This window comes from Quercus lobata, chromosome 7 (genome assembly GCF_001633185.2).
Source record: "Quercus lobata isolate SW786 chromosome 7, ValleyOak3.0 Primary Assembly, whole genome shotgun sequence".
Lineage (NCBI taxonomy): Eukaryota > Viridiplantae > Streptophyta > Magnoliopsida > Fagales > Fagaceae > Quercus > Quercus lobata.
In genome coordinates, this window is record NC_044910.1 from 19795746 (window position 1) to 19866429 (window position 70684).

The 70684-nt window shown below is 35.5% G+C and overlaps 7 protein-coding genes across 9 annotated transcripts in view; 4 read left to right on the top strand and 3 right to left on the bottom strand.

Annotated features, from left to right (window-relative positions):
* Window positions 1-1398: 1398 nt before the first annotated feature.
* LOC115951725 lies at window positions 1399-1917 on the top strand. The gene has a single exon (XM_031068877.1). The coding sequence runs from the start codon at window positions 1399-1401 to the stop codon at window positions 1915-1917; it is 519 nt and encodes a 172-aa protein (XP_030924737.1).
* A 3246-nt stretch (window positions 1918-5163) lies between these two features.
* LOC115951726 (F-box protein At5g49610-like) lies at window positions 5164-6525 on the bottom strand. Its single transcript, XM_031068878.1, has one exon. It carries the CDS (start codon window positions 6523-6525, stop codon window positions 5164-5166), a length of 1362 nt encoding a protein of 453 aa, XP_030924738.1.
* Window positions 6526-14055: 7530 nt separating this feature from the next.
* Window positions 14056-29403, top strand: LOC115952844. Its single transcript, XM_031070174.1, has 27 exons — window positions 14056-14491; window positions 14692-14851; window positions 15918-16010; window positions 16087-16192; window positions 16324-16492; window positions 17919-18093; window positions 19520-19648; window positions 19733-20293; window positions 20475-21083; window positions 21281-21349; window positions 22003-22119; window positions 22198-22440; window positions 22993-23040; window positions 23126-23263; window positions 23367-23531; window positions 23622-23684; window positions 23770-23877; window positions 23973-24056; window positions 24135-24182; window positions 24468-24542; window positions 26459-26554; window positions 26642-26722; window positions 26813-26884; window positions 27266-27310; window positions 27388-27471; window positions 28523-28626; window positions 28799-29403. The coding sequence occupies exons 1-27, from the start codon at window positions 14295-14297 to the stop codon at window positions 28983-28985; spliced, it is 4026 nt and encodes a 1341-aa protein (XP_030926034.1). The 5' UTR covers window positions 14056-14294; the 3' UTR covers window positions 28986-29403.
* A 516-nt stretch (window positions 29404-29919) lies between these two features.
* Window positions 29920-33585, bottom strand: LOC115952280 (CTD nuclear envelope phosphatase 1 homolog). The gene is made up of 6 exons (XM_031069378.1): window positions 32988-33585; window positions 32338-32466; window positions 32129-32249; window positions 31960-32041; window positions 30471-30624; window positions 29920-30365 (listed from the first exon to the last, which is right to left on the bottom strand). The coding sequence occupies exons 1-6, from the start codon at window positions 33327-33329 to the stop codon at window positions 30231-30233; spliced, it is 963 nt and encodes a 320-aa protein (XP_030925238.1). The 5' UTR covers window positions 33330-33585; the 3' UTR covers window positions 29920-30230.
* A 4825-nt stretch (window positions 33586-38410) lies between these two features.
* LOC115952818 (dnaJ homolog subfamily B member 13) lies at window positions 38411-42282 on the top strand. Of its 3 annotated transcripts, none has more exons than XM_031070105.1 (4): window positions 38411-38811; window positions 38895-39319; window positions 41007-41487; window positions 41641-42282. In XM_031070105.1, exons 1-3 carry the CDS (start codon window positions 38647-38649, stop codon window positions 41446-41448), a joined length of 1032 nt encoding a protein of 343 aa, XP_030925965.1. In that variant the 5' UTR covers window positions 38411-38646; the 3' UTR covers window positions 41449-41487; window positions 41641-42282. The 3 variants fall into 3 exon arrangements, with proteins under 3 accessions (XP_030925965.1, XP_030925966.1, XP_030925964.1); XM_031070106.1 differs by having other exon boundaries at window positions 41648-42282; XM_031070104.1 differs by having other exon boundaries at window positions 38414-38811; window positions 41007-41962.
* Window positions 42283-44064: 1782 nt separating this feature from the next.
* On the top strand, window positions 44065-48255 carry LOC115952819 (PHD finger protein ALFIN-LIKE 1-like). The gene is made up of 5 exons (XM_031070107.1): window positions 44065-44406; window positions 44489-44521; window positions 44963-45185; window positions 47270-47390; window positions 47772-48255. Exons 1-5 carry the CDS (start codon window positions 44316-44318, stop codon window positions 48018-48020), a joined length of 717 nt encoding a protein of 238 aa, XP_030925967.1. The 5' UTR covers window positions 44065-44315; the 3' UTR covers window positions 48021-48255.
* Window positions 48256-67762: 19507 nt separating this feature from the next.
* LOC115952617 (probable LRR receptor-like serine/threonine-protein kinase At3g47570) overlaps window positions 67763-70684 on the bottom strand; it is a 3154-nt gene continuing 232 nt past the window's right edge. Inside the window, exons 1-3 of the mRNA XM_031069798.1 lie at window positions 69305-70684; window positions 68551-68996; window positions 67763-68013 (exon numbers count right to left, since the gene is read on the bottom strand). The exon at window positions 69305-70684 is cut by the window's right edge and continues 232 nt beyond it. Of these exons, the coding sequence (XP_030925658.1) occupies window positions 68551-68996; window positions 69305-70684 (1826 nt within the window). The 3' untranslated portion in view covers window positions 67763-68013. The remainder of the gene's footprint in view (window positions 68014-68550; window positions 68997-69304) is intronic.

Genomic DNA, 70684 nt, shown 5'->3' on the forward strand with positions numbered 1-70684 from the left:
ACTCTCTTCTTCAGTAGCAACACAGATGAAACAACTCAGGAAGCAATTAAGGGGTCACTTGGTCTTCCGGTAATTCAACATTATGAGAAATATTTGGGTCTACCTTCCTTTATAGGGAGGGGGAAGAAAGCAAGCTTTACCCAAATCAAAGAACGAGTATGGGCAAAAATGTAAGGGTGGAAGGAAAAGTTACTCTCTCAAGCTGGGAAAGAGGTAATGATCAAGGCAGTAATTCAATCAATCCTGGCATACTCTATGAGTGTCTTCAAATTGCTAGTCAACTTATGTAAAGATATTGAAATGATGATTCGTAAGTTCTGGTGGGGGCATGGTGAGACAAAAAAGTTACATTGGGTGAAGTGGAGGATGTTGTGTTCCTCCAAATCTATTGGGGGTATGGGTTTTAGGGATATCCAAAATTTTAATAAGGCAATGCTTGCTAAGCAGGTCTGGATATTTTTGAATAATAAGGAGTCGTTACTATTTAAAGTATTTAGCTCTAAATATTTCCCAACTGGAAATATTTTGGAAGTCCAAATACCTTCGAAATGCTCCTATGCATGGTGAAGTATCTTACAATCCAGGGATGTCATTCAAAAGGGGGCAGTGTGGAGAGTTGGGGATGGCCGGATGATAGATATTTGGAGTCATAATTGGTTGCCGGATGTGGGACAGAGCAGAGTGCTCTCGCCTAGGAATGATGCAAGGGTTGAGAAGGTGTGTGATTTGTTTTATCCCAATTCAAAAATATGGGATCCTGGGTTGATTCAACACCTTTTCTACCCTTGGGAATCAGAGAAGATCATGAGGATACATGTTAGTGCTGTGAATACAGAGGACACGCTGGTTTGGCCATTATCTCCGGATGGCGAATATTCGGTTAAGTCTGCATACAGAATGCTGGCGGCAGAAGTTACCAATGGACTTCCTTCTTCGTCGGGTGGGGCGTGTTCCTTACTATGGAAGCGCATTTGGAAAATTCATGCGCCACAAAGGATCAAGCATTTTATCTGGCGCGCAGCAAAGGACTCTCTTCCCACAAAACAAAATCTAGTTCGACAGTAGATTCCTGTGGACGTGACTTGCTCCCTGTGCGAGGATTATCAGGAAACGCTCTTGCATGCATTATGGCTGTGTGATCAAGCCAAGTCGGTCTGGAAATCAGATTCTAGATTTTTAGAGTTGTATCGAAAAGCCCATAGGAGTTTTGTGGATCTTCTTGACTCTGTTTTTGAGCAAGGCTCTGTTTTCTTTGTCGCTATCTTCTCAACAATTGCCTGGAGTCTTTGGCAGCGTAGAAACAAGCTGCGTGAACGTCAACCCACGTGGCCCATCCAGGAGATATATTGTCGAGCAAAAGAGCTGGTTGTGGAGTTTTTTGAGGTTCATTAGCGACCTATGAATCTAGTGCGCCATGCTCCCCGTGTCAAGTGGTCACCACCAGCAGAGGGTGGGTATAAAGCTAATTTTGATGCGGCTTTTTTTGAAAGTAGTGAGCTAGCTGGAATTGGGGTGGTGGTTCGGGACAGCTCTGGTAATGTCATGGGGGCGCTGAGTCAGAAAATTCCTAGACCCCAGTCCGTGGAGCATGCTGAAGCACTTGCGGCCTATAGAGTTGTGATCCTGGTGAAAGAACTTTTGCTCTCCCAAGCGTATTTTGAAGGTGATTGCCAGCGGGTCATTCAAGCCATCAATGCATGTGGTCCCAGTCGTACTCTATTTGGCCATATTATTAAGGAGATTCGCTGTTTCAGCTCATCTTTAGCATGTTGTTCCTTTGTTCACGTACGTAGAGAGGGTAATAAACTGGCACATGCCCTAGCTAGAAGAGCAGTTTTATCTGCAGATACTGATGTATGGGTAGAAGAGCTACCCAATGATTTGGATGATGTATTCCGATCTGATTTAGTTCAATAAACTTACTTACCTCTTTCTCAAAAAAAAAAAAAAAAAAAAAAAGCTCAAAATCCATACCGAATTTCTTTTAGGTTGCCACCTAACAAATTTTGATAATCGTTTTTGTTTTTTTTTTTTTTTTGAGAAAATTTGTTTTTATTTATTTAGTTTATTAGTGTGAAACCTTTGTTTTTTGTCTAGCTTTGTTAGTATAAAAACTTAAATGTGGTTTATAATTATTTAGATGACTAGTTTTGTTATTATAAAAACTTAATTGCATGTGGTTTATAATTATTCAGATGACGACAGAACCTAGAAAAAGATTTGTGAGTTTTGGTGAGTGGTGACAAGTTTTTCTGTATTGATTTGACTTCTAAGACAAGTCTCTACATAGATGAATTCAATATTCTGAAACCATGTCCGTTGAAGTAAATTTTGTGTATCATGAACCATGTACCTGCATATTCCCAAATTATAAGCAAATTCAACTCCTGAGTAGGAGCAAAACTACTTTGAAATTGATGAAAGTTAACCCTTTGCGATGCAAAAGTAAAAAAAAAAAAAAAAAAAATCTGTAACGCATCATTTGATGAAAAGTTGGAGGCATTTCGTTGCTATAACAAGTTAATATTGTGCATTCACAATCAAAGAAAATACATCCAAGACACACTTCCAAACCTTAATTAGAAAGCAAAATTAATGCAAAAACTTGTGTGCAGTAGACAACTAAAAGGACAATCTGATCACCACACTTTTGAAGGAACACTCAGTTGTTACAGAATTCATATTGGAGATAATTGTGCCAAAACATATATAATTTCACTCTATTAAAGCATCAACTGTAATTTAAAAGGAAAAATAAAAGAATTTGAATTTTTGTCCTTTCATGGCTCTGCACAAATGTTCTTGCATACTAAAAAAGAAATGCCCTACTTCTCACAATCTGAACAAAAAAATTTAAGCACCTACTTCAATCATATAAATATGATGGCCTTCAACTCCGTGGTAACTGCTAAAAACCAAAAATAGTTTGCATGGAGAGGATCAGAATAAGGATACACATTCAAATCCAAATGTTTTTTGTGAGTAAAAGGTTAAATAAATAATGGGATGGGACTAACATTCAAATTATTAAAAACTTTCAAACTTCATGCTTCTTGAGACAAATTGAAATGCTATTCAAAATTCATGCTAGGAATGTTGCTCGAACTTCAATGGGAGGGGAGGAACTAGTGTTGGTCATGGTTGTTGCTTAAGTAGGAAGACAGATTTCACATTGTCAACTAATGGTCTGTTTGGATTGAGGGGGAGGGAGGGAGAGTAAAGTAGAGTAGAGTAAATTTGACCTAAATAAAATTAGCATATTTTTAACCAATCCTACTCTACTCACCTCCACTCTCCCTCCTTCCCCCTCCATCCAAACGGGTCCTAAAGGTTCCCTATTTTGTAGTTGGATGACAATTTTCAATACCATCATTTGCAAGTTGCACATAACAATGTAATTGTGGAATTTGAAGCAGAGAATTTTGTCATCACTTGGGTGAAAAGCAGGCAACAACACGAGCGGTGATGAAGACTCCTTTGCTATCTCAACAAGATTGGGATATTCTGTAAACATGTCCTCAAAATGAACTTTGTGTTTCAGGCACTATTTACCTCCATTATCATAATGCTCGAGTTCCCAAATAGAAAAATTGTTAGCGTTGTGACAGGTGGGATGTTCTTGCTTGAGTAAATGAGTGTAAATTAGACTCCAATTTAAAATTTAATTAATTTTTTTCTCCCAACTTTGGTATATATATATATATATATATGGTGAAAATACACTTTGGGTTCTTAAATTTATTTTGTTATTATTGTAGTCCCTAAAAAAGGAAAATCAATTCTATTTTGGTCCTTGTTGTCAACCGGCCACTAAAAATAAGTCCTACATGGCAGACAAAGTGCATAGGTGGTATGTTAAATATTGACGTGGCTAATAAAATAATAATAGAAATACACGCTAGCACCCATGTCAGCATTTTAATAAATAAAAAAAGCCACCTATGCACTCCATCTTTTATGTTGGTTACCTATAGCCGCATTTTTTGTAAATGCAGCTAAAAAAAAAAAAACACGGCTATAGGCTGCATTTTTTGTAGTGAGTTGACAGTAGGGACCAAAATAGAATTGATTTTCTTTTTTTAGGGACTACATTAGTAGCAAAATCAACTTATGGGCTAAAATGGGAATTGGTCTAAAATATAGGGACTAAAATTGTATTTTCGCCTATATATATATATATATATATATACACGGGTAGTTGAGACTACTAAACACGAATTTGGAAGGCCATTGCAATATGCAATTACCACACTTATGTAAGATGTAAAAACTAATGCGTAATTAACAACAACCAAAAAAAAACTTTTTCACCATTTCACTTATTTATTTATTTATTTTTATTTATTTTATATCTTATTAACTTTTTCATCTCATATGAATATGGTAATCACATCGTGCAATGGATAGGACTACTGCATTGGATCTCAATCCACCAAACATATGCATAATTTTTTTTTTTTTCTTAAAGATCAATTGTGGAAAAGATAAAAAAGGTAAAATATATTAATTTTTTATTCAAGCTAACAGATCATTATTTATTAATCTGAATGAGATGTGGAAGAACAATGTCAGAATGATGTAGAACACTTTATTTTATTTTTCCTCAACACAACAATGATAATATTTGGTTTTACAATCTTTAAAAAATGTGAAATGCCAGTAAAAAAGATTTAAGCAACTTCGTAGCTGCCATAATGGACCTGAAGTAACAGCAACAAAACCAAGACATTGCTAATTAAATTATCAAGTTAGTACTTTCTTGGCTTGTTGAATAGAACGTGATGCCCTCTATTTTACATGAAATGGATAGAGTTTCACAACTGAAATTTTTTATTTTCTAGATTTGACGGTCAAGAAGCATTAGATACTTTAAAGCTCGAAACACGATCCTTATTCACTTAAAATCGGGAGAATTTATTTTACAGATGAGATTTTATTTCCAATCTAAATATGTACAAAGTGTCATGTTATTAAAATTAAACTGATCTATTTCAATAGAGAGAATCCTAATACTTGTGAGTTGTGAGTACTGTAGAAGAATGAAAGATTAAAAGGTTAAATAAATAACAATGGGACTAACATTCAAATAATTAACAACATTTAAACTCCATTCATGCTTCTTGAGACAAATTGAAACGCTATTTAAACTTCATGCTCGGAATGCTATTTGAACTTCAATGGGAGGGGAGGAACTGGTGTTGGCCATGATTGTTGCTCAAGTAGGAAGACAGATTTCGCGTTGTCAACGAAGTTTTCCCTCGTTTCTTCTAGTTCGACGACAATTTCCAATACCATCGTTTGCAAGTTGCACCTAAGAATGTAATTGCGGAGTTGGAAGAAGAGAATTTTTTCATCATTTGGGTGGAAAGCTGGCAACAACACGATCGGTGATAAAGACTCCTTCGGTAACTTAGCAAGAACGGGATGTTCCAAAATCATGTCCTTGAAATAAACTTTGTGTTTCAGGCACCATGTACCTCCATTATCATAATCCTCCAGTTCCCAAATAGAAAAACTGCGAGCATTGGGACAGTCCCCGTAAAACCATGGAGAAGGATGTTGGATCATCCGAAGATGCCCTCGACACACACCAAGGGAGACTGAGCCTTTTAAAGACGGAAAGCCAATGGGTTGATCAATATAACGGCATCGTTCTGCATCGTTAAATGGGTCGAAAACAACAATGCCTTGGAGTATTCCCCCATATTTATAATCCACCCAATGCAACATCGCATTGCAAACAACAACACCAGCATTCTTAGATATCAAACTGAACGAATTCAGTCCCCGTGGTGACGAAACAACTGAGTTGCACCATTCTCCTGTGTCGGAAGAAAAAATCTGCACACGTAATTGAGTAGTGTTGGGTTGAGTGGGAGAATGAATGCGTACCACCTTATATCTGTAATGTGCATGGGTTTTACATCCCTGCTCTTTATCACAACTATATGGATCGCATGTAAAGCCAACTATAACGCTGTCCTTGTTACTGTTGAAGGGAAGGTGAGGGAGCGTGATCCATTGTTTTGTAAGCGGATTGCAGACGCAGTACTCACAAAAACCTGGCTTTAAATTTAAAATGAAGTCTTCCCTAACTTCGCTGTATAGTAACAATAAGTCGTTGAACGATGCTGTGATTATGTAGTGATAATCTTTCCTTACTCGTCGTTTGATACAGGGAAGAAAGTTGAGAAAATCATCACCGAAGTCATAGTCCCCAGAATTATTGGATGGAAGAACCAGGATTTTTTTAGTCGATCTAAAAAAATGCTGTATCACAAGTGTAAAGGGAATGAAGCCGCGAACAAAGTATGGATCGGAAATAAGAGAAGACCAGTGCTTTGAGACGGATTTGAATCGATGAGCAGATCGACGAGGGAGTCGATAAAAAATCTCCAACAGCAGAGCATCAGGGAGTTTGTTGATCAATTCATGCAATGGCTCTGACGATTGGGTCGGATTTTCTTTTCTTCTTTTCCGATGTGGAACCAAAGGAAGGTTTTCTCTTGACATCAAGCGAGACATGGCAACGGCAAAAGCAGGAGCAGAGAACAGACGAACGTGTATGAGTATCTACCGTGCCCCTAGGGATTTGCTTTCTAATTTATAGACTGCCTTTCATGTCCGAGTCCTTGTAGATTTCTAATTGACGTGGGCGAAATCCAAACCGTTTGTTTTTTAAATTCACAAGATCGAGTTATTCAGTTTTATGTATGGGCGGTGTAAACAATATCGGAACATCCAATCTATTTTATTTATACCAAGTTAGCAAGTTAGCTTGATTTAGACCTTCAATTTTTCTTTTTCTTTTTTCTGCGAACAATTAACACAATTTTGTGATAAACTAACTTTTAGATTCTATTTGTGATTTTTAAAAGTATTATGAAAAACTGAGTATATTTATAGTCTGTTTAGATACCGCTTATTTTGCTAAAATTAAAAACTTATTACTGAAAGTATTGTAAATAAAGGTAAAAATTAATTGAAATAGTACAAAAAAGTGTAGTGAAGCGTATAAATAGTAGTAAAAATAAGCTGAATAGTGAAATAATTTTAATTTTTCATTACTTCCCAAATGCATGCTTAGTTAGGAATTACAAGAAGTGCAAATATTATGTGAGAATTTGATAGGAAACTGGTTTGTAAGTTCGTACATATGTATGCGTGTTAAAATTTTACCAAATTTATATATAATATATATAATTTTTATATATTTGAAAATATGAAATATTTACGTCTAAAATAAATAGTATAAATTTATTTGAAACAAATTGGAAAAAAAATCATTTAAATTGTTATCCAAGAAATTCTCAATTTTAGTTTACCCAACCACTATATTTGTATAATAATAATAGTGATATAAGAATTAAAAATATATTGATAGCAAATGTTAATAGTTTTCTGTTGTGGTGGAGTTTAGTTTACGTTAATTTAGATTTGCTAGATGAGAAGCCTAAGTCCAACATAAATATAAATATCATATCTGTTATTTTTTTATTCTTTAATTTTCCCCAATGCCCATTGCCAATAATCACGTTAATACCTTATCAAAGTCGAACCAAACCTTTCTTTTTCCATTTGTTTTTACTCTTTAGCTTTTGCACTAATAATTCACTTGGCACAAAAAAACAAAAAAAAAAAAAATATATATATATATATATATTGTAAGGACACGATTCGTAACGAACCGTAACAGTGTTGGGTTCGCACATAAAAAAGGCCTAAACAATATCATTTGTAGAGCGTGGGTTTGAAAGGTTAGGCCTTGGTCACCAGGCGGTGGGTTTTTCGTGGAGTTCATACATGGTTAAGTTGTCTTCACCCCTGAAGTCTTTCTCCTGGAGATGGGCTGGGAGGCTTTGGTTTTTGGCCATTTTTCCCCCAACCCCTTTTTTAGATTACTTACTTTTTCTTTTATACTCGCCTGCGTTCACTGTCCTTCGTCCACATGTAGGGTCAACCTTTCCAAGACTGATACTTGTCCCATCAGCCCATACCCAAAGTCGTTGGGGGTGGTTGTAAAAGCCGAAGAATACGGCTCTGTTAGGTGCAGAGTATTGAATGACAGTAAGGGCAGCTTTCCCTGGATATTTTAGATTTTCTTTCAAGCTTAGTCCTATACCGTTTTTGCCCCTCTTTCCGGTGGGACTCTGGGTCTGCCGAGGACTGAACTATCCTCGGCTATATCCCAAGACTATCTTGTGCTTTATATTATCGAGCTTGGGCCATAGCCCTCCTCGGCTTGGGCCTTTGGACTCCCCACGGGTAAATGGGCCTGGCCCATAAATTATTTGGGCCCCACAATAGCCCCTCAAAACCCTGCTGTCCGACCTCTTGGTTGGAAAGGGGGGTTTTGGTAATACCGAGCCTTTATTATGGCTCATTTAATTCAGCCTTTCATTGATGTTGGCGGTTCTCCACCTGCCCAGAAAATGTACCGGTCTACGAGATGTTCCTCTTAATTTATTCACGACGCGCTCATGCCGTTTGGCTATCCAAAACGTGTCTTTAATAGTTTCCCTTTACGAGACCTTTCAGATTTAATGGTTATTGATGGTGTGGGGAAACGGAACAGGCATATTCTTGTTTGCAGATTTCCTTGGAGATCTGAACATATTAAGTACCTTCCGCTTCGTCCCTCATATAAAAAGGAAAGGCGAGAGTTTTTTCTCCCATACACGAACCCCTTTAACCCCCCCAAAATCTGAAATCCTTAGACTCCTCCCAGAGTTTACTTTTACCCTCTGGTTATACCTTAAATTGTGATACGTTCAACATAGTAATAAGCAATGAAGGAACCATACCCCTCCCAAAAACACCATGTTCTAATAAAGCTCAAAATGGCTCGGTCAGGGCAAGGATGGCGGAGACTCAAGATTTGTCCCACTTTTCTTTCAGCCAAAATCCGAAACAGGGACTCGTCACGTCAAACTTTCGGCGTGACTGAGCCGAGGACACCCATAATCAGTACCACCCGCTCTCTCATGAGCATATCTAACATGGCACCAGTGTGTTAGGAGTCAAGACTGAGGCAGGGACTAAGTGCCCCTGCTTCTTCCTCTCTTCGTTCACTGGTGCCTCCTTTTGCCTCTCTTTCTTCTTCTTTCCATCACTAGATCCATCCTGGTGCTTTTCCTTCTCCCTCTTTTACTCCTTTTTCTTTCTTTTCATCTCTTCCCTCTTCTTCTCCTCCTTCTTTTCATTCATCTCCTTTATCTTCTTCATTCATCTCCTCCATCTTCTTCTGAAGAAGGTCCTTCTCTTAATATGGACGCTACTGAGGCAAAGTTTGGAAGGACTTCGGAGACGAGTTTAAAAAGATGTCTGATTGTTTATTTATCTGTATTGCTGTTTTTTTTTTACTGTTTTGGCAATCCACCTTTTGTATAGGCTTGTTTAAGCCCCTCTTTGTACGTTGTAATACATCTTTATATTAATAAAAATTCTTATCACTTTACATCACATGTTCTATCTCTATACTTCCGAAATGATAACGCAATGAATAGACATACAATCTTGTGAATTCTTTTTATTTTTAAACCGTGACCGACGTCTAGGACCAAAGTCCCAGTTAACAAAAAGATCTAGCTCTGTATTTATAAAAACAGTCCGGCTTAATAATACTGAATTGAACAAGTGATACTTAGGGCTGAAACTCCTATTAGGCAGGAAAAGAAAGGACATTATGATGAGCTTACTGAGTCGGCCTGACACAATACCGCCGACCTTAGAGTACAATACTTGGGGCCATAATCCCTTATCAAAGAGAAAGGCGCTATTATGAATTTGCGAGTGCTTTTCGGCACAATAATATAGCATTTGAATCAATGACCCCTAGGGTCAAAATACTTGCTAAGAAAAAGATATCACCATAACTTTAATAGAGTTGTTTGGCACAACAATGCCGACCTGTGAAAAACGATACTTACCCCAAAACTAGCTGAGATAATATCTGAATACTCGATGCGGTGCAGGAAGTAACCATCCGAAGACATATCACCCGCAAAATGAACAGCCCCCTAGGTTGCTGAATAGTGGGGCGTTTTCACCGTCTTCTTAACACTCTTATTGGCATTAACCTTTTACAGTATTTGAGCCGAGGATTAAGTAACTTAGAATTTTTATTAAGTAGCCAACCTTACGAAACTCAATCTTTTTCTCATCTAAGTAGTTGGTTTCCCCATAGGTTTGAGTCCAAGGACCATACAATACCTTGGTTCTGTCCAAAACTCAGTTTTCCCATCCAAGTAGTTGGTTTCCCCATAGGTTTGAGTCCGATGACCATACAATACCTTGGTTCTGTCCAAAACTCAGTTTTCCCATCCAAGTAGTTGGTTTCCCCATAGGTTTGAGTCCGAGGACCATACAATACCTTGGTTCTGTCCAAAACTCAGTTTTCTCATCCAAGTAGTTGGTTTCCCCATAGGTTTGAGTCCGAGGACTATACAATACATTGGTTCTGTCCAAAACTCAGTTTTCTCATCCAAGTAGTTAGTTTCCCCATAGGTTTGAGTCCGAGGACCATACAATACCTTGGTTCTGTCCAAAACTCAGTTTTCTCATCCAAGTAGTTGGTTTCCCCATAGGTTTGAGTCCGAGGACCATACAATACCTTGGTTCTGTCCAAAACTCAGTTTTCTCATCCAAGTAGTTGGTTTCCCCATAGGTTTGAGTCCGAGGACCATACAATACCTTGGTTCTGTCCAAAACTCAGTTTTCTCATCCAAGTAGTTGGTTTCCCCATAGGTTTGAGTCCGAGGACCATACAATACCTTGGTTCTGTCCAAAACTCAGTTTTCACATCCAAGTAGTTGGTTTCCCCATAGGTTTGAGTCCGAGGACCATACAATACCTTGGTTCTGTCCAAAACTCAGTTTTCCATCCAAGTAGTTGGTTTCCCCATAGGTTTGAGTCCGAGGACCATACAATACAAAACTCAGTTGTAGTCCCCATAGGTTTGAGTCCAGGACCATACAATACCTTGGTTCTGTCCAAAACTCAGTTTTCTCATCCAAGTAGTTGGTTTCCCCATAGGTTTAGTCCGAGGACCATACAATACCTTGGTTCTGTCCAAAACTCGGTTTTCTCATCCAAGTAGTTGGTTTCCCCATAGGTTTGAGTCCGAGGACCATACAATACCTTGGTTCTGTCCAAAACTCAGTTTTCCCATCCAAGTAGTTGGTTTCCCCATAGGTTTGAGTCCGAGGACCATACAATACCTTGGTTCTGTCCAAAACTCAGTTTTCTCATCCGAGTAGTTGGTTTCCCCACAGGTTTGAGTTCGAGGACCATATAATACCTTGGTTCTGTCCAAAACTCAGTTTTCTCATCCAAGTAGTTGGTTTCCCCATAGGTTTGAGTCCAAGGACCATACAATACCTTGGTTTTGTCCACAACTCAGTTTTCTCTTTGCGTGGGACCTTGGCTTTAGGGGAGTTAGCTCCTCGGCCAAGCCCCTAGAATTATCCATGCGATTAACGCTACCAAGCGTAGCCCCTAGTCAAGAAGCATAGCCCCTAGCGGAACTTTACACTAAAATTCTATAATCAACAGTTAGAAATGGCAAAGGAACTCTCTCGATCCACTGCTTATGCCAACATACAAGCCTTTCCCACAGACGGCGCCAATTGTAAGGACACGATTCGTAACGAACCGTAACAGTGTTGGGTTCGCACGTAAAAAAGGCCCAAACAATATCATTTGTAGAGCGTGGGTTTGAAAGGCTAGGCCTTGGTCACCAGGCGGTGGGTTTTTCGTGGTGTTCATACATGGTTAAGTTGTCTTCACCCCTGGAGTCTTTCTCCTGGAGATGGGCTAGGAGGCTCTGGTTTTTGGCCATTTTTCCCCCAGCCCCTTTTTTAGATTACTTACTTTTTCTTTTATACTCGCCTGCGTTCACTGTCCTTCGTCCACATGTAGGGTCAACCTTTCCAAGACTGATACTTGTCCCATCAGCCCATACCCAAAGTCGTTGTGGGTGGTTGTAAAAGCCGAAGAATACGGCTCTGTCAGGTGCAGAGTATTGAATGGCAGTAAGGGCAGCTTTTCCTGGATATTTTAGATTTTCTTTCAAGTTTAGTCCTATACCGTTTTTGCCCCTCTTTCCGGTGGGACTCTGGGTCTGCCGAGAACTGAACTGTTCTCGGCTGTATCCCAAGGCTATCTTGTGCTTTATATTATCGAGCTTGGACCATAGCCCTCATCGGCTTGGGCCTTTGGACTCCCCACGAGTAAATGGGCCTAACCCATAAATTATTTGGGCCCCACATATATATATATATATATATATATATATGGGACATATGGTGTAATACTAGACTCCAATTGAAAATCTAATTTAATTTTGGCATAAAAATTAAAAATTTTAGATAAGACACTTGATACTAAATTAGACTTAAATTTAAAATCTAATTGGATTTTCTCTCAACTATGTCTTTGTATATATAGCAACTAAGACTTCCAAACAAGCATTTGGAGGGGCTATTGTAAAATGCAATTATCACACTCATGTAAGATGTAAAAATTAATACTTAATTTATTAAAATAAATATTTTAACTTTTAGTGATGTTTTAAAATTATTATGAAGAATTGAGTATTAGATTTAACTAGCTTGTAACCCATGCATAGTTGCATATGCATGGATTCATTTGAAAATAAACTCATTTTTTATCATAAAAATGTACTTAATCAATCGAATTATTAGAAAAAATAAACATAATCAGATGCAGGTTAAAACTCCTACCTAAGTTTAATACTATTTATAATCATTTTTATTCTAACTTTTAATAAGATAGAACATGCATGTGGTGTTTTTTGTTGAGTAGATATATGATTGGTTTGTTGGACTTTTAGTATTTTGCACTCATTAACTCACTTGGCACAAAAATTAAAAAACTTAAGTAGACATATTACACAAAATTAGCCCACAATTGAAATTTAATTAAATTTTCTCTTAGTTTTGGCTTAAAAAGAAGAAAAAAAAAATATATATATATATATATATATATAAAGAGAGAGAGAGAGAGAGAGATTGGGAATTACAAGGACTTCGAATGTTATAAGTTATAACTTATGAGAATTTCATACTTTTACAACATTGTCGTAAATAGGAAATATAGGCAGTTGAGACTGAATACCTTTACCCACTGCTAGTGCTTGAAATGCTACTCAATTCAGATAAAATAAAAATGCTACTAAGGATTTTTTTTTTTTTAAATTTATCTTCATCTTTGTCTTCTCTCTCCTCTCAACTTCTCTTTCTCCTTTCTCAAACAAAACCGTCCCTCTCTTTAACATCACATAGTCCCTCACTTCACTTGTTGTCATGTCCTTTGGATTGGCAGTGGTTTTGTGGGTTTTGTTGGAGGATTTGGGTTTTTTGGATTTGAAATTTGTTGGAGGATATCAATGATTATGGTTATGGTTGGAGGCGGTCGATCTTGCTGTTGGTGGTTACGGGTTTGTTTGTTGTGAGTTAATATTATTCTAATATGTTGTATGAAAGGATAGAATATGAGATGTAGGATGTATTGTCAAATACTAAATATTTTTCAAATACAAAAAAATAAGGTTTGATCCTATTCATGGGATTCTAGACCTAAAAAATGGAAAAGGTTTATAGAGAAATCCTTCAAACTTCACTGATATGTTTTTATTGATTGTAAATTTTGAAAATCTAACTATTGGATTGCATGTTATTATTATATCTTCTATGCTTGTAAAATTTCAAGAATATCAAATATCAATAGATATATCATCTATCAAATATTTAAATTTCAATTTTTTGTAATATAAAATTATGCATAAAAATAAGTTTATTGATCGAATACTAAATAACATCTAATTTGGATGAAATTTGACATACGTGTTAAGAACATAAATTACATGAAATCCAATAATTAGATTTTCAAAATTAATATATAATAAAAAAATGGGGAAATTACAACTTATCCACTTGTGGTTTAGTTGAAATTTAAGTTAGCTACTTATGGTTTGAAATTTGACACTTTACTCAACTGAGATTTGCCGAAATTTAAGTAACCCTGCTTCATAAACGCAATGACCAGACCGAAAGAAAGTTCGGATTCGAATCCCACATACAGAGCACAGTACTGTGAGCCGTAGAGGGAAGAGTGTGACTCTCTCACGCACAAAACAATCTTCTCGTGCTCTCGTCGTTGTGAAAACCTCATTTCGAAATCTCGCTTCTCCCTCTACACCATTCATATCCTTCTAAACACTCTCAAAATTAGGGATTTTGTTGTTGCTCTGAAATCGTAGTTTTGAGTACACGATGATGACCATGAACCCGAGAGAAAACCTCGCGAGTCTAATAAACTCGGCAAAATCAGCCTCGGATATACCTTCGAAGCTCGAGCCATTGCGTCAATTGAAGCGCGATTTGATTCAACAACACGACCTTGCCTTGGTCTCCGAGTCCCTCTCTCTTCTCTCCGACCGGTTCGGTCCGGTTCGCAAGTTCGTCACCGAGTACGCTTTTCCTAAACCTTAGCCTCATTGTTTGAATATTTTTTCTACGAGACTATAACTCATGCTTATTGTTGCTACTGGATAAGGCTTCGTTAATTTAATTTGTGTTTTTAGTGTTGTGTAATTGTTGTTTTTACTGGTATCGAACAATGTGTTGAAGCTTTGTGTGTGTGGTTTTTGTTGTGTTAAAAAAAATGTAGGATGATTGGTGAAATTGGATTGAAGCATTTTGAATTCTTACCGGAGATTGTACCGGTGTTGATTACGGTTTTGAGTGATGCTACGCCGGCTGTTGCTCGACAAGCCATCACTTGTGGTATCGAATTGTTTCGTTCGATTCTTCAAAAAGTTGCAATTCAGGTTTGTTTTTATTCTTGACGTGTAATTTGAGATGTTTGAATTCATTTATGCTGTTGTTGCAATTCAGATATTTGATATGACAATGCTACAATTTATATGACTAGCCATTTTCATAATTGATTGCTTCTAAACATGAGTGACTGACTAAATTTTATGCTCGTCGTCAACCTACTACAACCATCATCCCTTTTCCGGGCTTAGGACTGGCTATTAACAAAATATATGACACTAAGTAAAGACATAGGTGGACTTATGATTGATTACTTACTTGAAATACGAAAAGTATTCATTAGTCATTTTCTAGGACTATTAATACCTTGTGCCAACCTTTTATGTGTTTTTTCTTATAATTTATGTTGTTTTGTACCTTTTTGCTCTTTTTTCGATTATGCTATGAAATGATAAATTTGATAGGACTTCAATTCCAATTAAACTTGGACTCCCAAGTCCGAAACATTTGAAGATGCTAACCCTTCTGATTTCTACCAACAACCGATGAGGAAGGGCTTCTACAAATTAAAACTCTCTCTCTCTCTCTCTCTCTACACACACACATATATATTTGGGACTATATTAAATTACTTAAACTGCTTATGGCTGTCTTTGTGGACTCCTTTCGGCCATTAATATATATCTATGTGGAGCCATCCCTTTGTTAAATTCCCAGGAATGATGTTTTTGCCATCACTTCTATGCATGTATGTCTTCAACTTAAATGATATCTCTTAGTGTTTCCAATGGAGACGTCCAAGATTCGAACCCCCCTCTCCCTCTTAAAATGTACTAAAAAAATTTTGGGATTGCCAATAAGCTATTGCTCCATCAGCACTTTCTCCTCTCATATTAATGAGATGAAGGGTGAGGTCATGGGTTCAATATCCACTGAGTGTGTGCATAGCTTACCAATAATAAAAAAGGGATAAATGTTGCACATGGATGAACCATCTTATGACTTGATTATGGGCAAAATATTGGTCATAAGAATTGTTGGATATGGTGTATTTTACAGCTACATTTTTCTGGAACAACCTTTTACTACTTAGGTGCTTGTGTCTTTGATGTTCAGGGCCTATACTCAAGTGAGTTGGACAGTTCACTGAAGTCATCATGGTCATGGGTGTTAACACTCAAGGAAAATATATACTCAGTAGCTTTTCAGGTAAGCAATGATCTTATGATAACATCAAACTGGATATTGTGCATGTTTTGATTCATTGTAACGCAATGTTTGCCAGACAGGAAGTGGTGGGACGAGGTTGCTGGCATTGAAGTTTGTTGAGGCAGTCATTCTTCTTTACACACCTGATCCTAATGGCTCTTCAGAGCCCCCTCCTCTTGACGGTAAGAAGATTTTACTTTGCATTTCAGGCTCAGAAGGCTTGAAAGGCAAGGAAATGCCATTTAGATATGTGAATACAATAGAACTCAAACAACTTGCATTTGCTCATACAGCATGCTGACCTACTTTGTAGGAAAGTTTGCAAAATTCAACATTTATTGGCTTCGTGGTGGTCATCCAATACTTAATGTTGGAGATTTGTCAATTGAGGCCAGTCAACGTTTGGGTTTATTGCTTGATCAACTCAGGTTTCCAACAGTGAAATCTCTTAGCAACTCAATGATCGTAGTGCTTATCAATAGGTACTTTGCTATTCTTGGTCATATGCTTTTTCATCCTTTATGCAAGAGTTTGCTAAATCAAGTTTGTTGTTAATTGAGACAACTGGATTTCTAAGTGCCCACTCTCTCTAGGTTGATACTTAAAAATGGCATTGAGTGTTTGAGTTTTCAATTTTATTTTCTAAGAAATGTATAAACAATAAAAAAATTCAAAGACAGAAAATATCCTTTTTCACTTGTACCTAATTTTAAATTACTATTTTTAATGAAATGTTCAAATAAAATAGCCAAGAGCCTTGTAGCTCAAATGCTCTCTCCTGATATTCCAATGGAAACGTTTAGGGTTCAAATACCCCCTCTCCAATTGTAACTATCAATTTTTTTATTTTTTATTTGAAAGTTATATAAATGAAAAATAGTCGTCAAGACATTCAATAATCCCCCCTATAAAGGTTATATTTCTTGTAGAAGACACACGGTGTGTATGTTTTCCACCCCAGGAGAGAGAGAGAGAGGGGGGGGGGGGGGGTTTCCTATTCCTTGTCTTGCTTAGTTACTAGGAAGCATGGGTGCGGTGGGGCGACTTGGTAATTTTTGAAAAAGTGGTGTGCGGGTGCAGCTGGATATGTTTATTAAAAAATTATTAAATATATTTTTATTTTTATTTTCTATATATTGCTAAGCATATTTTTTTCATATAATGGTAAATATATACCAATTTAAGAGCAATTGTAGATATGGAACATTTGGGATCAATTTAATATTTATAGTCAATATTTAGGGGGTAAATTTTGCAAAATAATATTATTTTTTAATGATAAGTAATTATTTAAATTGATACAATTACCAAATTATTTGGGAACTTTCAAAAAAAATAAACAAATAAGACGTGGAAAGGGAACGAAAAGGGAAAGAAAACACTAGAGTCAAACAGTGCGTTTTGCCTTTTTTTTTTTTTTAAATAATTAAAAAAACACTTATTTCAGCCCAAATTGGACCAATTTGGGGCTGTTTCAGCCCATTTCAGCCCATATCAGCCTGAATCGGCTCAAATTTGAAAATCGTTAAAAAAAAAAAAAGGATTTGCCTTAGATGCGGGTGCAGCCGTGTCGACGGCCGCACGGCGTGTCCATGCATGTCGGATGCTGGTGCAGCACCCCTAGAGCTGCACCCATGCATCCCAGCTTAGTTACCAGGCTCTATTTGGACAGAGAACCATGGATATACCATTATAGGTAGACTTGGGTCTAAATAAGTGATGAAGAACATGATTATCCTATGTCATATTCATTTAGAAATGTGTGGTTTATATGGATATTCTTATCCAAGATTTCATGGTTTGTGCTTTGTCTCTTTATTGCTAGTATCTTTTTATACAATCAGTTAGGTTATGCTACTGCAGTTTTTGCTTTATCATTCTTTATATTTTCTACATGTTTCTTACCAGCCTTTCAACAATCGCAAAGCAAAGGCCTGCATTTTATGGAAGGATTCTGCCTGTTTTACTTGGTTTGGATCCCTCAAGCTCTGTAGTCAATGGAATGCGTGTTTCCGCAGCAAAGCATGCCCTAAAAAATGCCTTCCTCACCTGCTTGAAATGTACACACCCGGGTGCTGCACCGGTAATCTTTTTTATAATGCACTCATACTTGATGATGTTCTTAAGATACTGTACTTACTATCCCCTTCCCTTGTTTTAAAAAACATGCTTGTGGTAGGACTAGATTTTAATTTTGTAAGTTTTGCAGCAAATAGGCTTTTAACTTTTTTCCCTGTTTATAGAGCAGTATGAGATTTATCATAGTTTTCCAATATACGGTAACCTATTGTCGGATTTATTATAACTTTGAAAAGAACATTAATTGATGTTGATACCCTGAGCTTTGCCTTGAGACAAGGAGAGGTGCTGATAAGGTTACTAGATTATGCCTTAAGGTTGCCCATGGCATGCATCACATTTATAAAACTTTAGAACTTATTGATTTTCTGTAATATAATTTTAATTTTTTTCTGTTTTCTTTTCATTTTTGATTGATTGTTAAAATCTTTGATATTTGATATTTGATATTTATTGATAATTACTTACGTGACTTTTTACATGCCATCCTATATGTATAAATACACATATAAGCATAACCCCAGTGCCCATCCAGCCCCTCACTATGTGTGTGTGCGCGTATGTATGCACATATATATGTCTACTAAATGTGTATCAATTAATTGGTTTTTGATCTTAGACCTATTTTCTTATTTTTTAATATATAAAGATATAGTTATAAATGTCAACAAAGATTTAGAAACAAATTTAATCACTATTATCCTTTGTAGTCCTCTTGGGATTGCACTCCCAAACTGATAATTTTATGCAATGAAGCCATATCTCCAGCTACTTAATGCCTTATTTGCCAATTGTTTCTTTGTAAGACAATTTCTTTTGGGTATATCGTATCTTTCAGATAATCCTTTACCACTATCTATAGGCTTGTTATGTCCTGGTTATAATTGTTTATGTTCCTTAACTAAGCCCTAATCCCAACTAAGTTAGTTAATTGTTTATGTCCCTTGGTTTTCAAAGTTTACTGTTTATGTTTTGGTTTTTGTTGTGTGGTAGTGTTATTCTTATTGTTGTTTTTGTTTTCATGGGGTATATGGTGCTTTGATCATGCTCCTCAACTCAATTTATCTTCTGTCTTTCTTCCTTAGTTATTCAATAATTGCTGCAGGACTCTCAACTGATAATGGGTTTATCTTGGAGATTGATGAATAGAGCAGCAGAGTCTAATTGTTTAAGATACTTTATTTCTTTTAGCTTGTATTTTATTAGATGAAGTTTCTGTGGTGTGTCAGTAATTCACTTATACATCCAATGGACAGTGCCTTGAACATAGTGTCAACACATTACTCCTCCCTAAGTAATTGCAGTATTATTGTTATCTGTTGAACTCTCGTACTGTGGGTTTGTCATCTGTTTGAAATGTGCAGTTTCTATGTAGAATTTTTGCTTTGTTACACAGAACTGATTACTAAGGGAGTTTTTGGTTTCTGCAGTGGCGGGATCGGTTGATTGGTGCCTTGAGGGATATGGAAGCTGGAGGGTTGACTGACCAAACTATTCCAGAAGTGTGCAAGATTAATGGAAGCCTAGGGGAAGGGAAAGAAGATTCACCAGTTATTAAGGTACTTCTCATTCTATTCAGAGGTACATATGGATAGATTCACATTTCCCTGGATGTTGTTGATAACGTTTTACACATTTTATAGGAAGAGAAACCCACAATTAAATCATGTGATGTTGTGGATGTTAATTTGGGGAGCAAAAGACCTGGAGTACCAGACAGCAGTGATCTGGCTGAAGATGAAAATGTGCCTGGAAAGCGTGTCAGACCAACACCTAGTGCCTCAGAGGAATTGACTAGAGAGTCGGATAAGAATAACATGATGTCTCATGATGACATTTCTTCAATTGGACCAACCACTTCCAGAGGAGATGGTGATAATGGACCCGTGCAGCAACTTGTAGCTATGTTTGGCGCCTTGGTTGCACAAGGTGAAAAAGCTGTTGGTTCTTTAGAGATTCTTATCTCAAGCATCTCTGCTGACTTGTTAGCAGAGGTAGTGATGGCTAATATGCGACACCTTCCTCCCAATCATTCCAAAGGTGATGGAGGTGAAGAGTTGCTGCTAAACATGACCATAGTTGGTAGTGATTCTAAAGCTAAATATCCTCCATCATTTATAGCAGATGTTCTATCACTTTCTAGTACTTTCCCACCAATAGCTTCACTGTTAAATGCTCACCGGTCAGAGTCCAATGATATAGTGGTACGATTTTTTCTTATAATTTTGATTCTGAGAGCTTCACATGCTTTCTTTCTTGTCTCCAGTAATGTCAAAGACTAATGATTTCATGTGCTTCATTGTATTTCTTTTTACTCTGTTTTTTTATTAAGTTTTGTTTGGTTTTCACTCTTGCCATGCTAAAACTTTTATATTGATGAAACAGCAGAAACCTTGTGATGAGAAAGAAGATGTTGTGGCTGAAGCTGATAGTGTTCTTGCATGTGATGGCTTGGACCATGGATCGGAAAATGCATTGTTGCCCACTGATTTACCAGCTTCCTCTGTTGTTTCATCTGGAGTGGAGAAAGGCTGCTTTCCTATTTCATCTGATATTCATGATGTGGGGGATCTAGAGAGTGAGATACCTGGCCTGGATTCTTCTGCTCATGCTGATGGATTGTCAGAGACGCATGTTACATCCTCCATGGCCTCCACTGACTTAGAAGAAGCCAGTCAAGATCAAGTTACAAGTTTGGGTCAGTCAACACTGAAGTTACTTCCATCTATGTCAACAGAGAAGTCTGAGGAGCTCAGCCCAAAAGCAGCTGTTACAGATGTCAGCAGCCTGGTCTCATCAACAGCAACTTCTGCTGGATTGTCTTGTAATTTTGTCTTGCCCAAGATGTCAGCGCCTGTTGTTTACCTTGATGATGAACAGAAGGATTATTTGCAAAAAATGGCTTTCATTCGTATTGTTGAGGCATATAGGCAAGTTGCAGTCGCTGGAGGTTCACAAGTTCGCTTTTCACTGCTTGCATATTTAGGGGTTGAGGTAAAATTTCTAGTTTCTGAAATATGTTAATATCATTTGTACTGTTTGTAATTGAAAGGGGCTGTTTTATTATGTAATATATGTATATATAAAAAGTTCTTTGATACAAAATTGTTTTATGGCCTCATACCATTCCATTTTATATACACTCAACATTTCTTTATTAGTTTGTTTATGTATTTGAATTTCTTTTGCAGTTTCCCTCAGAGTTAGACCCATGGAAGCTTTTACAAAAGCATATCTTGGAAGATTATATGGGTCATGAGGTATGCAAATTTTTCTAGTTTTGTTTGCTACTTGTTTGTAAGAACGGACTTGTCAATTGGGGAATTAACAAAGAGTATGATTTCAGATAGAATATAATAGAGGAAAAAAATACATGTGGCCCCATAACTAATCGACAATATGTTGAGGATCCATAGCCGATTCCTAAAAAAATTTGGGACTAAGGCTTTGTTGTTGTTGTTGTTGTTTTCTACTTGTTTATAGCTTCTTACGCACATGTGCTGCTGGGAACTTTAAGATAATTTTTATGTTTGAAAAGCAGACAAATTTGACATCTGGAGTCTGGACACATCTGTGTGTGTATGTGAGCTTCAGGATTTAAACTTTTCCATTTTGTACTACCTGGTGGCCATCACCATGTCTTGTCTTTTAGGTTTGTGTTGGAATTTATTAGTTAATAAAAAAGTTCATTGTGGTATTTTGGGTACTCATAGCAGCACACTTGTTGGCTAAAGCATTCTCAATACTTGATGGTTTCAAGGTGTGACTAGAAGTATAAGGTGGACCACTGTTTCTGCAAACCAACTTATGTCTAATGTAATATGTTTCTATGAATGAAAAGAACTTATTATCTTTTTGATAAAATCCAAAATCAAATACATACCAACTGACAGTCACTACTGGATGTCTTCAGGGACACGAGTTGACCTTGCGTGTCCTCTACAGGTTATATGGCGAGCAAGCAGAAGATCGCGACTTCTTTTCTTCTACAACTGCAGCTTCTGAATATGAAAACTTCCTTCTTACTGTGGTGTGTGTCCAGTTGCGATATTAACTTCACTTGTCCTTCTCTAAGGTGTGACATTCAGCAATTTTCTTCATAGTGCAGGCAGAAACGCTTAGAGATTCTTTTCCACCTTCAGACAAATCATTAAGTAGATTGCTTGATGAAGCTCCTGATCTGCCCAAGTCAGTTTTAAAATTGTTAGAGGACATGTGTTCTCCTGGAAACTGTGATAAAGCTGAGGATTTACAGAGTGGGGATCGAGTAACTCAAGGTCTAAGTGCTGTGTGGAGATTGATTATGCTGAGGCCTTCTATTCGAGATGTCTGCTTGAAAGTTGCCTTACAGGTATTCTTCTCTTAACCACGAACTTCATGATATCTGTTTGTGTTGTTTCCCTACAGCATAGTGTCTGCTCTTTGTTATTTCTACCTTTGTTCTGTTTGTTTTTGAAAATTGCATGTTTTCTTCTTATATTTGTCAGCCCTAACTCCAGGCACACTAAGTAAATAAACAAACATCCTTATTGACCTATGCTTGACTTTTATCTGATTTGTGGTTGAAATATTGAGTTTGTTGATTAATCTATCTGGTAAAATTCTCCATAAATATTTTGAAGATTTAACAATAATAAATTGCGACAAAATAAGCTAGTTGATCTTCTTCTTTTGGCATGGTCCGCATTTTCTGATATGAAGAGTGAACTTTTGAATTCCAATCTTTGGATGCAATAATTCTTTAGCTTCATTCATTTTATCCTGTTTATAAATTCCTTATTCACTGTCTCTGCTTCTTATTATTTTTTGGTTAGTAGGAGCGTATTACTAATTAAGGAAATGAACTGAAATTTTCTCTTTTCCTTACTCTTAATTGACTTTGATTACTTTTTACCTTTGAAAGAGCGCGGTTCATCATTTGGAGGAAGTGCGTATGAAGGCAATACGACTGGTAATTAAAACATACCTTCTTATTAAAGTAACAAGTCAGTCTTTTTAATTGTGTCTTACCTTTCTGGGTCTATTTCATTTTACAGGTGGCAAACAAGCTTTATCCAATATCATCCATTGCTAAACAAATTGAAGATTTCGCAAAAGAAACATTGCTCTCTGTAATAAGTGGTGATGCAACAGAAAGAATGGATACTGAAGGATCAGTCACTGAAATGCAGAAGGTATTGGTTTTTTGCTTTGCTGACATGGAGTTCCACATGAGGCCAATCCAAATATACATTTTTATAACTGCGTAGCTATAATTTAATTACATTTGTTTTGCAGGATTCTTATCTAGAAAAACCTGTGGATGAACATCCCTCAGTGAGTGTGAACAGTAAAGATATTTCTTCTGATACTCATCAATCGAGCACATGTCAGAGTGTGTCCTCCCTTTCAGTCTCCGAGGTCCAGCGGTGCATGTCACTGTATTTTGCCTTATGTACCAAGGTGTTACTTTATTTTAATTTAGACCCTTCTTTATTCCTAGTGTTTACCCTTTTTAAGTATATTAACATTTTAATTGTATCTCATTGACAGAAGCACTCCCTTTTCCGCCAAATATTTATTATATATAAAAGCACATCAAAGACAGTTAAACAGGTTTGATTAGGAACCTAATTAAACTTGTTTGTCAATTCTTGTTGTTCCGGCTATAAGCTTTTGCTTCTTATGCTGTATGATGCAGGCAGTTCATCGCCAGATCCCAATACTCGTCCGTACTATGGGCTCGTCGTCGGATCTTCTTGAAATCATTTCAGATCCTCCAAGTGGAAGCAAGAACCTCCTAATGCAGGTTTTGCTAATCAACTATATTACTTGACTGTCACCATGCAAAAGATGAAAAGTAACAATACCTCCTTTTTTTTAATAATTAATTTTCTGCATCAGGTTTTGCATACACTGACGGATGGGACGATTCCCTCTTCAGAACTACTTTTTACCATTAGGAAGTTATATGATTCCAAACTAAAGGTATATCTATTGTTTCCTTAACTGTGCAACAGAGGTGAAACTATTAGCTAATATATGTTCGCTTGTGGTTGATTGCAGGATATAGAGATTCTTATTCCAGTATTACCATTCCTACCAAAGGATGAGGTTCTTTCCTTTTCTATTGTCTTGATACAATTGTGTCATCTGCTGTTAGAATTTAGCAAATAGCTGCTAATGTTCTTTTTCAAGCTAACATGGGTTTTCTTTCACTTTATTGTCTATAAATCATATCTTTCATCTTTCATCTAGCTTATGCCTAGCATATTCTGGATTACTATTAAGTTTCTTCTAACTATCTTATCGACTTTTTTTTTTTATGCTTATATTGGTTATAGATTTTTGGTTGGTCTACTTTTTTTCCCTGAAAAATAAATAAGCGTCTTTTGTTAGGTTAAGCTGATATTTCCCAATGTTGTGAATCTTCCACTGGATAAGTTCCAATCAGCACTTGCTCGCTTACTACAGGTATATATACATATATATATATATATATATATATTTTTTTTTTTTCATCATTCTACTCTGTGCCATGTTCTCTGGTTTTTTTATTGGTTATTACATGCGCGCCCTATGGGTCTTGAGCCTAAAAGCTCATTCTCCTCCTTACTCGTAGGTGGAGGTGTTGTTTGAGCTAGAGCTCATTGGCAAGGTATTTTTTATTAGTAGTTACACATGCACTTTCATGAGTCTTGAAATCATAACCTTGCACAGTAGGGTGTGCATGGGTCAGGTTGGGTCAGGGGATTTTTTGACCCAATGGTGGGTTAAAAAAAAAAATCCAACACAACCCATCACAAGGGTCCAACCCACATGGATTGGGTTGGGTCAGGTTGAACCCATGGGTTTGACAATTTTTGTTTTACTATTATTATTAAATTGAGCAGAAAAAAATATATCCCATGTGCCATCTGAGTTGATAAATAAAATATACATGAATTAGTATTCCAACTCTGTTATAAACAAAATATATCCAATTGAATTGATAAACAAAATATACGTGAACTAGTATCCCAACTCAGTTATAAACGAATAGGAGAGAAGTGGGTGTGGGATGCGGCAGAGAGAGAAATAAGATTATTAGAGTTTGTGAGGTAATTAGGTTTTATGTAGGAAAAGCCAAAATAAGGGGAAAAAATTAAATAAAAAAATTATTAATTATATAATATATTTTTAAATATATATAATTTAAATTTTAAATATATAAGTGGGTTGGGTCGGGTCGGGTTAAGCGGATTTGTGATTGTTGTGACCCAAACCCATCCCAATCCATTGTTAAAAAAAAATTCATAACCCAACCCAACCCGCCAACCCTAAAAACCGACCCGGTGGGTTGTGTTGGGTTGGGTTGGTTTTGGCGGGTTGGTTGCACACCCCCTTATCCCATTATTAAGGAGGAAGTGTTTAGCTAGAGCTCATTGGTAGGGTATTTGAAGTGCTGTGCCTTTCTAATTGCCATATTCTACAAGACTTTTATAGATAATATGTGCAGATTACTTCATGGCCTTACAATTGCCCATGTCATTTTGTGATGGTAAACTTCCTTTATGGCCTGCCATTTGATCAGCTTATGAAAATGCAACCTAGCAATTGTTGATCACATATGATCCTTTTTGCATTTGGAGTTGAAGAGCAGGTGTTTGTATACTCATTCATCAGAGCTAATCAAAGCATTATATATATATACACACACATTTTCTATGTCACCCGCTTGTTTTTATTTTGGGGGAGAGGGGGTGGGGAAGGGGGCAGGGGAGGGAGGTAAGCTTATCTTCTTTAGAGAATTATTTGCCCTGGTTCAAATTTCTTTGTAACCATTGTTTTTACTTCAGACATAACTGTTGAGTGATTTGTAACGAAAGGAGGCAGATTTATAGTTGGCTTCTCAAATGCATACCCCTACTGATACAAGGAGCTTTAAATTCATTTAAGATTTTATTTTTCAATTTGAAACTGTTTTTGTTTTTGAATTTGATTTTTTTTTTTTTTTAATAATTATTTTTTTTTTTTTATGAGTGAATTTGGCTTTTTAATGTTGAGGGTTTCATGGAATGTAATTGGATATTTCCATATGTGTGTAATCTTTGAAACCCTATTTAGCTAATGCTCTTGTAACTTGTAAGCTTGAAGGACATTAGAAATTGAATAAGAATTTTATGAGTTGAGAATGTGTTTCTCCTTTGTTTGGTGCTGATGCCAAACACACTTAGGTGCTGATGCATAAGTTTCCTTTGCTTGGCACTGATTCCAGGCAAGCCTCTAGGTGTTGGTTCTTAGGGTTTAGCTTTTCCTTTTGCTACATTTTCCCCTTCATTCCCCCATTTGATATTGTCTGGTTATATTTTTTTTAATCATTGATTGATAATTTAATAAAACATACACAGGGTTCATCTCATTCTGGTCCAGTGCTCACTCCAGCTGAAGTTTTGATTGCTATCCATGGGATTGATCCTGACAAAGATGAAATCCCCTTGAAGAAGGTATGCCTTCTTATTTGTTTTTTTATCCATTTGAAACCTTACCAAAAAGCACTAGTCCATAACTGATTATAAATATTTAATGAGCAGGTCACAGATGCATGCAATGCATGTTTTGAGCAGAGGCAAATATTCACCCAACAAGTACTTGCGAAGGTTTTGAATCAATTGGTCTGTATCATCAAGAACTCTACTTTTTTATCACCTATATTCCAATTATACGTATCTTAACTCACAGATGACCAAGGGTTGCCTTTGCAGGTTGAGCAGATTCCTCTCCCTTTATTGTTCATGCGGACAGTATTACAAGCTATAGGTGCTTTCCCAGCGCTGGTGAGAAATTAAGCAGCATGTTTCTCTTCTGCATTAATGCACGATTAAAAGTTTAGATTTCTCTGAGTCCACTCAATAGTTGTGTTTAGCTGATTGAATTGGCTGCTTTCCGTTTGATATGAGAGGAGAAAAAAGCTAATGAGCTCTAGCTCAATTGGCACCTCCTTCCCTTGCAAGTGCTAGGTAGAGGGTGAGGTGGTGGGTTAATGATCCAGTGGATGCATGTGTAACTTACCATTTAAAAAAATAATAAAAATCTGAGGGGAAAAAGGACAAGTGAGGGAGAGGGATTCCATATTTTCTTTTTAAATAACTTTGTACCTTTTGGTTAACATGTTCATGGCTTATCTGTCATTTGCTTAATGACTTAAAATGATGCAGGTGGAATTTATAATGGAGATCCTATCTCGTCTTGTCAGCAAGGAGGTAACTATTTTCATGGTAAACTGATTGCTAGTCATTTAGTAATTCATACTTTGTCACTCATTAATGAGGCATTGCAGATTTGGAAATATCCAAAGTTGTGGGTAGGATTCTTGAAGTGTGCACTCTTGACAAAGCCTCAGTCATTTGGTGTATTGCTTAAGGTGCGGGTGTTCTGATTCTTCTTTTGTTTTCGGTAATATTTGCTGGTAACATTTTATCATGTTGGAAGTGCATGCTGCAGAAACTTACTATACCAGATCATAGGCCCTTTGAACTGTATCACTTTCCTTTTCTGCTCATTCCTTTTCCCAAATCATGTTACAGTTACTAATTACATAATGATTCTGTCCCTCTTTCTACTGAATTGCTGTGTCCTTTGTTTTAGTGATTGGAATACCAAACTACTTTCCACACTGAAAATATAAATAAATACAAAGTTAGATGGTGTTTATCCATTGTAGTGAGATAAAGCATTAAAGGTGCATGGGGGATGGGGGATGGATGGACAATGCCATTACATGGGAATTATACTTGAGAAAAACATCTGCAGTATACCCACACTGAGATAAGATCCCCTCCCATTAAATCCTCCAATTCCTCTTAATTTTTATTTTGATGCAAGACACGTGGCATTTGAAAATCAAATGAAAGCCATGTCACACATCTGCCTAAAAATGGGAGGGAATTGGAGGGGATCCTTTCCCAACCTAGATATTATCAACTTCTACCATTCAAGATAGTATTAATTCTAAGTAAGGTGAATCATATACAAGAGCCACAAGAATGAAGATAAAAGAAAAACATGCTTAAGTTAATAAAGTGGAAACTCCCTCTGAGGTCAACTTCTCCGCATTCCATAAGTACTGTGGTTCAGGAGAGGGAAATAGTTTTAAAGCCAGAACCGCCCTTTACATATGACAGGATGGGATCCCAACATCATGTCATGGAACAAATTAATAGCCTCCAAACCTGCTGAATCCCATCCTAATAATGTTGTGAGATTTCTTTTAACTAAGTAAAATAACTTAAATCATTAAAGGAAGAAGCTCAAATGTAACTTATAAAAAAATAATAATAAAGGAAGAAACTCAAATATATATGGAGTGTATTAAAGCTACTTCAGTACTTCTAAAGAATTATAATGTTTATGTGGCGAGCTTTAGAAGCCAGATTTGTTGTTATCTTCTGTTGATCCTGTAAAGTGTCTTTCAGTTACCTCCAGCACAGCTAGAAAGCGCATTGACCAGAACTGCAGCTCTGAAAGCACCTCTGATTGCTCATGCTAGCCAACCAAACATCCGATCTTCACTTCCAAGGTTCATAAAAAAATTACATTTTCTTTTAGCTGTGTTCTGTTGCACGTGAAAATTTTAGTTTGCAACTGGGGCAAGGTAGAGGTGGGGGAAAGAGGTCAACTTTCTTCTTCATAGATTAGCTTCTTCTGCAGTACTCATTACAGGACTTTTGCTTTGGATGTGTGTTTTTCAGGTCTGTGTTGGTGGTTCTGGGACTTGCACCTGAATCTCAGACTTCAAATCCGGCACAAACTGGAGTAGCCCCAGATTCTCAGAATTCAAGTCAGGTTCAAACAAGTCAGGCTCAGACTGGAGATACAGGCAACTCAGATAAGGAGGTGCTGACAGAGAAATCTAAAGAATCATCTGGTGCTAGCTGACTTCACTAGAGAGTTGACTTTAACAAAGTTTGACCCTACATTTCTACCCTTCGGTATCCCTAGCTTAGCAATTGGATCACCAGGCTCCCAAGGGCAGGGCTTCTATGCTATCTCACTCTAGCTTAGTGGATTGGGGAAATGAGGCATTCGTATGTTGTATTGTTACCCTGGCACCAACATACAAGTGACAAAGGAATTACTACGTCCTCTTCGAAAACATCAACAAAGAGGGCATGAGGAGACATGTTAGACTGTACAATGTAAAAATTTGTGTAATTATTCATTTATATGATTATTACTTGTATGTATATTAAAATGGATCTCCTACCGTACTGAAAAGCTGTAGTCTTGGGGATGAACTCACTGGTGCAAGTATTAGTCAATGTATGTCATCTTATTAAGCTGTCAATTTGTTTTATACCATCTCTCTTTGCATTTGTCATACCAAATTAAATGCCTGCCAAGTATTCTTACTGGAAATGCCCAAGATTTAGGACGGGACTTTTCTGCTTTAAAGGATCTGAAAATAACTGTCAGAAGGCCAACTTTTTGCCCAAATTTGGGGCTCTCTGATTTTAGTGAAAACAGAACACAACATTAATCTTGAAATACTGAGTAATTACTCTTAAGATGTGAACTTGTTTTGTTGCTCTACAGTTTCAAATGGACCCAAAATGATTGATATGTAAAAGGTGATCCCAATAGAATCTTCGTAACAAGTTCCATTGCCCTTTGAATATTCTACAAGGGCTAGGAGAAAAATGACATCTGAGGGCGTTTTCATTATATAGCTATGACATATACTTCCATCAATGAAAATAGCTCTAAGAGTATGACAGTCTGGGAGATTACCCAAACGTGTCATATTTCAAAAGACAACAACTCACTGCGTAATCCATTTACATTTCCAAGACCATATAGATATGCAAAGGCAGCAAAGTAAACTAATTTTAAAAAATAATCATACTTGAAAGTTGAAACCTTGCAAATTCAGGTGATACTCTCTGATATTACACAACTATAAAGAATTGGACTCTACTTAATCACGATAAACCTGCTCTGCAGGTATATCTCCAATTAGTCATCGCAGGTTATCCCAATAGTTTTAAATTCTTTGGTTGGCAGCAGCTAATATGATGACAATATACAAGGCCTTATGACATCAGGTTGAAAAGTGCTCCCACAAAATACCTATGTCCGCTGGTGCCAGAAATACCACAGTAAACCTATCTGACTTGATTAATCTCATTCTGTCAATCCACAAACAGGAATCCCCTGCATTTGAAACCATTCAGGCATGTGAAACTGCTCATAGAGTACAGGCCTCACATCCTTTTGCATTGAGAGGTGTTGGAGAAGTGGAAGCAGGACTTCCAAAAGCTATACAAGCCACATGAAAGAAACAAAAATTGGAAGAGGATATGTAGTCAGGGCGTATAATGTAACCATTCGATTCTTCCTTTAAATTTGACAAAATCTAAGTACCTGATCATCATATGGCTGTCCAGCAGAGAATGGAATGCACGGTATTCCATTCAGTGGTTGCTTCAGGAAACTAAATGGGTTGTTATCAACAATAACTATTCGAGATAGATCTTTGGATAAACATGACAGATCCTTCACATGTTCTCGATATTCCCTGTCAGTACACAAATGCCAGATATAACTTCAGTGAAAATCTCATAATTAATTTCCAAAAGTTTTAGTCTCCACCATTAATATTGTACATTGTATATCAACTTATGTGAAACATCGAACTGGGATTTTGTAATTTCAATAGGGCAAAAAAGCTTGAATTGTATCATTGTATGTTAGAGATATACGTTTCAGCTTGGCTTTCTGGTCTCCCGTATATAATAGACAAGTTTCAAGACCACTGACAATAAAAAAAAAGGCATCAAGATGCACCTTCTAGATGGAAATAACTGATAAATAACATTGCTAAGAAGTAACAAGAGGGCACTTCTTTAATTGAACAGCTTTTTAGTATTTCTTTGTGAAGGAAGTCATCTAAGCAATTGCATCAGCATCAAGACATAACTTAGCTCAGCATTTGTAACATGAATAACAATATGTCATTCCCTTATGGTGGAGTATAAGCACAAAAGAGAGCATGCATAGTAAAAACAAGAAATAATGTAGATGCCTATGTCATTCCAAGCCCCGATCCTGCCTCATAGCAATTAAGCAAATACTAATACGCAAAATTGATATTTGTCACCGGTTTCATCATCAGTATGGTTTGAAAGTGACCTAGCACCACCTGGACCAATCAACTACAGATTTTTTATTTACCACAATTATTCTTTTTCTCAGAAACAGAAAATTTATCTTATCACTTATCAGTCACTATTTTGTGCATTTTAAATTTAACTAGAGCACTATATCCATTTTATAAGCATGTTTCTTGGTTTCATGCATGCTGAACAATAAATCATAGCCTGATAGTCGTCTTAATGAGTCCAGTGCAAAAACTTCTATGCGTCCTGGAGAAAAGCACATAACAGGAAAACTATGTTCTCTTAAAATCTATGTTTCAATATGATCAGAAGACGACACCCAGACAACACTATAAATATTCAATACAACCAGAAAATGGCTCTCAGAATACTTGAAGACCACAACAAAATAGAAGGTATATGCCTACAAGAAAGCTTAAACGCACTAGTGAAAATTACAACAGTAAACTGAATACCAAGCAAGCTATAACCAAGAGTGCACTGCATGCCAACAACTGAGCCTTGCCCAAAAAATTTCAAAAAAATAAAAAAAACACAAACAGGCTTGGTTCAATGCATCTCACCATCAACCATTGCTATTTATTACATTGCATCATGCCTACCTACGAGTCGAATGGTTTACTTATTCAATCTGAGCAGTCTCTAAAATATATCAAACCAAGCATGGCAGCATTTTCTTGTCTTGAATCCAACTACTATTCATAGAGTAAGTACTAATAGGCAAAGATGCTTACGTGCTAACTGTCGAAGGCCGATATAGACGAAGGCTAAATCGGTTCTCCACATCTATTTTGTCAACAAGTGGTCTTGCATAACCTGCAAGGTGCTCAAAGACAATTTAACGAAAAGAACAAAAACAGAAGAAAAATTATTCAACAAGGAAGAAATGAAGCAACATCGAACCTTCAAGACCGGCAGTGAAAAGAACAAGATCTGCAAATTTACTAATCTGATCTAAGAACTCTTGCAAACCGGGACGTTCAAACACTGTCACATAATTGATCTTTTGTTTTCCTTCAGAACTCTTCCACCCAGAGATATCATATCATATCAATATTACAGTTACACATGAAAAAGAAACCGAAATAACATGTTCGGAGAGAGATCAAGACCTTGTCCGAGGATACACATTGAATCTCAAACCACTTCAATCCAGCTTCCATTGCTTGAGCATGAATACTGGCAGGCAAACTAGATTTTTCGTATGCACATACTAGCGTCTCGTCCATGTCAAGAACAACCTACACGCCAAAACTCCATTTCTTAAACACAATAATCTTACCCAAAAAAAAGAACCTCAATACTACAAAAACAAGCAGAACGCCACAAAATTGAAAAATTGTGTATATTGAATATACAGAACTTTGTATATTTTGAATGTACAAAATTGTGTATATAGTTTTTGAAGAATTATGTACATTAAATATGCAAAATTGTGTATATTATTTCAAAATTTGTTACCACTATTCCTAAGCTCTGGCTTTAACAACCATAACCAAATCATATGCTATAATAATAAAAATTAGATCAATTACTCTAAATAAAAATTGTATTACCTAAATTTCAAGAGATTTATAAATGAAATTTATTATTCATCTTAATTATTTTGATCACCTATTTAATATAATTAAAGTGAATTAACTTTTAGGTAAATTAATCACAAATCAATTAATTATTAAGCTAGTTTTGATTATTATCACAAAAAATAAAGCAAGGACTGTAATTATTATCATAATATATACAATACAATACAATACCGTACCGTGAGCTTTTCGATGCGGTGATCATCGTCGACGGCGTCGTTTTGAGTGTCGTCGACGCTAACAGAAGATTCTTCCTCCTGAGAAGAGACTTCGAGTTCGAGTTCGACGAGAGGCAAAGGAGTGAAAGAAGAAGAAGAAGAAGAAGAATTTGAATTCGAACCGAGAAAATGAGAGGAGATTGGAAGTCTAAGGTACGAAAGAAGGAGGTGAGCAAAAGAAGGTGTGCCTCTTAAGATCTGTGTGATTAACTGTAATAGAAACTCTAACCAATCCACCACTGCTCTCCACACTTGCAATCTACTCCAACTCCAACTCCTCGTGTACACTTCTGCTTGTGCCATAGCTAAACCCGAGAGAGAAAGAGAAAGAGACTGTGGCGGTTCTCTCTATTTTTGAATTTTTTTGAAATTTTTTGGAAGATTACAATATATATATATATGATCTGGTTGTTTGTGTTCGTGTTTGGGTTTGGGTTTGGGTTTGTGAAGGATTTATAATCTGGTGCTTCTTATTTTGAAAAAGCGTGGATTAGCAGCGAATGGTTGCGTGGCTGTGAATTATTGGATCTTTGATACACACTCTTAATCACCACTAATTATTGAGGGTCTCTTTTTAATGGAAATCACATGAATCAAGAAAAGTACATACTACTTAGGCACAACAAGCGAGGAATGAATTATAATGATCACGCGAAAGCTAAAGCCAACCCAACCCAAGTGGGCCTTTATAATGTAACAACAGCAACAGCCCATTTGGACCATGCTTATTTGTGACTGACACTTGCAAACTACTTTTTATCTTCTTCTTTTTCTTATTGCCTCTATGACATATGCATTTATTGCTGATTATGAATCTAGGCACACTTCAAATTTGATAGCTATTGAGGTCACACAGACTGTGATTGATGTATAGTAAAGATTATATGATAATGATAATGTTTTATAATAAAAATTTATACTTTCAAATAAAAAAAATAATGCCAATGGATATATAATTTGTTATAATTTTATTATAATTTATAGTGAGTTGTGATTGTTAAATATATAATGAGTAATGCACAAAATTATAGTAAAGTTATGATAAATTATGTGTTTCTAACATTACTCTAAATAAAATGTTGTGATGATTTTGTGAAATACGTTAGGTCGGCAACATTGTTATTTGGGTAACAATAAGTCTAAGTAGACTTCAAATTTGGACCACGCCCATTTGTGACTGAGTGCTACTTGCTAACTACCTTTTTTTTTTCATGACATTTGCAATTAACTACTACCTTTAGTTTTTTTTTTATGGGACTACCTTTAGCTTTTTGTGTTACTATTATGCATGGGAAATTGCAAATTCTATAGTCATTGATGTGATTGATGTGATGAACTATAATTGGTGTCCATTTGCCCCAAGAGGGGTGGGCTAGCTGTAAGGATTTCGCGTGCATGCACAATGATCCCTCGTTCGAACCTTGACGAATACTAGGGATAAGAGGTGGGAGCACTCATGCGTTGTGCTTCACTGCTAGCTTTTTTAGGGTTAAGTCTGTAACACCCCAATCACAGTAGTTATAAGTCAATTCAACATTTCCTAGCGAATGGTGCCCTTATGGTCATGCCCAAAAAGGTGAACACACATGGTCGCCCCGCCCCCCTTTCACTCATTAAAAAAAATTGGTGTCCGTTTGGGAACAGTTTATTTAGTTAAAATTGAAAAAAATTTGTTGAAAGTATTGTAGATAAAGGTAAAAATTAGTTGAAATAGTACAGTAAAACTCATGAATAGTACCAAAAAGTATAGTGGAACTTAAGAATAATAGCAAAAATAAGCAAAATAGTAAAATAAGCTAGTTTTTTAAGCCATGCCAAAGCAACCTTGATGTATAATAAAACAGTGATATGATAATGATAATGATAATGTTGTACAATAATAATCTATATTCTAAAATAAAATTTTGTGAAATTTTAGGTTGGTAAGTAACATTGTTATTTGGCTAACAATAAATCTAGGTGCATTTAATTTCACAACATTCTTCACAACTATCGAGATGATAGATTGTGATTAGTGTACATTTTCAACTATGTTAGTTTCATTTTAATTTTTAATATTTTTTTTCCTTTTCAACACTAATTTTGATCCATAACCAATTATTTTCATCCAACTCATTATTAAAGTTACCAAAATAATTAGATAGAATATGATTTGAAACTTGGACCTTTGAGTTTCTCTATAAAATGGAAAATATAAAATATGGGTGTAGGGACACGTTTTGCAACCCAAGCCCAAAGTTAAGGGATATTGGCCCAGTGAGCCTAATACAATAAATTTGTAGAGAGTGGGTTAGAGAATTAGGCTCTGATGAGTTAGACAATGGTTAGTATGGCTTTAGAAGTGGGTCAAGCAAAAACAAGAAGAACTAATCTGGAAAAATTCACTCTCAGCCCAGTCCAAGGAGTTTAGTTCCAATATAAATCAATTGAACAGGTTACAAGTACAACTTTGATTGCTACAGTGTTTTTCTCCATTAATCTTTGGATCCCTATCCATGAAGGACCTCTTACATTATATAATTCCCTTTGGACGATCTTGATCCTACACTTGTCGATCATTTGAGCCACTACTTGAATGTCTGCTCCATCAAACACCCTTTCTGGCTTTCTATGAGTTGTGGTAGCCAAAACAGCACTATTCAATGGTCTTCTCCACATAAATGCGTCCAAAAGGTTAGTTACAGGGCATTCAATGCGGTGGTAGCAGCTTTCCCTTAAATATTTTTGAGTTCCCATCCTTCTTGTGTGTTTATGATGCACGTCTCTATCATTAGAGATTCCTAGAAGGTCCCCCTGACTATCGGGACATATATTTGAGTTGTACCTAGTATATCCAAGGAATTATTCCTTCTCGGACCGCCCTCTCATTCGTATCTCACTCATTAGATTCTAAGCTTGACCTATCCAACACCATTCATTTGTTCTCGGATTACTATACTCTCGGCCAAGGCTCAAGGCCCAATATACAATTTGGGCCCTTAACCCTACAATGGACATTATACTAATTAAACAATAACCTCCTTATTCTTCTTTGTAACACAATTACAATGTAAATATATGCTAACAAAGGATATAATATCCAAACTATTACGATAAACTTAATATCCACAAGAATCCATACTTCTAATGCATATATCCCATATGATATTGGGAAAGATCAACAAGCTCAGCAAAATTACATTCGACAATGATTTTAGAGAATCATTTATTTTGAAGAAAAAAAAAAAGAAAAAAAAAGAAGAAGAAGAAGCCAAACGCATCACCGAAGCAACAGTCCAAAGATAGTCCATTTCCTTTTTTACTCGTTCACAAGTGGCAGCCAAAACTTCCTCTAAGCAGATCCACTAATTTTTTTTTTTTTTTTTTGAGAAGACACTAACTAAAATAGATGTTTGACTTAAGTCCTTTATTCAACAATTCAATGACATTAAGAGTGTGTTTAGATACCGCTTATTACTAAAAACTGAAAACATTATAGCAAAATAATTTTTAAATGTGTGAATAGTACCGTGAGACCCATTTTTAATGAAAATTTTACTGGAAAAAAAAAAGGTTTGTGGGTCTCGTGAACAGTGCACGGGACCCATTGGAAAAGCATAAAATGCTCTTCTAAAAAAAAAAAAAAAAAAAGTGAAACGCAGATGTTGTATCCAAACGGATACTAACTAAAATCCAAGCGTTTCAGTCAAATAAAATAAAATCCATGAGTCTGGGTACACTGTAAAATTCAAAGCCATTTGAGATCATAAACTATGATTGATGTATAATAAAAATGATATAAGGATGAACATTGTTGTAGAGGTATTGGGCCCAGGAGCTCACTATCTATGTGCACATTGGGCCTAAGGCCCAATCCGAGGATGTAACATTGTCTGCGGAGGAGTAAACGAGGTCAGGGGAGTCCGTGTCAGTAATTGAAGAAGTCAGTTCTGGTCATAGAGGCCCAGGAGGGTAGGCCGAGGATGAATACCTCCTCGGCTAGTCAAAGCCGAAGTCAGAAGAGTTGGTTTGGCATCAAGGAAGCACTCCAGGAAAGTTCTATTGATACAGGTATGCATTACAGGAATGTAGGATAGGGAGGAATCCAGACATATCTAAGGAGAAACTTGCTACCACGGCATTGAATGCTCTGCAGCTAACTTTTTGGCTGCATTAATGTGGAGAAGAGCCCTGAACAATGTTGCATTGTTTACCCCAATACATAGAGGGTCTGAAAAGGTGTCCGATGGGACAAGCATTAAAGTAGAAGCTTGGATGGTCAACAAGTGGAGGGCCAAGATCGACTAAAAAGAACTATATAATAGAAGAGACCCTTCACAAAAGAGGGATCGAGAAACTAAGAGAAGAACATTGTAGCAGTAAGAATTGATTTTGTAATCAAACCTGAAAGAAATATATAAGAACAGATCTCCTCGGACTTTGCTGATGACGATTTTCTTTAGCATAAACTTGTCTATTTTCATTTTCTTGTCATCTGAATCTACTTTAGTATTTGTCTGATTTATTAAGGCCCAGTTTTTCCAACCCACTCTCTACAAATTCATTGTTTTGGGCTTTTTGGACCCAAGTCCATCCACCTTTTGGGCTAGGGACTCAAATCTGGTCCCTACAGTTGCATAATAACAATTTATATTTTGAAATATTTTACAAATTTATCAAAACATTTTATTTCATAATATAAATTGTTATGATAGATTTGTAAAATATGTTATGTCGGTGACATTGTTATCTGGGTAACAATATATCTAAGTATACTTCAAATTTCACCATTATTGAGATGAGAGATTATGATTGGTACGCATTTCCAACTATGTTGGTTTCATTTTAATTTTTTCTTCTTTTAAACACTTAATTTTGATCCATCCCCAACTATTTTCTTCCAATTCATTATTAAGGTTACCAAAAAAATTAGATTATAATATGATTTAAAACTTTAACCTTTGTTTTTTTCGAAGGACTTCACAACAAATATTTTTAGGTGGTAAGTTGTTAGTTGTTCTAATTTGAATTCAATACTAAAATTACTTTTTACCCAACAATAATAACTAATAACAACTTACCATTTAAAATTTATTGTAAAAGCGTGATGAAAATGTTGTGATTCTTTTTCTTTTTTTGGTTAGTGTAGATGTTTGACTTCTCTTATTTAACAATAAAAATGCTATATCCACGACATATTCACAACCATTCGATGAAACTAACTAAAAGTAAAATCCATGCATAAACGTATCATAAGAATGAATTTAGAGAGTGAATGGGCATCAATTGTTTTGATTGGGCGGAAAATAAAAGCTAATCATAGCCCAATACATAGATCCATAAACTTTATACCAGTTCTTGAGGCCGAATCACAATCCAGACCCAAACACAATAGGGTTAAAAACACAGTCCAAGCCCATTCCAGATCTAGTTGGATAACACACGGAACCTCTCCACTCATACCAGTCGCAAAGAAACTCCGGCCGAAACTGCAGGTTTCAGCCAAAGAAACGCCGATCTCTCTAGAAAACCCATAAAAAAAGAATTAAAGAGAAAAAAGAACGACAGCAACAACAAAGAAATCAGAGCCAGAAAAAAGAAGAAGAAAGAAGCTGAAGAAGAAAAGAAAGCCAAAAAAGGCATGGGCGTCGATTACTACAAGATTCTCCAAGTAGACCGAAACGCCAAAGACGATGACCTCAAAAAAGCGTATCGAAAGCTCGCTATGAAGTGGCACCCCGATAAAAACCCTAACAACAAAAAAGAAGCCGAAGCCAAATTCAAACAAATCTCCGAAGCCTACGATGTAAAATCCCAAAAACCCTTACTTTCTTTTCTCACTCTCTCAAATTTTTATTTATTTATTTTATTTATTTTTTTGTTGGATAGGTTTTGAGTGATCCGCAAAAGCGAGCAGTGTACGATCAGTACGGAGAGGAAGGGTTGAAGGGGCAAGTGCCGCCGCCGGGTGCCGGTGGCTTCTCCGGCGGGCCGGAGGCCGGAGGACCGACGTCGTTTCGGTTTTCGACTCGTAGTCCTGACGATATTTTCTCTGAGTTTTTCGGGTTCTCGGGTTTCGGAGGCATGGGCGATTTCGGTCACGGAGCTTCGCGTGCGGGCGGGTCTGGGTTTCCGAGGGGTATGTTTGGGGATGATATATTTGCTTCGTTTAGAGGTGGAGCCGGTGAGGGCTCTGTTGCGGCGCCGCGAAAAGGCGCCGCAATAGAACGCACATTGCCGTGTAGTTTGGAGGATTTGTATAAAGGAACTACAAAGAAGATGAAGATTTCTAGGGATGTCACTGATTCCAGTGGGTAAGTCTTGATTTTTTGATCACCTTTTAATCAATCACACTGTTTTTGATATCATTGGTTTCTATTTTTTAGTTCAATTTAGATTCTAGATCTACATGTTTTATTATGCCTTTTGTTTTGTTTATTTTGTCGATTAAGACTTTGTATAGAATAGATTAGCGGACGGACTCTCACAGATCAGAACTGACCCAAAAAATTTTGGACCCCAAAATTTGTTATTTCAAGACTTCAGATTGAATTGATTGGCATACTTCATATCAAGTATGACTTCGGATAAAATTGAATGAAGAGAATACTGTTATTGTTGGTGGTGGAAAAAAAAATTTATGTGGTTAACTCTAACTTGTTTTTTGAGGATTTATAGCGGATTCCAAAATTTTGAAACTAAGGCTTGGTTGTTGATTTTCTGTCTATTCCATAATTTTCTCTGAATAATGATTTTGTGCTGGTGTGTAATTTGTACCTACTTGACTGTAAAGCTTGCCGAGTTATTATAGTTTTATCAATGTGAGGTTTTGGGTGCCAACTGATATTTTCTGCTATGTGTATATAATGTGTTTTGAGGATTCCGGTGTTTAGGCTTGTTAGTGTGTTATTCATCTATTTTTGCTTCAAAAATATGTATTTCAAGTTTAAAAAGAAGGGTTTCTATGCTGTATAACTCCGGAACTTGCCACTTGTGATTGAAGCAGACTGGATCTAAGCGCTTGTAGGTTTGGCGTGTATATGGTATTTTGCAACTGATATTTAATAAGTTCGCTTTGGAAAGAGCGATATTTTGACAATGTCTGGTGGAAGAGGGGTGTTTATAATGTCACATTAAATCGTGATTGTTTTGATGCAATAAGTGAACGTTCAATTTTGTTACAGTTTTAAGTTGTATCTTATTTTTAATCCAGTTCTGGAATGGAAGCTATCTTAGAGATGTATATAGTTAGAAATATGTTCTGGCAGGCAGGGGGACATATGATGTCATTACCTGTCAAAAGTTCCTTGTTTGTGATGGTGTGCAGGATGATACATGGTAGATATTTGTGTAAATTGTGTTGACAAATACATGTTTTTTGTAGCATTTGCTGTTTTGTTTTCTATATTGAAAGATCCAGTAGTTGAGATTTTATGAGCCAGTGAAAAGTCCATAATTAAAGCAAGATGCCTTGCTGTCTATAGTTTTTCAAGATATGACCGCAGAATGAAGAAGCTTACATGGCCCATAGCTTGTATTTTCTGAATTTTGGCACTTTGAGGTCAATAATTGCTGTAAAACTACTAGAACCTTTTGACACTTGATAACCTTTTGTTCTTAACTTTATTGGTGGTACTGTTAGGAGTTTGGGATATTGTCAATCCATGATTATGTGACTTTATTGTGTCTGCTGGGTGAGAGAATAGTTTGCATGAAACTTTGTAATTACTTAAGGAACTAAAGTTATCAAATATATATGTGCAACAAAATGAAATTTTCTTTCTTTTGTTTTTAACTTTCTAGGAATCAAAATCATTCCTTTCGTACTGTGTTGTTGTTGTAAGTTTGTTTCATCAATGTTATAAATCTTCTGGGTATGCAAGAAACAGCATTATACACGCGCTAGAAAACTAAAAGAATTGGACAAGAGATCCCCTGCATATGAAATTTCTTTTGATAGTTTGTCTTGACTGGTCTTGCATATGTTATTTTGTTGTACAGGAGACCGACTACAGTGGAGGAAATTCTTACAATTGAGATCAAGCCAGGTTGGAAGAAGGGGACAAAGATCACTTTTCCGGAGAAGGGAAATGAACAGCGAGGTGTTATACCCTCAGACCTAATCTTTATTATTGATGAGAAGCCTCATAGTCTCTTTAAGAGGGATGGCAATGATCTAATTGTCACCCAGAAGATATCTCTTGTGGAAGCTTTGACAGGTTACACGGCACAGTTGACCACACTTGATGGGCGGAATCTGACAGTTCCTATCAACTCCATCATCAGTCCCACCTATGAAGAAGTTGTTAAGGGAGAAGGAATGCCAATCCCCAAAGAACCTTCCAAAAGAGGAAACTTGAGAATCAAATTCAATATCAAGTTCCCCACCAGGCTTACATCAGAGCAGAAAACTGGCATTAAGCGACTATTAACTTCTTCATAAACGCTGGTGGTATCTCTCCCTACCATCTTCCAAACTTGTGTAAGCTTGCTTTTATTTTCTTTGTTGGTTCTCATTCCTGGAAAGAAAGAAAATTCATGCTTTGTGAGCTGAGGATTCTATTAAAACAGTTATTTAGGCTTTTAATATTATTTGTGTTTTTTTGTCTTTTTTCTTTTTCCAATCTTCTTTAAGTGCACAGGTTTTGCCAGACCACTCATGGTTGTAAAATGTTCACGAAACAAAATTTATGTACCCTCGCCTACTATGGGCTTGAGTTGCCATTGGTCACCCTTCCCCTTAGATTTTTCCCCCCCTTGTGCTGTGCACCACCTAATTCTGAAGAACAAAAATGGTTGAATTGCTATAACATGCCTACCAGTTTGTGAGATGTAAGCTTTGCTATGATGCAAATTTGGTGACTGGACAAAATTCAACCTTAGAATTAGTTCTTTTCTTATCCAGTTATTTCCAGGCATTTGAAGGGTGCATCTTTAACTTTTGGAGGACTTAAAAAGTGCCCTGTTCTTAATATCTGAAGTGAGTCAGAACCGTTTTCAGTAGAAATTTAAAACTGCCACTGCTTGGTTTATGTGGAAAGAAACCCAGCTATGGTTGGTGTCTCCTGGGTATAATAGCTAGAGGATGTTAATTGATTCTTTAGTGGTCATTTGAAGTGAATTGTGAATTGCTTTATACATACTTTATAATTGGTGTATTCAATATATGTATAGATAGACACACACACACACACCTTAGTCGGAGAGCATGAGGTCCTGTGGCACGTTCTTGAGATTCTTTATATTTAGACTTTCACCTCAACAAATATTACATTTATATGAAAGTTTTAGTTTATTGACCGCTCAGCAAAATAATTGTACATTGTTGACAAGAATATTGAAATTTAGCCAAATTGGATTTTTTTTTTTGGGTATAAGAATAGGAGGGGATACATATTTTATACTTTAATTATAAAAATATATATTCTTTAAAATATTTTTGTTTCGTACAAATACAAATATGTACGTAAGTTTAACTTATGCTATAGTACCTTTTACTTACTATGGTGTAAAGTAATTGCCTTCTATTTGCACCAAAATTAACATCTTCCTTTTATCAACCAAAAAAAAAAAAAAAAATGACATCTTCCCTTTTATAATATTAATTAAAATTTTTGAGCTTCTGTTTTTCTAAATACTACTAATTAATATTTTTGAGCTTCTATTTTTCTATAGAGTTTAAGCGCCCATTTGCGATAAGCTTATTGTGGATAATTTATTTTCAAAAGTGATGTATATTTTAAGAGAAATGATATGTTTACAACATTTTTACAATAAATTCTAAGTGGTAAGTTGTTACTAGTTCTTATTGTTGGGGCAAAAAAGTAATCTTAGAGTTAGTTTGAAATCTGAATCAATAACAATTAACCATCTGTGATTTGTTGTAAAAATATTGTAAACGTAGCATCTTTCATATTTTAATAGGTGAAATTTTAATGAGTATCTAAAAAAAAGTAAAACTTCAAAGTTGTGGAAAGCTATATCTAGATAGATAGTTGCTACATCTACAATATTTTCACAACATTTTTATAATAAATCATAGGTGGTTAGTTGTTGTTGGTTTAAATTTAAACTTAACATGAAAATTACTTTTTTGCTCTAACAATAACAACCAGTAACAAATTACCACTTAGAATTTGTTGTGAAAATATTGTGGGCATATCATTTGACATATTGTTTCTCATCAAGATAAGTTGACAAAAGAAGTTAGTTAATAGGTTAACCAGGGAACTAAATCCCATAACAAAACCAGTTATTTATGTATATCATAAAATTATACTAATGAGCTCAAGATTTAATTATATAAACTAATTAACTATAGCTATTTTAAATTACAACTTGTTACCACACAATGGTCCTTCACTAGATACAATAATAATCGTACGTCAGTTGGTTTAGGGTTCTAGCCAAATCTCCCCCCCTTAAAGGAAATGTTGAGGTGCGATCATAATAGTTCTTCTATTATCAAGAAATTAATACCTGAGGAGCTTAGACGAAGATAAAGAAATTGTAGTCTAACAAGAGAGTTAAGCCAACTAGATTATGAGATCAATAGTTTAAAACTAAATCAATCTTATATTGTTGTTTCAAATGTTCAAACTCAAGATTTATCTCATTTCAAGACTCTAAGTACTCGTTTACGACTTGAGAATATAATAATTAGCGTACATCCACCACTTCTATCACTTTTACTAATGCTAAAATCAACCTCCTGTGAAAGATAATGAATTTTTTTTACCAAACTAAACCCATTGAAATCAAATTGAACATACGCGTAGTTGGTTGACTATGCCAAGAAAAGCATAGAGATTAGAAACAAATACATGTGGGTTCAATATCGAAATCACAAAACTAAGGAGTCACCAATGCTAATACAGACTAGCCAAAAGTGAAAAAGGCAAAAAAAAGTACCACATCATATCCTATCACACACCCCCTATTTTTACTATCTACACTCCAAGTCTCCCAAATCGTACGGCTATAAACCCATCAATCCCTTTAAAAAAAAAAAAAAAAAAAAAGGAGTGGAGATAGTAATTACCCAATATAGCGTTAATTTACAGAGTCTCTCACAAGAACCCACCTCTCTGTGTTTCGCTCCTCACGTTTTTACATGCTTCTCTCTTCTCTGTTTTTCTAAAGCTCTCTCTCTCTCTCTCTCTCTCTCTCTCTCTCTTCGATCCCTCTCCGTACTCTTTCTCTGCAATTCCAATTCATCAAGTAAATACTTTTCCTACCTTTAAAATTCAGGAAATAAAAAATAAAAAAATCCAAAACGCACCGTTTTAGATCTCCGAATTCTGATAGGTCATGGAAATGGCTGCCAGTCCTCGAACCGTAGAGGAGATCTTCAAAGATTACAGTGGCCGCCGAGCTGGTGTCGTTCGTGCTTTAACTTACGGTACTTTACTTTCTCTCTCTACAATTACTCTCTCTCTCTCTCTCTAAAAATACCAATCTGACCGTTGCTTTTTTTGATTCAGATGTTGATGAATTTTATGGACTCTGTGATCCAGGTACTGTGTAATTAGACTTATTTTATTTTATTTTAAATTTCTGTTTTTTTTTTTGTTTGATTTCCGAGAAACCGAGGGAAAGTTTTGTTTGCATGGTGTGGTTATGGTAATCAGAGTCGTAGGATTGGAATGGGAGGTCAAAATTATTATAAAATTAAAAACTTATTCGTTTCTTTTTATGTGGAAATGTATTTTTTTCCTGTTCAATTTGAAATTTTTTAGATCTCTAGTCTATGAAAACATTTTGATAGTGAAAGTAATAGTAATGCAATTGAAATGAAATGATTGTAATTTCAAATCAAAAAGTCTAGGTCAAATTAACTGTAGAAAACTCAATTGAGTTTTACTGTTTTGTTATGATCCAAACAGAGCTTTTAAGTGTTTAGTTAGTTAGTTAGTTTTTTTAATTCAAAATTTTTTTCCCCTTTTGTTTTGTTAAAGATAAGGAGAACTTGTGTTTGTATGGGCATCCGAATGAAAGTTGGGAAGTAACTTTGCCGGCTGAGGAAGTTCCACCGGAGCTTCCTGAGCCAGCACTTGGGATCAATTTCGCAAGAGATGGCATGCACCGGAAAGATTGGCTTTCATTGGTTGCAGTGCACAGTGATTCTTGGTTGCTTTCTGTGGCTTTCTATCTTGGAGCTCGTCTTAACCGCAATGAAAGGTAAAATCTTTCACTCTTTTATTGTTTCTGCCGCATTCATGTGCTTCATATGATATTGGAGTTCATTTGAGAAATCTGATATTGATGTATTTGTTGAGCAGATCTTTGGGCGCTCCTGAAAAATTGAATTCCTTGTTGTCTCTTATTTTTATTTTTAAGCTGAAAATCAATATATAACAAATGGGTCAGCGTCATCACGAAAATCAGTGCAATTTTAATGTATCTCTCAGATGGAGTTCATTGATTTACAATATCAGTTGTGGTGATGACTTTAATTAGCTTTGTTGGCTCTGGGGTTCAAAATGATAGCTTAGTGGTAATGGCATCCTTTGTGGTGTCCCATGTTTGTGGTTCTAACCCCACCTCCCTCTCCCCCTCACTCACTATCTACCTATCAAAAAAATTATCTTTATTGGCTCTGTTGTACTTGTTGGAGTTGGAGTTAAAACTTCAAATAAGATAGAGCTTAATGGGTTGGGATTCTATATGCTTGATTTGAAATCTTGTTTCTTCTTTTCTAGACTTTTTTGAGGCATTGTATTGTGCTCTTAATATTTGGGAGAACTTCTTTACACACTCAGTCTACTTAAGAACTCTCCTTGTTTAATAAAGTTCTTATTATTTGTCAAGAATAAATATGTGTTGAAAATAGAGCCATTCTAACTTTGACAGGGTGTCCAAGTACTTCCTAATTTGTTTGTTTTTTGAAGTTATGTCTGTTCCTTCTTTTTCTCAATTTTCTTTTACTGAAAGATTGTCTTTTTGCCTCATGCTATCATTCTGTTGGCTTACAGGCAGCAGCATCAGAATATGTTCCTTTATTCTTTCTCTCAGTGTACCTAATTTCTTACAAATGGATCTTGGTTGTCTGCCATGTATCTTTCTGTGTTAGTTTAAAAGTTCCAGTATATCAATTTTCTTTCCCCACTGCTCTTTGCATTTGATGCAATAGTGATTTACATGGTTTAGTTCGAAGCTCCCCTTCCCCCTCCCCCTGGAGCCAACACTTAACAAAAAAAAAAGTTTTACTGATCCAAGAAGCTTTTTTGTCATTCTGTTGTTTGGAGATTCATGAACATGGTCTGTGTATTCTGGAAGAATTTCAGTCCTAGAATTGAGGGTAAAAACTATGAGCTTAAGATAACAGGTGTTATCACTAGCTGATTTATTTAAAGAACGATCAAGTAAACATTTTTAATGGAAAGGAAGGCAGATGAAGCTGTCAACTCTCCAACTGCAATGTTGTTTTAAGTTATCAGTACTTCTTATTCTATGCTGAAACAATTTTTTTTTGTCACATCTTATAAGTAGTTCAATGATTCAAGTCGAGGGAATGAAAAAAGGTAGATGAGCATGTAATAACATTAGCAGAATTAGTAAAAAGGACTTGTCAATCAAATTGGTGACAGAGTGATTCTAGATAGGATAAAATGGCAAAAAGGATTACATGCGGCTGACCTTGATTACCTGCTTGAGGATCCATAGTTGATTCCAGAGTTTTGGGCCTAAGGTGTAGTTGTTGTAGCATGAAACATCTTGTATGTAATAATGATATCATATGCCTTTAAAGTAATCATGGCACTGATGGCTAATTGCTAGCAGATACGTGAATATGATTTTAGATCCCATGCTATGTCATGGCATTCTCGGAACTCTCTTGATTCAGTAGCTTTACTTTGCTTATATTGAACTGCTGGGACTGGTACAAGAATCATGGTGAGATACTGCGTTCTAAGGCCATACCTGTTTATGTTCAAACCCATCTTTCTACAGTTTATCTAAAAAAAAAGGCCATCTTATCCTGTGAGGTTGGCAGTTTTGGGTCAGAGCTTGCACGTTAGTGGCGCAATGACATTTATTTTACAGTAGCTGAGAAATCTGAATGGGGCTTGACCGAGCGAGTTATTATTTGTAACTATACAGAGAATTTCAGACTCCTTTTTCTCTCTTAAAGTTCTTTTTTTTTTTTAACGTCCACTATTGTTATGATTTAAAAGGAGGTTTTTCATGTATGCAAAATTGCATGCCATTTTCCCTTGTTATAATTGTCTATTTAACATAAATTGAGTTGATTTTTTTGACAGGAAACGTCTATTTAGCTTGATCAATGAACTGCCAACCGTTTTTGAAGTTGTTACGGAGAGGAAGCCTATAAAAGACAAGCCCAGTGTGGATAGCGGAAGCAAGTCTCGGGGCAGCACAAAGGTTAGAAAGATGGAACTAAAGCTTTTTTTAATTTCTTGATTCTCATCTATCATTGAATTTGTCATACTTAAGTTAGGGTCTATCAGCCTCTGGCTCTATCTAAGGTTATGTTTGTTAAAATGATAATCAAAATCAGAAAAATAAATCTATAAAAATATACTGTGTGATGAATGATTATGTGTATTCTAAAATGTCAGCGTGCATTTGTCAAAACACTATTCAAGAAATGTATATGATTTAGGCTTGCAAAGCCACCTAATTACCAAATATTGACCTTCTGCAAGAAGAAATGTTATTGGCATTCGGCATACTGGTTTTACTGTTTCATAGTACTAATGCATGCTCATACCTTTAATCATTACTGGGTTCACTGTACTGTAGAGATCAAACGATGGACAAGTTAAGATTAATACTAAGTTTGCTGATGAGAATTTTGAGGAGGAAGAAGATGAGCATAGTGAAACCCTTTGTGGGAGCTGCGGTGGAAATTACAACGCAGATGAATTTTGGATTGGCTGTGATGTCTGTGAGAGGTGGTACCATGGAAAGTGTGTGAAGATAACACCTGCTAAGGCGGAAAGCATCAAGCAATACAAATGCCCATCTTGTATGAAGAGGGGCAGGCAGTAGTAGTCACTAAAGCCAATGTTGGGAGATGAATAGCATCGTTCCAGTGGCTGGCAAAAAAAAATGGTATAGCAGTGTTACTTTTTTAAAAGTTATGTATTGAGTTTGCTCTGTAATATTTATTTCTAACAGATTGTTTCAAAGTGGTTTAAAGCCATCTTCCCCGGTGAATCCTTGTTCAAATATTTTCTTATATAATTAGAATCTGTTAATTTGTGTCAGATTCACCAATAACATACATATAGTTGGTGAAGTGCTTTTTTTTTTTTTTTTTTTAACATGTACATGCACGTCTATGCATTGTGATTGTAAAGGAATGTGTTCCTTCTGAGTACACATTAGTTGTCTATATTTCTAATTATTTTCTGAATCCCCATTAGGATTTGTATAGAGACCGTTGAATGTGCCCCTATTGGGCCTAAAACTTGACTTTGAAGATTACGACTGCTGCAAAAGATCCAATGCATCAAGGTTAAATTCTTTAAAACGAGCTTTGAGATTGGTGATTCAGTTGAATTGTTAATTAATATATACTTTACAAGTTACACCCAATGCCAGCAAAGCCCCAACTTATGAAGTAATCCAACCATTTTTAATGTTTATGAACCTTGGAAAGTAATCGAAAGGTCAAATTGTCAAACCTGAAGCATGGAGACAATTACGGAGAGCATCAAGGCCCCTTACTATAGAACAAAGCAACGAATCGGTCTGCGGCCCAAGGTGGTAGGTTAGGTGTAACTGGGCCTCAATTGCCTAGTAAGAATTGGGCTTCCTACTAAATCCTATGTTTAGACTTAAATCAAATGGATCATAAAAACGATACATGGGTGTAGCTAACAAATATTCAAGCTTTGTTTGGTTGAGATGATGGACATGCAATGATAGAAAAGATTTGTGTTTTCTACCATGTGTATTTGGTACAGATGCCGGAATAGTGGAAATATGGAGATTATATTGCTATCATGTCATTTTAGAAAAGTGAAATAATAGAGAAGTGAAGGAGTAATGTTATAATTTTCTTCTTAATGGCATATCCCATTATGTTTTCTTCACAATTTGAAAGTGGACTTAGGTGGAAAACTCCAATTATCCCTATTTTCTTTCCTCTTCATTTTCACTCCAACCAAACCTTGAAAAATTACATTTTCCTCTTCATGCTCCTTCCATCCTATTTCCTTCTTTTCCTTTCCACCCCAACTACACATTGCATTAGACCCATGAAGAAATGGGATGACTCGTACGTACGCAAAGTGACTGAATGAGTTGGATCGAGTTGATCCATAGAGTCACATGAGTCAGCATTTTTTTCCCCCCTCTTTTGTCAAAAACCATTTTCATTTTATTTTGGTTTTGATAACATTTAATCTATTTATATAACAATCATAGTTATACAATCACAAGCCTTGTGGCTCGGTAATGTTATCTAATTCTCCCAACAAGGAGAACTTGAATTGGAATCTCCTTGTAGGGGCCTTTTTTGCGTATTGTGCGTTGGGCTGGGCTGCCTCTTGCGGTAATGGATCCGAATGTTTTTGAGTAAGGGAGTTGGGGCCGGTCCAATTGTAACTCAACTTGGGCCGGTTTGTGCACAAACTATGCCTCGTTTGCCAGGAGTAGGCTTGCGGCAAGCAGAACTGTTTCAAATGAGTTACGACAGGCAGATATAATAATAATAGCAAAACAGAGTACTCTGACTATTTAAATAAAATGACCAAATAATCTCTACTTATAAAACATGATTACAGTCGTGATAATGTCATTACAGAGAAAGTAAAGGAGAAAGAAAACAATATGAACTAATCAAGAATGGGCATAAATCAAGTTTTAAGTTTGGTTCGCCGAAGCAAAGCCAAAGAGGGGAGAACGCCTCCTCTCAATGCAAATAATCTCCCAGGAAAAGATCCTACCGTGGGGATTAATGGTTTTGAGGGAGTCGGACCTGAATGGTTATTGCCCAAAAGGAATCCTTGTTACGTTTTGGAAGAGAGCAGGATTTGAAGCGGGAGAGAGGGAAACCGATTTACTGGTGCATGCTCATTGTATTATCTCTCTTTGTTCCTCAATTTCCTCTCTTTTTTTCTCTATTTTCTTTCTTATCTTTTTTCTTTTCTTTTACTCTGTTTTCTTTTTTACTCCGTGAATACTTTGTTTTTCGATTCTTTTTTCAGGGCACGACAAGGGCCCTTTTATAGTGCCTGCCGTAGCCAGTTTTTACCACTTTACCCCTTAATTGCCTTTGTTTGGTCTGAGAGTACTTGCCGACTACCAAAGGCGTGTGACACTCACCCTTGCCAGACAAAGGCAGGTTTGTTTCATTCCTCAGTCCACCGTAGCACTCTTTTCTACCACGGCATAAATGCTTTCTCTCTCTTTCCCTCAAGGCATGCACCTAACGGTTCCCCCCTCAACCTTATCTCTTTTGGGTAGTCTGTCATTCTAGCAGGACGTAACTCCCAAAAGGGCTTGGGCAGGAGCAACAAAATAGGTCTTTTCCCCCTCTCCCCACCATCAAACCATACCCCCTTTACCTCTTACCTCTGGCTCATGGCCCCACCATGTCCTATATTGGCTGGGTACAGGCTGGTGGTGCTTGGGCCTTGCGCGTGCTTTCCTTTCAGATATGTCCAAGAGTCTGCCTGCTGCTCATGCGTTTGCCGTGATCTGGAGACTCTCCGTCTGTGTTTTCTGACCTTTTATGTGGGCTTTTCTTTGGTTTCCCGTTCCATTCAAGAGTTGGGCTTTGTCTAATGATGGGCTTTACATTTTTTTGGCCCACTCTCGATTTTCTTTATTTCTTGCAACGTTGTACTGTTATTCCTGTTGTAATAACTTAATCCTGCTGGGCTTCTTTTGGGCCAGCCGTTTATTTCTTCTTTAGTGGCTTGTCATGGCCACTGTTTTGCTTTTACTTATGAGCTCCTATATCCCTTTGGGCTTTCTTTTAGGCATCCACGGCCCGTTTGCTTTCTTTGGGCTTCCTCGGCCCATTTGCTAATTCCACACTCCCATGGGTTTTTTACTAACTTCATTGGGCTTCCCTGACCCAATAACCTTATTCTCATCCTTGGGGTTCATAGGCCTGCCATAAACCCCTTACTCTCTTAGTTTGCATTGCCTTGGGCCTGTGGCGGCCCTTTCTCACTTTTCTACCTCATACACTGCCCATGAGATGCCATTTCTTTCTTTCCGGGCTTCTTTGAGCCCACTTGCCTCTTCAAGACCCATTTGTTTATTTGTTGGGTCTGTGATTTATTATTCCTGCCGCTTGGGCCTAATGGTTTTTTGCTATCTATTTTGTCAATTCCTTGTTACCCATATTATTTGGGCTTTCTTTATGTCTGCCTGGGCTCTCACAAATGGCTCTCAACACTACTTTGTCCACTTTATTGTAAACAAAAAAATTGTAGTTATAAAATCTATTTTTCTTTTCATTGATAAGAGTATTATATTAAATTTTTTATATTGAACATGAAAATATTGGTGATATCACCCACAGATCTGAGGTGCAATTTGAAACCAAAAATACTTTAAATCCAAAATTTACTGCTAACATTAATTATTTTTTCATAAGTATATTATATATTTTCTTACTAAATATTTAAACTTATTTTTCTTTACCCAACATGTTCTATTTTAATCTTAAAACTCTATATATTTAGATATTTTTTATAGGTGATTTAATTTTATTTCATGATTTACATACTAACTAGAATACAAGCTGATATTTTGATCATGGCATCTAGTTTTTGTCTTTTTTCTCTGATGAAAATTATTAGATTGCTCATAATTATTTATTCATAAATTTTTTGTATTTTCTAAATTTTATTTTTTAGTGGTTATGCTCTTTTATCCTCTTATTTGTATTGGAAAAAACACCAAATGAATATGTTCAAATCTCTTATTTATTTATTAAATGTTAAAATAAAAATCATGATGTGACCCTCAGATAAAATTAGCTCTAGTATGAACTACAGTACCATATATTATAATCAAACTTCAACGGTCCAACCCAACTAATTTGTCAATACTTCACGCACCTATGATATTGGGTTGACTTACACTTAAACATGAAGAGGAATTTTTACTTAGAAGTTTCAAACTCATTCCTTTGCACCTTCAGTCCCGACCTTTGATTTGGTCTCCAAATAATGAGCATAGCTTGAGACAGAACTGACAGACTGTCTTTTGGACATAAGATAGGAAAAAAATAACTAAGAGCTTGAAAGTCTTGAAATGCTACCTGGTTAGCTCCGACAACAAAGACATTTCATGGCATCTAAATCTCTAGTGTGCATCGCCACCTTAGTTTTTTTCGTTTTCACAACTGCTTTTGTCTTCATATCTATCTCTATAACCCTCCTTTTCTTCCTGGCCATCGCTTATGTAGTTTTTGGGTTGCTGATTAGCTGCCTGATTCGGATATGGGTTCGAGTCGCTCAGATGGCTCTGCTGGGAAAGAACGCATGCGCTGGATAGATGAGCTACACCAACAGTTCGAACAGGCAGTTAATAAGCTTGGTGGTCCTGAATCAGGGCCCCTGATAGTAAGTCTCGAGAGCACTGATTAGTACACACTCATTAGTGAACGTTGTCTGTACACATCACGTATTTCTTGTGTTAAGAGTTTTGCATGATTTGTTCATAGTTTTTTTACACTTTAGTGATGGTTTATCAAGGCCTGCATGCATGTTTATTTGTTTTTGCTTGGCAGGGGCTACTCCAAAGGGTATCTTGAAGACTATGGGCATTCCTGGGCTAAACATTTATCATGTCAAAAGCCACTTACAGGTTCTCTCTCTCTCTCTCTCTCTCTCTCTCATCAATGCTAAAACTATCACCAATTTCTGTCATAATCTTTCACCTCATTTACAATGTCTTTTCTAAACTCTCAATTTGCCTTATTGACACTCTAATTTAAGAGAATTGTATGCTAATACCTTTTACTCTCTAAATTGAGAGTTAATTTAAATGAAAATTGTGGTTTTTCTATTGCACTTAACAAGGATAATTTTGTAATTGAACCAATTTACTCTCATGTAACGTCTGATTTAAACGGTGGGGGCACATGGATATGATATTCTTTCAAATTGGTATGTGAATTAGGCAAATTGATAATTTGGGGGAACATTGTTAATAAATTGAAAGTTTAGAGGGAAAAAGTACAGTTTTCCTAGTTGTAAATATTAGGTTCTAAGGATTTAGGATCTAAATATATTAGAACTTCAATGTGTAATGTTGGCAAACCATGATCAAAACTTAGAATTTAGAATTAGGCTATTGAAAGTGTGTTTATGTATGAAGTTAGAATTGAGTGTACTGTAGGATTTATTATGTAAATCTGCAAGGCTCGATTGATTGAAAATTAGACTCGATCGATCGAAGCTCGTGCATATATATATATTTTCTGCAGAATTTCCAACTCAGTCCAAGCCTGTATGACATGTAGAGTTTTATGTTTTACCTTAAGTATAAAAAAAAAAACCCTAGTCACGTTTTGTTGTTGTTGTTTATGCTGTGTGTATGAATCTCTTGTGAGATCTAGAGGTGTTTGCCTTTAAACATACTTAGGGTTTCCAATCTCAAGATTGATGTCGAGAGCTTGGTGATTGCTTCAATTGCTGCATAAAGAGTTTAAAAAAAACACAAGTGGGAGTACTTGTGGTCGTTGTGAATCTAAGAAAGAAGTAGTCCGTGGACTCGGAGCTGTCACGTGGTCGTGGTAATAAGTTTCCTACTCGAGGTAGCAATAGGATGTTAGTGGTCTAAGTCGTTATTGTGTAAACTTCAATTCTTTCATAGTAGATCTGTTTTACCTTGAGGATAGATAGGTTAAATCTTTTCTAGGTTTTTTACCGGTTTGGTTTTCCTGGGTTATCATATCATTGTGTTATTTATTTTCCGCACTGTTCAATGATATGGTTTATCTGTGTTAACCTAGATCTGCATAATTTACCTAAGTTAATCACTTGGCTAAATTGTTGGGTATATTTCAACAATTTACTGATGTGATAAAGTAAAAGGAACAAAACACGTATCTAAAATTAAACAATAAACACAAAATAGATATAATAGGCAAAAGTAATAAACAAATATTGAATATAAATAATAAGAAATCTGCAAACAATTGAAGAATCACAGACTAGATGCTTGAAAGGATGAACAATGAGATCAAGTCTTGTATTTTACACAATCTCCTTAAAGCAGATTTCGCCCCTCACACTTTCTCTGTGGTGCTTTGAGATTCGTGGACGTCTGCCTCCCAAGATAAAATGATCAAACGGCATGAAGATGAAGCACTTAGGGTCGTGCTCTACGAACTACTCAATGCCTCTTTCTCTCTCTTTGACACAAATGAATGAACTAAAATCTCATTGGGAGAGTTTTCTCAGAAAAAAGTTCTTTTTCATGAATGAGAGATCATGAAACTATACGTGACTTCAAACTGAAACACTGTTTCAGAGATTACTACTGTGCACAGACTCTGACTCAATAATAAAATAATAAAATATTATTATTAATTGGATAAGTGGGCCTAGTCCACACATGCCTAAAGCCCAATCCAATATCCAACCCAAAGCATATGTTTTCTATTATTTCCAATGTGGGACTCAAGGATATTCACCAATTATAATAACATCTTCAAGTGAATATAGAACACATCAATTTCTTATTCACTCCATGCTATTTTTCCAACAATCCTCCACATGAATAGAAATTGATAAAACACAATGCAAATGACAATGCAGACACAGAGAGAGTAGAAGAAAAGTTACTTTATCGAGAGAAGTAGCTTGTGGCTTTGAACTTTCCTTTGTGAAAGACTATAGGATATACTAGCTAACCAGTGAACATGATGTCTTGAACTGTTCAGCCGTTTGTGTATACCAAGACAATAGAATTCACACAGCTCCTTTTCGGACATTTTTCGATTCTTATAGTTGTGTTCATTTTGGCCTTGAACATATTCTAGTAAATTCATGAAGTGCTCTAGAGAATTCAGCCTTAAAGACTCTCATGGAAGCAGCCCACCTGACACTCATATAGGTGATTCTTATTAAGAGTATCCTGCTATACCCCGCTTGGAATTCCAAGATATAAGAATCATTAAAAGCAAAGTTTATCCTGAACATTGCTTACGGGCATCACTATTTCATCATAGGAATGGGTGGGAGATATAATCTCCATAGTGATAAAAATAGTCTCCACGATTCAGTTGTCCCTTTGAACCTAGATCTTGGGATCTCTAACCAGCGAGGTTGGGTTGCCATCTCGGAGACTTTTAGGTAATAGGCTTTAACCCCATTCCCCTCGATGAGTAGTTTATTAGCTCTCCACTTAATCAATTGATTACGGATCCGTTTTATAATTTGGAAATACTTCCATTTGAGAGCAACTGCCTCATGGTATTATGCCTCCAACAAATATTTTGAGACCTACCATAACTCTATGCCCTACCAACATATACAAATAGGAGGTACAAGTATTCAACAATGCATGTTTGTTTAGATTTATTGACTTCCCAAAAATATATATGTTCTTTGCATAAGGTGTTCTCACTAGACTGTCGTCATATTTCTCATGTGATTGAGATGAGACAAGTCCATTAGATGTATTAGAAATTTTCATTTCTTGTATCACATCTACAACACTTACATGAGCATATCCCACAACAACATAGCCTCTTGTGATATATTTCACATCACACACTAGTCGCATTAAATCTAAACTCATTTGACATCATCTCATTGTCAAATTTTTCATGTCATTGGATTGAAACTTGCTTCAATCTATACAAAGATTTAACAAGTTTACACACTTTGTTTCCTTGTACAAGAATCATAAACCTCTTTGGTTTATTGTGTATCAAGAAAACTCACATCTTCCTTTTATTTGTAGCCTTCTAAAACAAGTCTTGCATTGTAATAGTCAATATTTCCATCAACTCTCAAATTCCCAAGTGGTAGATCTACCAACTACTATGCATAGATTTCAAAGATGGATTTATTGTACTATTGACAATCTCTTTTCCAAGAAAGCACTTTAGGATTTTACATCTTTGAAGCTTTAAGTTCATCTTCTAATATATAAATTAGAAAATTTGGACCAAACAACAATGATGTTTGTCCTTGTACTACACTTAGGCTCAACCTCTCTTCCATCAACTCTTGATGATGAGAGATACTAAACGTAGACTCAAACTCTCTTTAAGAATGTTTAACACTTGAAATATATTCTAATTAATTGTCATGCATATAAAAACAATAGATTCATTAATTAGAAAGCACTATGCACTGTGCACTACTGTTATGACCATAACCAATGAAACACAATCAATGGTTCTTTATCATTTAGGAATAGGAACCACAACCTTCATCAAACACTCCCACATTTAAAGAATTTATAGAAGGCGATCACTCTTTCCATAATTCACAAGGTGTCTTAATGGTTTCTTTTAAGGCATCTCAATGAACAAGTAATTGGTGGAAATAATAGCTTCCCCTCACAAGTTCTATGGTAAAGTTCACACATGCCCAAAAAAAAAAAAAAAAATATATATATATATATATATATACATGTTTAAATGAGGCTATACATTGTCAAAACAAATTAAAAGGCTATACACAACAATCATGTATTATTCATATCAATACGAACAGTTGTACCTTAAACTTTATAAATAATTAACACCTTTGGCCCAGGGGTGAACTATACACTCTCTAACTTAGAGTGAAACCCCATGATTAGAGCCCCACTAGTGTGCAATTGGTCTCATTCTTGGGCATTATCTACACATTTGAAATTATTAATAATAGCTCTCATAATGTTATCTTAATTATCAAATAGAGGATCACTTGATGAATTAGTAAGGGCTAACCAAAAACTAAAAAATGGCAATCACGCCCAAAATTGAATGCATTTAAATGGATTAAAAAAGAAATTTGCCTCCATCAAAATTTCCAATTTCCTTTATTCATCTAGCCCTTACACCATTGCACATAAACAACCAAAGTTTTGTTATAAGCATTAAAGACACGTTTAATTGCCATTTACATCTACCCTTGATATCAAATAAATACCATAAGATCATATATATCAATATATGTATTACTCATAGATAGATTGCATGTCATGAACTAGTGCTACTACAATCTGTAAAAAAAAATCCAATGCTTCCTCTTGCGGGCCATTGCATATATAAAATGGCAGTCACACCATTATCTCTACATTTATCTATTACTCAGAGATTAAATACCATTCTATCAATATTATCAAACTCTCAATTTACTAGGCGATTAATAGCACAGGTTCACAAATTAAAGCAATTATTCATTGCCTTACCATATATTGTCGTGTATGTACTACACTGACCAATCACCACTTACCAAGAGATGCAAATAAAACATTTGCTTTGACTTCATCACCGAATTGCAGAAAAAGAGCAGCACAATACGAACACACTATAGAATATAAATAATGCCCAGCTAAGCAATAAACCGTAAGAGACAATAAGGCTTAATATCATATAATATATTATAAGCCAACTATAATTCAAAACCAACCAATGCAGGCACAATACGCACAAACCAGCAAATATATAGACCAATGCTCAGTCAAACAAAGATTCAAGAAGTCAAATATCCTAATATAATATAATTTAATTAATTCCACCACTACTGTCAAGCATCAAAACAACTTTATCAAATGGTTGTAAAATATCTCAGACACAAAGCAAACACAGCAAGTATGACAAAGGTTCTAGTCTAATGTAATAATCAAGAAGAAAAAGATCAACAACGAAACAGTATATACAAACCAAATTCTGCAGTCAAACACAAAAACAACTTTTGAAGATCACAAATTAAGTTATAATATAACAAGTAGATATTCACGCTAAACGATAAACACAAACTCAGTTTTCAAGTTTTGCCCAGTATATACACAATTGCCTATTAACGTATTTCAACGAACACAGAATTCCTTTCACAGTAAATCACAAGAGTAAATTAGTCTGCTTTAAGATTGTTGGGTATATTTCAACAATTTACTAATGTGATAAAGTAAAAGGAACAAAACACGTATCTAAAATTAAACAATTACACAAAATAGATATAATAGGCAAAAGTAATAAACAAATACTGAATATAAATAATAAGAAATCTGCAAACAATTGAAGACTCATAGACCAGATGCTTGAAAGGATGAACAATGAGATCAAGTCTTGTGTTTTACACAATCTCTTTAAAGCAGATTTTGCCCCTCACACTTTCTCTGTGGTGCTTTGAGACTCGTGGACGTCTGCCTCTCAGGATAAAATGATCAAATAGCACAAAGATGAAGCACTCAGGGTCGTGCTCTATGAACTACTCAATGCCTCTTTCTCTCTCTTTAACACAAATAAATGAACTAAAATCTCACTAGGAGAGTTTTCTCAGAAAAAAGTTATTTTTCATGAATGAGGGATCATGAAACTATACGTGACTTCAAACTGAAATACTGTTTCAGATATTACTACTGTGCACAGACTCTGACTCAATAATAAAATAATAAAATATTATTATTAATTGGATAAGTGGGCCTAGTCCACACATGCCTAAAGCTCAACCCAATATCCAGCCCAAAGCTTATATTTTCTATTATTTCCAATGTGAGACTCAAGGATTTTCACCAATTATAATAACATCTTCAAGTGAATATAGAACACATCAATTTCTTATTCACTCCATACTATTTTTCCAACATAAATAACTAGGTTAATATGGTTGTGTTTAAGGGGGTCTAAAAACGTACAATAAATGACTTACAAATTCATATGTGGTTGATGCTGCTCCTTCGTTAGTATAAAAAATGTCTGAATTATTTTTTTGTGACGATGATAAATTAATTTATAAGATTATATTGTAAAATTTGTAATATTCTTAATATCACTTATTTAAAATTTTATGGTGGTGCATATTGTAGCTTAAAAAACTTTCAGTTTTGGATCTTGGAACACGTCTAGTGTATAGTGCAACTGCGGATCCTTAAGTTAGTCAAAAAAGGGACTTTGGATAATCAGAAGAAGCAGTTGTGTTTTCTCTAAACTGCAGTGTTCCTCGTTGCAATCTTGCTGTGATTGTATAAAATATAATACTAACACATGTTGAGGAATTTCATTTAGGTATGCTGATAGGTTTTTGGATTATTCCTTTTGTCCCAGAAATACAGGATCTCAAAATTTATCCCAGTGTCGACCAGTAGTAAGTGTTAAAAAATCCAATTTATTTCTTGATCAGAAATTCTGAATTAGAAAACCTATTCTTCTTATGCTTCATCACTTCTTTTAATTTTATTTCATAGTATTTTTTTTTTCCTGTATAGGAGGCAAGTTTGAGAGGAGAAACATATCAGAACTACTGCCTAATTTCAGTACAACATGGTGAGATTTTTACTTTATTTTATTTATTTATTTATTTATTTTTGAAGAGTGGGTTTTAGCCCTGGGGGAGTAGTAATTATGCTCCAGCTAGAGACTCAAATTTGTCTCTATTTCATGAGGAGTGGTTCCAAGCAAATTGTGCAACCATTGCAAGTCCTTCACGTGTTTGAGGACCTTCTTTTGCTTTTCTATTAATGAATTTTCTCTCATACAAGCCATGTTGTGATTCTAAATATTTGCAGTGCTGCTCAACTTAATGAAGCGCTACAAATGCAAAAGGAAGTACATATGCGAATGAGTGATCAACTTGAGGTATTCAAGAAATCTCAACTTTGCTCAATACGTATTAGTAAGCAAGAACTAATAAAAATTAAAGAAAAAGGGGTGGGGTGGGTAAATAAACCTTTTGTATCAATGTATGTTAATTAATGAATTACCAATTGTTCTAAAAAATAAAAATGATTAGAAAATTAGTGAATTTAATTATTTAAGTATCGTTGAGTTTTAACTCGTAAACTTTTAGAAAAATTGTGAATTCAATCATTTATCTATTATTTTATCATTAGAGGTAACCTCTTTCATCTGTATATATGAAAGGTTCAAATGAGATTGAAGCTTAAACTTGAAGCTCAAGGAAGATTCCTTGACCAAATTACAGAGGAACATCGAAACCAGGCAACCAATACAAAACCTCGCAAGCCTATTTCTCCCATATCATTACCTTCCCTTTGTGAGGAGTCAGAGTCAAATGCAAAAGAATTATAATCTGATTCAGAAGCTGACAGAAATGAAATACAGTCTGAGGAAGGATTTCGAGCTCCAAAGAGGCTTAAGGTTGATGAGGATGTTTTGTCACCAAGTTTCAGAAATGCTTCAGTCAATTTAGAATCTTGCAGCCAAGCCATGTTTCTTCAAAAAGAAATGCAAATCTCATATCCGGACCATGGTCTCAGCTTTCCCTGGAGTATTGCAGCCTGCCCGTCACCTTTAGTGCCCAGCTTTTTCTAGATTTTGCATCCAAAGAGAGTATATAACTATGTGTGGAACGCAATTATATTGTCAAAGATATTTGGTTTCTGGCAAGGTAGATTAATTTTTTGTCTCATTCTGAGTGTTTTATTTTATATTCCATCAATTAAACATATGGCATACATACAATGCAGTTAATGGAATATAAAATGGACCATTAAGAGTGAGATAGAAATTTTTTATTCATGCCAATGCCACTGTAGGAGTATTGGAGTGGAGAGAGTTCTATCTAGAAGACAAGGGAAGTAAATAAAAACGTCTTTAGTAATAAAGCTTTCCTAATAAAGTTGTATCATCATGGCAGCACACACAATATTGTTGGACCATGATATATTTGGTTTTTACTTTTCATTTTGGGGTTTATTCAGAATGCATTGCTCGATATGTATTTGAAAGTAAATAAAATCATAGTTCTTGATCCCACAGGAATGAAAGTCCCAAGAAGAAGCTTCTTTAAGAATGAGAGGGCGACAAGCATGAAATGACTAAAACTTGTGGGTCTATATATTATGGACACCCTTATACCATTTCGTGGTGAGTTGTACCCTATTGAAGAGTTGCAATTTTAGGAGCAAATATAGCTAAGATTGTGCATGAGTCCTCTTTTGGGTTGGGTTGGAGGGTTTTATAACCCAACTCGAGCTTGTGGGGTTGAGAAATTATCAACCCAACCTATGGACAACGGGAGACTTTGACCATGGGGGCCAATGGCTCCCCCTAATTTTTTTGGAAAAAAAAATTAGTATATATATAGGTATAAATTTTAGCAATTTTGTTTTATAAAATTACACTTTGCCCCTGTCAAAAAAAAAAAAAAAACACTTTGCCTCCCTTAACAATATCATTGATTCTTTTAAGAGTAATACTATAACCACAAACTTTTCTATAACATTTTTATAAATTACTGAAGTAGTAAATTCTTATTGTTTTGCATTTGGGTTCATTTGTAACTTTAGGATTTTTCTCATTTTAAGGTGCATAAAAAATTTATAAACCTAAAATTTAAAACAAAATATACAAGTCCAAAAAAATTAGTCTAACAGCAAAAATTACCAATAATAGCTTAAAACAATTTAAAATTTTTAAATAAAATAAATTTGTCCTTACCCAATAGCAAACACACACATAAAAAAAAATTAATTAAAAAAAATTTTAGCAGTTAAGCAATGGAGCTAGAGGCGGGACCAACTGCACGCAATCAGTAATAAAGCGTTGAAAAAATGGGGCTATAGCCTCGTTTTTGAAACGCGGCTATAGACCCCAAAAACGCTGCATAATTTTTTATATTCAGACTTGCATGATAATTAATTAGCTAATATATATCTTGACAGTTCTTTATGGAAAGAGTGTGTGTGTTTTCTGGCTCTTTATTACAATTTAATCTTCTGATTACTCCTAAAACTTTGAATTTGTTGGTTACTAAATAAATTTTCAGTAACTTCATTAAGCTTATCAAGAAGTGTCAAGGACTAAGTATGTGTTACTAATTAGCTTAGTGGTTGGCATTGGCACTTTGGCCTATCGGGGTTCCATATAGAAGAAAAAAAAGAGTTTAGAATTTTATTTTTATTACTTATGGATAAAACAACCAGTCTACCAAGATATTTGTGTGGAATTTTCTTCTACTGGTTGGCGGAGTTTTCTCATTAGTCAACAAAAATTGGATTGGAAATTTGCAAAACTTGCCATAACGTACCATCAGTTATTGGCTGGCTTTTCCATAATAATTCACCCAAAGCATTTGTGGATCTTGTACCGAAGTTCTCATCGACTTTTGCTAGCTAATATATGACTATGACTAAGCTTTTACGTAGTCGATAGAGACTATGGGAGAAATAGTGTATGAAAGATGTATTATAAATGGGAGCATATCATCTGCAATTTGTAATATATAGTTGGCCTAATCGCAACTTGCTGTTGGGAAATTAGATTTTGAGCAAAAAAAAAAAAAAAGAGTAAAAATCAATGAAAAACAAAGAATTGAATTGGCTTAGAGCCATGATATGATCGTTATTAACTTATTATGATGAACATAATATTTGCTCATACTTTGATTGAGTTTGCTAAAGGATTGCAGATAAATATCGACTGAATATAGCTAGCTAAAAAGTCAGGATTTTGTAACTATCAAACTTTGAAAATCCTATAAATTTCTCTATAAATGTAACACTAGTTTCCAAAGGTCCTTAACCAAAAATTAAGAGTGAAAGGATAATTTTACAATATAAGGTTAAAAACCTCATTGATTGTCAGATGAACAAAAATTCAGTCACAAACAAAATCATAAATCATAATTCCTGATATATTGAGTGCAAAAATCGGATCATCGGATTATGAAATAAGCCAAATCAAATTTTGGAGGACTGTAAGTTGAAATGAAAATTTGCAAAACTTGGCCATGCCCTATCTACCATCACTTATTGGCTGGCTTTTCCATAATAATTTTTTTTTTTTTGAGAATCTTTCCATAATAATTAATGCAAGCATTTGCAGATTTGCATGCACCATATATAATAACCAAATCATGTTGAAATACCAAATTTTGCCCTAGTGTGCGTGGGTCATTACTCATTAGTTTATAGTCTCCATCCCCATGTTAATCAAATTTGGACCTGGCAATCCTGGATTGCGTTATGATGGGCTCGATCTATTTGAACCTGGATCTATGTATGCACTTCTTTGATGTGGGAAACTGGAAGAGCAACCCTGTTTGCTTGTCCTAACTAATTAACGTGATCATTATACGGGCCTGGCCATAATGATTTAAAATAGCTTTCATGTTTATTACTCAAACCCAAAACAAACTACCAACCCCAACCCTTAAAAAGATAAAATAAAATAAAACAAAACAATGAGACACACTTGGGTTTTATGCAATTCTATAGTGGCTAACTTGTGTGATATATGTGCAGGAATAATACATATGCGCTATAATTAAACAACATTTTTAAATTATCCAAATGAATAGAAATCAATAAAATGTTATGAATGAATACAAATGTTATGACCAAATATACCAAAGTTGATTGAAATAGACCAAAGTGGACTTAACTAGACCATAATGGACCAAATGGATTAGAGTGGACCGAATAGACCGAAGTGGAGTGAATTGGACTGAATTGCGACACTGATGTGACTCAATAGGAGCATAGCAACTATAAATATTATGCTTCAACTTTTAGATAGATATAAATATAGAATATAAATGTGGCTTAATAAGTGCTTAGCAACAAAAAAAATGCTAAGTTTCAACTTTTAAATATTATATATATAGATATAGGTATAGATAATATGATATTTATGTAATTTTTTTAAACTGGTTGCTTGGTTGGTGGTCGGAGTTTTAATAAGAAACAAAAATTGAATTGAAAATTTGCAAAACTTGCCATTATTTACCATCTCACATAATGGCTGGCTTTTCCATTATAATTCATGCATACATTTGTGGATCTTGTCCTGTATTGAGATATTTATTTAATCTTATCTTTTTTTAATTTAGTTCGGTTGGCAATTTTGAATTATTGTCATTTTTATCTGTTTTATATTTCACCTTGTATTTTCAATTATAAATCTAATGCATATAACATTCAACAGATTAGTGTGAATGATAATTCATTCAAACTACGTTGTGTTTAAATTTGGTGTAAGGGCCACTCCTTATGGCTTCCAACAGAACTAAATCACAACAGATAAGATTAAGTAACTATCTCAATATATCGCATGCATCAGGGCCAGCTCAACAAATTTGGGGGCCTTAGGCGAAAACTAGGCAGAATTTTTTTTTAATTATTTAAATATTAATTAGATAATATTTACTTAATTTTTATTTATTTTTTATATTTAGTATCTATTTATCATTCTCTTTGAGATACAAAATTACTAATTAAATTTTTACATTTAAGTTTCATTAACATTTCCTTTTAATATCACTTAATCTTTTAGTAATAATTTGTAATTAAAATAAAACATGATCTGTAATAGAAAAATTATTAATTTTATGGAATAAAAAATTATTTATCACATAGCTTAACAAATTAATTTTAATACAAAATATATTATCCTAAACTTATAATTTTATTAAATTAAGACAACACTCTACCTATAACAAATTAATGACTTTCTAAATGGATGGGAAAAAAAAAGCAAAAAAAAAAAAAAAAGACTTGATGTAGGTTGAAAATAGAAGCACTAAAATAAAGTTGAATGCTTATGTAAACATGGGGGAATCTAGTTAACTAATTTAATTTTTCTAACTATTTAGTTAGTAGTTAAGGTTTCAAAACTATTTTTTTTACTAGCATCTCGAGTCTTTGAGGCTCGATTTTGGCCTATAAATCGAGTCTCAAAAACTCGATTTTTATGGTCTAATCACATCTGATGTGGCATTTCTTTACCACGTGGTAACCAGGATAAAATGGGTAACTAACCCTAATTTTCTAACCATTTAGTTAGTAGGCTCAGTTATCAAACTAATTTATTTATTAGCATCTCGAGTCTAAGAGACTTGATTTTGGCCTATAAATCGAGTCTCATAGACTCGATTTTTATGGTCTGATGTGGCATTTTTTCCACGTCAGATCAGCTGGAAATCGAGTCTTTAAGCCTCGATTTATAACCATTATATAAGCTTCTCTCACCAACCCAAAATCATATAAACAAAACCCAAATTTCTTTCAAATTTCAAATACCAATATGCCTGCGATCCTGAAGAGCCATTACTAGCACCGAACTCGGACCGGTTCTGCATGTTCCTTGATCTCTCTAGCGACGTTCATCACGGTCCGCAACAACCTCGCCCAGCGTCACCCGTGGTCCGAGCTCGTCGACCCAGGTCGAGCGGCTAGGTCGCGCTGGCCCTGGCCGCGCAGCGCGACCCTGGCTGCGCGACCTGGGCCAGCGTCGTGCAGCCTGGGTCGCGCTGGCTTGGGTCAGTTTGTTCTTGGGTTTTCAGTTTGATTTGATTTTGTTCTTGGGTTTTTTGGCACTTTGGAAGTTTGAGAATTGAGAATGGGAGAAGAACGACCCAAACACTTGAAACTTGAAAATATTTGTACTGTAGATGTAAATCGAGTCTTAGAGACTCGATTTACAGGTGAACGCCTCTCACAAAAGTGCCACCTCGGACCCAATCAGAGCATAAAAATCGACCCTCAAAAACTCGATTTATAGGCCAAAATTGAGTCTCTTAGACTCAAGATGCTAATAAATAAATTAGTTTGATAATTGAGCCTACTAACTAAATGGTTAGAAAATTAGGGTTAGTTACCCATTTTATCCTGGTAACCACCTGGAAATTGAGCCTCTAAGGCTCGATTTATAACCAAAAAAATTTTAAAAAAATTTGAAGTATCATGCACCAGCCAAAATACCCATAAACAAATTTCAAAAATCCCAAACACAAGAGACTCAGATTAGAGGGAGAGAGAGCAAACAAATTTCAGAAATCCCAAACACAAGAGACTCAGATCAGAAATCCCAAACACAAGAGCCTCAGATCAGAGGGAGAGAGAGCTCACCTCACTGGCGCTGGCCTGGGTTGCGTGCGGCCTGGGCTCACGCGCTGTCCTGGGTCGCGCGCCGCTTGGGCTCACGCGCGGCCTGGGCTCGCGCGGCCTGAGTTCTGGTGATTTTTTTTCTCCGATCTCCATCTTCTCTGATGTTCTAGTGGTTTTTTTTCTCTCCGATCTCGATCTTCTCTCTTTTCTGTTTTCGGGTTTTTTTTTTCTCTGGTTGTGCTGTGATGTTCTGGTCTGATTTCATAGGGTTATAAATTGAGTCTCTAAAACTCGATTGCTATGTAATTGCCATGTAGAAAAATATGCCACATCGGACGTAATTTGAGCATGAAAATCGAGTCTTTGATGCTCGATTTATAGGCCAAAATCGAGCCTCAAAGACTCGAGATGCTAGAAAAAAAAATAGTTTTAAAACCTTAACTACTAACTAGATAGTTGGGAAATTATGATTAATTTCCCATTTCGTCCTGTAAACATGTAAGTATGTAACTATAGTCTTGATGTAACTATAGTTTGCAAATTGCAATTCACGTTTCTCAAAAAAAAAAAAAAAAGTCTGCAATTCACATGGATTCTGACTTTTGATAACTCTTGCTGATTGACATGATAACTCATAGCATAGAAAAAGGTGGAATGCTTCCCAGCTAAAAACATTTACAACTTGTACTTCGGAGAAAAATATTAAAATTTTTAAAAGTTTAGTAAAAAGTTCTGGGTGTTGACTATGACTAGAGAGTGTTTCGTTCCAATTCCTAAACAAAAAAAAGAGAGACCCGAATCAGTGAAACTCTGCAACAAGTAAAAAAAAAAAAAACCTTGTAGCAAGAAGAATAAAAAGAAAGGAAGAGCAAATAGAAGCAAACCTGAATGAAGATCAAAGAAGAGTAGCTAGCCAACAACGAAGAATTCTATAAAAATAGAATCAAGATGGAGACTAGAGAGAAGCAAGGTGAGCAGGGAAAAAAAATACTAATCGGTACTATATTTGATTTCTTGAGATTTAAGATGGAGAGAGAATGTTTTTTTCTATAGATTCAATTAATAAATGTTAGTTTCTATCAATGAAGTTATTTACAAAGCTATTAATTTAGATTTTAAATAGGAACATTATCTCTTTAATTTCTATGTTTTGGGAAAGGGGTTTTAATTTTTATTTTATTTTATAAACCATCGGTTACAAAGGGGCCTAATTTTCTTACTTCAAGAGTCCTTAATTTTTGCTCTTCATATCAATTTATTTTTATTAGTGGCACCTTAAATTTTTTTCCTAGGTGAAGGACCAGAATTAATTTGCATTGAGGGGCCTTCTTTTATTTGAGGGCCTTAAGTCATTACATCAATTGCTTCTATGGTTGAGCCGGCACAGTATGCATGCCTGCACCATGCATAATAACCAGATTTAGCTGAAATACCAAATCTTGTCCTCGAGTGGACGGGTCATCAGTTAATAGCCTCGATTTCCATGTCAATCAAATTTGTACGAGCCCAAAGGACCTGATGATCCTGGCTTGCATTGCGATGGGCTGACTTGAGACGCAAAGGATTGATAAGTCTATGCGAGTACAAAAAGGGCATGTGAGATCGAGGACTTAAATCAAAAGTTAGTTATATATTATGGATGGCTCTATAAAAATGGTAATATTTTAGTGATTAAAAAGCTATATTAAGATGGAAAGCAAATTAAGAAAAACAATCCAGAAGAGAAAATGACACAAAAATAGGTCCCATGAACTGTTATTACATGCTAACCTGCCCTCAGACATTTCCAAGTTAAGAAGAACAGTAAGGAATAGTGTATGAAACACATATTACAATTAAAGGAGCAATCGTACAATCCATGATAAAAACAATAAATATAGTAATATGGTTTAAGAAATGTCATTGACAAATAACAGGGAGCCATTGATCTAAATAACCTTTGACATGGAAAGCAGTGACAATGGCTGAGGCAGCATATGTGTACACTAAAGAACACAGCAGAAATATTACTCAATCAAGGGGGTTCATTACTTCAATTCCATCCAATCCGGCCATGCTACAAAACAAACAATCACATAAATGAATTAATAACGGAACAGCTACGTCACAGATAGAAATAGTGAAGAATGAAAGAACCGTAATTACTTTCTTGCAAACACATGAACAAACAGTAAATCTATTCCTTTTATTCCATTGGTGTTAAATAACAGTACAGAAATGTTTAGGAACTAGAGAGACAATAAAATCTCACAACATTTTTACATTATCTTTGTTTTGAATTGTGGTAGGTCCTACTAAAATCTTATTTTATTTCAATTTATTTTGAATTATGATGGAATGATATCTCACTTGTTTTGAAAATATTGTGACATTTTGTTGTAGTCTTAGAAGAACTCAAAACAATCACATGCAGACTTAACAATCCTAATAGAGAGATATTCTTTTCAATTTTTCATTTTTTTTTCTCATTTTCTCATTTATGTTTTTATTTTATATTATTATTGTTCTATTACAAACAAGTGAAAAATATGTATGTCCATTAATCAAATCAAATGAGTTTTTGTTGAGATGAAAATAAAATGGGTTAACATACCTAGTTCACTCTTCTTTTGTTTCTCTTCTTAAATTTAAGATATGTGTCTCTAATTGCATTCATTTCATTGACAACAACATTTGTTGGCATCCGCTCATCATGTGATGTTATAGAACACGACAATCCAATTTCAAACACTGATATCAAGCAATCTTTTATTTTGCTACTAACATTGAGATGGGGCACTTCTTCAATTACTGCTCTGTCTTCAATGTCATCTTCGTTTCTCTCATCACCAACATCTTCTCCATCCTCCTCAAAGAACATTGATGGGTCAACTATATCCATTACATGTTCAGGCAAAGCCATTGAAGTGAACTTGTGAATGCTCAAACCATCTATGAACATTTCATCGATAGGTTTTTTCCCAGTGAACATCTCTAACAAGAGTATCCCATAACTGAAAATGTCTCCCGATGTTGAAATTTGGCCACCCATCCCATACTCTGATTCATTAATACATTTTCAATAACAAACAATAATATTAAGACCTCAGAAAGTTAGAATTTAACCACTAGCGCATTATGCATTGTTTGCACATATATCCCAACATTAAACTTTGTGAATATGTGTTTTTTTTTTTTTTTTTTTTTTTCAAGTGGCCAATTGTGTGAAACATTTTTCCCTACTCAAAAACGTGGTCTCAAACATGACTGTATAGTTACTTTTTGAAAGAATCTCTACTTTTGTTTGATATGAAAAAAAATACTATTAAAAAAGAAACGAATTGTGCCTCATTTGGTTGAACAATTACCTGGAGGAATGTACCCAATGGAACCCTTTAGTCCAACTGATAGGGTTTGAGTTTTGGAGGGATTGTTAGATGCTTCAAAGAGGAACTTCACTAATCCGAAATCACCAACATGGGCTACCATATCTTCATCAAGGAGTATATTGCTTGGTTTAATATCACAGTGAACAATCGGCGTTTGGCAATGTTGATGAAGATATTCTAATGCATAAGCAACATCAATGGCTATATTTAGTCTTTGAATAAAGCTTAATTTGTTTCTTTGATGTTGCTCATCAGTTTTTGGATGCAACCACTGGTCTAGACTTCCATTGCACATGAACTCAAAAATTAGGCTCTTGAAGTCATTCCCTTTATGATCAATGCTAGAGCAAGCAGAGAAAATCTTGAGGAGATTGCGATGGCGTATACTTCTCAAAGCATTGCATTCATTAGTGAAACTTGTGGAAGCTTCTTGTTGTTGAAGGTTCAATACTTTGATTGCAACAATTGCTCCATTCCTAGAAAGAACTCCTTTGTATACAGAGCCAAAGCTACCCGAACCAATCAAGTTGTTCTCAGAAAACCCATTGGTTGATTCTAAGAGTTCAGCATAAGAGATAGGTAATTGCCAATCTTCAAAAGAAGATGTAGTCAATGCTCCCTCTCTTAATTTTTTCACAGTAGAACACATAGGGAAAAAATACAACAAAAGAAGTACAAATATGGTTATACATGTGACAGGAATTATTATTCTGAGTGCAAGAAGCCTCCTGTTCAATTTGGGATGTTTGCTTGAGCATGAAGATAAATTTAATTCTTGGACACCACCGCATAACTTTTCATTTCCAAAGATTGAAATTGCGCTTGCCTTTGCAAAAATTCCTTCACTTGGCACTTCACCCTCAAAATCATTATAAGAAATATTGAGATGCTTAAGTGCCAAAAGCTTGCTAAGAAATTCAGGAATATGCCCAGATAATTTATTATGAGAAAGATCTATATCTTCTAAACCTCTTAAATTCTTCAAGGATTGAGGAATTACTCCCTCAAATGAGTTACTGTCCAAATACAAGTACTCCAAACTAATACAAGTCCCAAGGGTGGTGGGAATTTTGCTTGATATTTTATTCTTTGAGAGATCTAACTTGGTAAGATGTACTAAGTTGCCCACTTCAAAAGGTAATGCTCCTATAAAAAAATTATAAGACAAGTCCAAAAAAATTGAAAGGGATGAAAGACCCATGACCTGTTTTGGTATTGTTCCAGAGAGATTGTTATGAGAAAGGTTCAGTAAAAGCAAATTTTGGCAGTTTCCTAAGCTTGGGGGTATCCTTCCCTCAAATCTGTTCCCCTCCATATAAAGTTTTGTCAGCGTAGTTAAGTTACCCAAGGTGGAAGGGA

Bases quoted from the DNA above. Each gene is read 5' to 3' on its own strand.
- LOC115951725 (XM_031068877.1), top strand. From the start codon at position 1,399: ATGAATCTAGTGCGCCATGCTCCCCGTGTCAAGTGGTCACCACCAGCA.
- LOC115951726 (XM_031068878.1), bottom strand. From the start codon at position 6,525: ATGTCTCGCTTGATGTCAAGAGAAAACCTTCCTTTGGTTCCACATCGG.
- LOC115952844 (XM_031070174.1), top strand. From the start codon at position 14,295: ATGATGACCATGAACCCGAGAGAAAACCTCGCGAGTCTAATAAACTCG. The intron at 22,441-22,992 runs GTATTCTTCTCT...TACCTTTGAAAG, and splicing joins GCTTGAAAGTTGCCTTACAG to AGCGCGGTTCATCATTTGGA. The intron at 23,685-23,769 runs GTTTGATTAGGA...TGTATGATGCAG, and splicing joins CATCAAAGACAGTTAAACAG to GCAGTTCATCGCCAGATCCC.
- LOC115952280 (XM_031069378.1), bottom strand. From the start codon at position 33,329: ATGGCACAAGCAGAAGTGTACACGAGGAGTTGGAGTTGGAGTAGATTG. The intron at 30,625-31,959 runs GTAAGCATCTTT...GTGTACTGACAG, and splicing joins CGGCCTTCGACAGTTAGCAC to GGAATATCGAGAACATGTGA. The intron at 30,366-30,470 runs GTACTTAGATTT...TGGCTTGTATAG, and splicing joins GACAGCCATATGATGATCAG to CTTTTGGAAGTCCTGCTTCC.
- LOC115952818 (XM_031070105.1), top strand. From the start codon at position 38,647: ATGGGCGTCGATTACTACAAGATTCTCCAAGTAGACCGAAACGCCAAA. The intron at 38,812-38,894 runs GTAAAATCCCAA...TTTGTTGGATAG, and splicing joins AAATCTCCGAAGCCTACGAT to GTTTTGAGTGATCCGCAAAA. The intron at 39,320-41,006 runs GTAAGTCTTGAT...TTTGTTGTACAG, and splicing joins GATGTCACTGATTCCAGTGG to GAGACCGACTACAGTGGAGG.
- LOC115952819 (XM_031070107.1), top strand. From the start codon at position 44,316: ATGGAAATGGCTGCCAGTCCTCGAACCGTAGAGGAGATCTTCAAAGAT. The intron at 44,522-44,962 runs GTACTGTGTAAT...GTTTTGTTAAAG, and splicing joins TTATGGACTCTGTGATCCAG to ATAAGGAGAACTTGTGTTTG. The intron at 47,391-47,771 runs GTTAGAAAGATG...ACTGTACTGTAG, and splicing joins AGTCTCGGGGCAGCACAAAG to AGATCAAACGATGGACAAGT.